Raw genomic sequence first — 71,455 nt, forward strand, 5'->3', positions numbered from 1 at the left:
GGCAGTGACCTCCATGACCAAAATACAGCCTGTAGATGGATTTCCTGTCAAATCATCAACAGGTGGACTTACTTTTAATGACACCTAGTCATGACCTGAAGACTGTGACAGGATATACTTTTTATTTGGGTGTTGTCCTCAGATAACAAAGCATCTCCAACTCTATAATTAAGTGGTGTGTCAGACGTCTCCAACCGCGATAAGTTTCGGTCTTCTGATCTAATCGGCTCAACTTCACAAGCTCCGCCCACAACCGGGCTCCAGACAGTGAACTAAGGGTCTGTTATTTTTGCTGACACAACAAAAACTTATCATCGTCAAAATGCCGTAAAGGTAGCCGTGTGTTGTCGTGGCCTGTTATTACACCTGGTTGGTTACAGGCTGCCAGTCAGAACAGTCTAGATAAAGACTAGAAGGAGCAGAGGTGACTGACCAGAAAATGACCATTTAGCTCAGAGACGTGTGCTGAGTAAGCAAAATTGGTCAGATTCAGGTTTGACAGACAAAAGAGAGAAAATGTGATTATTATTATTAATCAATTTTAACCAATATATACAAAATTAAAGTTAACTAAAGCCTGCAACAATGTGAAAACTGAACAAACTGTGACTTTTTGTTTCTTTTTCTATGTTTTTATACCATGTGTTGATCAATATGTTCACAAATCACTGAGATAATACAAATCATATTCTTTCTATAAAGGTCTGATTGATTGTATGCAGATGTCTAAAATAATAGCCAGCACTGATGCAACTGAGTAATACAATTTATCAATTTAAATGCCCCCAAATATTATTTCTTACTGCTACAATATCTTATGTAAGTGGGCAAAGCCAGTGAAAAATAATTCCCAAATACTTTGATTTGTTGGCACTGTTATAACATTGTGCCCAAAGACTGTAGTATAATAGTAATCAAGTGTAGACATAAACATTACAGTTTTTTCTGATTGCTTAAGCACATTTTTTGTAACTATTGGCTATTTTTGCAAAACTCTACACACAAATAAGAAAACCTGTCACCCAATTATCAAAACATTGTAGTTCTCTTGCAAAAGCGAACACAGCTAGATTAACTCTTCACACCTTCGTAAAAATGGTGTTTTCGTATCAAACAGTACACACAAGCCATCATCTACTAAGCACACAATGCGCCAACTGCACACTGATGGTATGAATACAAAACACATCTGGCTTTTGCTTTCTCTGTGTACAGATGTCAATTGAACATTCTGCCTCTGCCCCCAACATCTGGACGTCTAGCAATTCTGTAAAGTAACAATTTCAGTATTTTTGCATGTATGGTACTGTTGTGTTTCTCATTAGAGTATGGCAGTGCTACAAAGTACTTACCGATTCTCATTTCGAAATGTCCTAATGATGCTTGCCACAGTGTAGCGGCTCAGTTTAGGCTGAACCCGTTGGCCAGCTTCCCTCAGGGTCATCCCATGGTTGATGACATGGTCCACTATTGTAGCCCTGATGTCATCAGTTATTCTGTTTCTTACTCTTCTTACCCTTCCTCTTTCCCCTCCTCGTCCTCTTCTTGCTCCTCTTTGTCCTCTTCCTCTAACTTCCTCACCTCCACGTCCTCTCCCTCGGCCTCCTCTGATTCTCACTCTTCTCACTCTTACTGCTCCTTCCATTGTACTCCACATAGACAGCTTACCTGTGGCCTGTTTATAGTGCTTAGGCTGATTGCAAAGTGGACTAATTATCTAAAACAGTTTTCACATCTGAAAGTGTGCCAGACAGTTGGCAAAATAGTGTTAATGATAGCCATACATGTGTATAATTTTGCTAGGAGTGTGTTGGAAATTTGGTAATTGAGTGTAAGCAGTGAGTTGTGCCTACAGTTTTGCAAAGTGTGTGTTACAAAATTGCAAACTGAGTGCAAAGCAGTGTTTGTGCTTTTAGTTTTGCAAACTCAGTGAGTGGTTTTGCTATAAGTATTAATAGTTTTAGAAAATGTGCTATAAGAATCACAGTTAGGGTTTAAGCATTCAGAAAAAACTGTAATACCACTAATCACTCGGGATATACTGTGTATTAATATATACCTAGCTAATTACAGTGATTAAGGGTTTCCCATCGTTTGAGCTCTGATGTTAAAATGTTCTAACATTGAAAGCAAACAAGCCAAAGAAACAGACCTACATTAACATGTGCAGACACATCTGTGAACGGTTTCATGTCCAAGGCACTGCCATCAGCTGCTGATAAATGTTTACTTTAAATTGAATGCTAATGACTGATGACAATGATTGTGGCTCAGAACACATTGTCCTTAAGAGCGGGAGGGCATTTTGGATATCAGGTTATGGGATACTCCACTTGGGGGACATAACAAGGAAATGTGGCTGTAGGTTGACCCCTGCTGACAAGTAGCAGGTGAACAGCCACAGCTTTAAACACAAGACGAGAGCGCCCTCTGCTGCACCCGATGGGTAAGTAATCAGATGCAGCAGAGGGAGGGAAACACTTTCTTATTTTCTGTCATACACACCAGCACAGTGGTGGATTCTGATATTATACTAAGTTTGAAATAACAAGATCAACATATATCCAAGTAATCCCTGTGAGCCAGACTTCGGGTTTCAAGCTGCTCAAAGGCATTTTTCTCTGTATGATCTCAGCATGAGCAAATATCATTAACTGGGTCATTTCAGGCACACAGCTCTGGCTGTGACCACAAAAACCCAACTTCTGTTCAAAGCTTCTGTTTATGTGGGCAAATGAAATAGAGGCAAGTTTGTTGAAGAGGAGAGAGCAGGGATTTCAGTCAGTGGGTGAGGAGCTTTCACCAAGGTCAAGTGTAATGTAAATAATTATTATTTTGAACTCTAAATCATGCAAAGCTACTGTAGTAGATACAAGGAATAACAACACAGAGCTAATGAGCAAGTCTGAACAGCATTACACTAGCTGGTTTGTCTACATAACTATGGACCAACATCTAGGATCAGGCCTCCTGGACATGGCTAGGGTCTAAAGAATGCTTGTTGGCCTGGAGAGAAAACTTACCTTCCCTTTTTAGACTGCCAACTCCAATCCTGTGGCCATATTCTCAGCAATCTGTCCTCATTGTTGAATTGACAGGTCCTTGGGAGGTCAAAGACCATCGAGCAAAGCAGTCACTGGCTGTGGCTTAAAAGAAAGAACACTACCTGAGCTAACAGCTGACCACCAAAGATGTACCATGGGAAACACATGGGTCTGATCAGCTGAGGGTATGCTGTGCTTTAAAAGGGCAAAACAGCCAATTGTGATGACATGATGTCCCAAGTTCATTTTTCCACCCAGTGGCTAGAAAGCCAAATCAGCTAGACACGCAAATCAAGTGCGTGTGGACACTTTGGGTTTGCAACACCTATACCCATAATGAATCTATCCTTCCATGGTGGAGGTGCTGGAGCCTAATCTAGATGTCATGAGCCGAAGCACACCCTGGTCAGGTCACTAGTCTATTACTGCAGCACTAACACAGACAGACAACCAGTGACATTCATACTCACATCTCTGGCCAATTAAGAATCACCAGTTAATCTAACATATGTCTCTTTGGACAGTGTGTGTGTGTGTGTGTGTGTGCGTGTGCGTGTGTGTGTGTGTGTGTGTGTGTGACAGAAAGAGCAAAAATAGTGTTGTGTGTCTACAGTGGTGTGAAAAAGTGTTTGCCTCCTTCCTGATTTCCTTTGTTTTTGTATGTTCGTCACATTTAAATGTTTCAGATCATCAAACAAACTTAAATATTAAACAAAGATGGCACAAATAAACACAAAATGCAGTTTCTAAATGAAGGTGTTTATTATTAAGGGGAAACAAGATCCAGACCTACATGGCCTTGTGACTCGTTTATGCAGAATTGTTGTAATTAGCCACATTGGAGGGTTTCGAGCAGGAATCGCCTTTTTACGTTCGTGACACAGCATCTCAGTCAGTTTCAGGTCAGGACTTAGTCAAAGTCTTGACCTGAATGAAGACATTTTTTTTTAAGCCATTCAGAGCTGGACTTGCTGGTGCGTTTTGGATCATTGTCCTGCTGCAGAACCCAAGTGTGCAAGAAATTGAACTCAAAAACCACAAAAAACACATTTAATTTATGCTATATGGGGGACCACTTTACACAGGGCCATGTAGATTTGTATATAAATAATAAATAAAAAAAACTATGAGCCTACAATATTCCAGCATTTTGTAATTTTACCAATTAGTGATAACAGTCGTAATAGTTTTTAAAAGGATTTAAAGACTATTACCGCTTATATATTGAAAGTATGCAGTCATATTATAGTATGCGTTTATGGTACGCTATATATAAGTCCACTGGAAACAACCTGTAGTTAGTTTCTCTCTTTTGCTGCTTACCAACTTACTGTTGTCTTTACATTACTTTGGCAAACGTAGGTGAAGAAGACGGTGTGAGTTTGTAGCATGAGATTAAATACATGTAGGTCTAAAAGTTTCCAAAGCTCTGACTGCAGTTACTGCCCACATTGCTCAAAAGCATCAATATGTTACTGATTGTTGCTATCTGATATTATTTTTGCACTTACAGTGTGTGTGTGTCTGTGCCAGTAAAAGTACCAGACTGAGAGAGTGCACAACAATGTGTTTGCTGTTGGTCAGTGGACCAATCATGTTTTGTTGATGTCATAGATTTGCAAGGTGGGGGAAATAGAACAAAAGTGCTCTTGTTTATGTAAAACTCGCTTCTGGAGCAAGTGGTAAGCATTTTAAGTGTTTTATTTATTCATTTAAACAGTATAATAAATATATTATCGTGTTTGCTATTAGCTAAATTAGGTCACTTGATTTTTGTTGATGTTGGTTTGATCCTTTTTATTATGATGATGCAGGAACAACAGCCTGTTTTAGCCTTGGAAAATGTAGCTAGGTTGCTAGGCAGATTTGGCCAGCTAGCTACTTCTTTTCTTGCTTCTTGTGATTTCCTTTGTTTGCTTTGTCTTGCGCATCTGCTTCTGCAGCTTTAACTTTATTAGTACCAATCCAACTCCACAACGCAACAAACCCCGCCTACGAGCGTGTTACACTCAGATTCGCGTTACTGGTGTTTGTGAGACAGTTTAAGTTTCATTTTCTTTTCTACGGAAAAGGCAGTGGCTCTTTCATTTGCGGTGTGTCCTGAGCTGCAGCTGCTGGTACCATCTACACACAGGAGTTATGTTCTCGTTTGGTAATGACAGGTAAGTTTGCAACTTTTAGTATTACAAAATTTGATAGTTAATATGACAAGATTCACTCTTGCAAAGATGAGTGACAGCTGTAGTGCTGTCACTGTGGCCCATAGCAGTCAGTGTGATATTCCGTCAAATAACAGGAAGGGAAAAGACCTGGCTGCACAAACAAATGTTAGAAATGCAACAAAAAATATTTAAAACTTCAAAGTTTACCTGGTGTTATGTCGAAACCAGGTAAACTTACCTGGTTTGTCAAAAAAACAAAAACAAAACAAATGTTCACAAGACAGCAAGAGTCAACGATCCAGAGAGTCTAGTCTTCATTATATTCGTTTTATATACGTTTTATTACTCTGAGCAATTCCCTCCACACCTAAAGCGTGCACTTTACCTTTTTGTGCACTCAAATGGAGCCAACTAGCGCCACCTGTGGCCAAGTGCCATAGCCTACAGCCAGATTAACTTGTGACACACACACCTGAACCTTGCTCTATCACAACGTTTTATTTCGTTTCTGCTTTTCAGACTCATGTCTTGAGGTTGCTGATATTGTGTTTTAAGTTTAACACGTCAGACTAAAAAACTTCAAGTTTCATGCTGTTCTTTAAATTTGTTAAGGGGTCTTTCTCTAATGTGTACTTTTTTTATTAGTGGCTTTCGCTTTGGAGTTACTGCAAGTACAACCACACCCTCAAGTTCTAATGGATTGACAACACTCACAGCAGCTCCAACTACTTCAGTCCTACCTGCTTTCGGCACAACAACTCTCACCAGCGATGATAACAGCGAAGTCACAAATAGTTCAGAGACAAGGGAACCAAGACCTCAGCTCACATTCTTGGGTGAGCCTCCTTTTACACAAAGTTCTTTTGTCAAAGACCCAAATAAGTATGAGAAACCTTTAACATCTCAAGTCCTGTGTTTCACCACACTACTGTGAAGCTGTCTTTACACAAAGTGCAAATAGCTTTGGAGATCCATGATTTCCTCAGGGATTAATAGTGATTCTGATAATAAAGTTGGACATTTTGTTCTTTCTTTTTTTGGTTACAAAGTCATTTTAATCAGTGGCATTCAATTAGGGCAAGAAACACAAGCAGTGCTTATCTGGTGAAATCTACAAACAGACATCAGTTACAACATAACAAAGAAATGGGTGTTTTTCTTTCATCTTAAACATCATTCTGACATGAAGCTTCTGTAATGCCTGTTACCATTCATTCTTTGCATTACTGCCATCTTGTGGTCACAATTGTTTATTATTTCTGGAAGCAGAATGTTTGATTACAGAGCTGCTGAAATCTGAATGGGGTATTAGTCCTGCGACAGACTAGCGACCTGTCAGGGTGTACCCCGTCTCTTGCCCTTTTGCTAAAGTACTGGTTCTGGGTGATTTTTATATTTAATAAATATATTTAATACACTTTTTAAAATAAAGATGTAGGCATGTGTTTCTGAGCTGGTTAAAAGGTGTTTTTTTCCTTTCTTTTAAAAAAGACAAGGACAACAACTACATTTTTCTGTAGAATGATTATTTTTGCTTATTTTTTGTGAGTTATTAGCAATACAGTTTTATGTGTAGTGAAGTGTTTTTATTGTGTTTTATTGTTACTTTTGCTAATGGGTCTGAAAAAAATCCTCTACCATTGTCAGCAAATAGTAAATTAACTAAGTTTAGTTAGATGACAACTATTGTAGTAAAACAATTTTACAATTCTTTAGCCAGGAAGGAGTGGCCAAAGGGGAGGACACCCAGGAAGAGTTCAGGAAAAAGCTGTCAGAATGGTATGTTTGATACTAGTCGAATTTTCAAAGACAGGAGGAAAGTGTTTTTTGGGGAGGGGGGGTTTGCGGTGGGGGGGGGGGGGGGTCTTTGCTGAAGTCACTGAATGCCACTGCTTTTAACCCAAGCCTCGATGAATGTTAGGAGTTTATATAAATACAGCAAATACTGGCTATTTTGTCAAACCGCAATTCTTACATTCTTTTCAGGAGGTCAACTGAAGTTGGAATCTCCTTGGAGAAACATGGACTGGACAGAAGAGTGAGTACAGTTGTGCTGTTCAATGAGCTCCTATTCAATTAGCAGAAACTAGTAGATGTCAAGTAAGTGCATTTTTAAACTTTCAAACACAATGAGTCACTGAATGTATCACTGAACCCAGGCGAAGGACAAGCTTGATGGAGACAATCGCCTCCTACAGACGGAGCTGTGAGGAGGTGCCTCAGGCCCGGGTTCTCCTCCTGGGCCCGGTCAGTTCTGGAAAGTCGAGCTTCATCAGTTCAGTCCAGTCTGTGTTTAACGGAAGAGTCACCAACCGGGCCATGGTGGGCTCCTTCTCATCCGGTTTTACCAAAAAGGTACACAAGGAGCATCTGCATGTATATTAAATAAGAGGAAAAATAAACACACAGATCCTCATCTGGCCATTAAGGCTAATAGTTTTGTAAGCGCCAGACGTCTGCTTTATATTTTTATTTACGATTGAGTTCATGTTTGTTTTATAATTCATAGATTCATTACATAAGTCATCTTTTCAGGATTAATAAATGTGAAAATATATGTGTTTACATAAAGTAATTTTAAGTCACTGTTTTGGGATTGGAACCTAAAAGGGGGTACCTCTCACTTTAAGTAATGTAAGTTATGTAAGTTATGTAAGTGCAATAGTAGCATGAAACCCTGTGTGAGAGGGAAGGGGAGGAGCATGGACAGAGAGGTTAGGAGTCTACGGTTTTCTGACCGTGTGCACAGGTACTTCTGCATAACTGCTATTTTTTGGAACTTTCATACTTATTTAGGAAGGAGTTCATTGTTACATCTTCAGTTTGTAATAAATAAACAGTCTTCAAATCATAATGCAATTGGAAGCATTTCTTTTGGAAACCAAGAACACGCGTCAGCCATAGACTCCCTTTTTGAACTTGGTTTATTGGAAATTACCCTACATTTTAGATGAGATTATTTAAGCATTTCAAAAGGGAAAGGATCCACAAGGCCTCTCTTCATCCATGTCAATGAAACTAAACTTTAGGTTTCTGTCCTATTAACTTCCTTTTTGTGTGTGCCAGCTGCAGTCCTTCAACATTCGGGGTAAGAAGGGTGAGGATCATACTGGGCTGGTGCTGTGTGATACCATGGGTATGAGTGAAGACGGGATGACCGGACTGACTCTTCATGACATCCTGTCAGTCGTTAAAGGCCATGTTCCTGAAGGACACAGGGTAAGCATGCCTTGCCCTGTTTGTTCTCGTTTCAGTTCCCCACCCTGCCTCACTCATTCTCAGTTTGTCACCCCGCCTCATTGGCCTCAGATGTTCAGTGAGGCCTAACTCCAACTGTGTTCATCGCTCACCCCATCCATCTTTCATTCATCTACTATCAAACTTTATTTAACCGTGTTTGAGGTTGTGGTCCTTGTTAGTAAAGCTGCTGACTCTTCTTTTATAGCCTTAAGACATTAAAGTGAAGCATGGAATTTGTTCCCTATGAATCAGCTATAACTCCTTTATACTGTCATGCTGAGAGTGGGAAAGAGCCAGGTTTCACCCAGGACATGTCATTAGTCCATCACAGAGCTAAAGCCCACAGTTAAACTTGGCTTTAGAAATGCATGCTAGGTTAAGTGGGAGAAAGCTGGAGCAACCAGAGGAAATGAGGAGCCAGAAAGTCAACAGCAGCTCCAAACCCCTTTTTAATGCCCGATATTTGTTCCCATCAGGGTAAACTAAAGAACAGTGATGATCAGCTGACTGGTCATATAGTCCTGTGATGTAAAAAAACAAAAAACAAATCAGTTTCCCAACTTCTCTGACTAGTAAAACCACTGGGATCACCATCAGGAAATATGACACTTTGTTGGTGTGGACAGTTAAAATAAAGAGAATAAATACTCTTTCTTCTCTATCATTGGTGTAAATGTTGTTTTTTTCATCTGGGCTACAAAAACAACGGGGATCACCATCACCCATAGTTGTACCTTATGGTTTGTGCCAACATGTATAAATGTTTACATGAAGGCACACATCAAAGTTCTTTTTATTACTTTTTCTTTTTTAATAACTTAAAATACTTTCTCTCTTCCAGTTTAGCCCAGACCAGCCAGTCTCTGCCTCAGAAACTGTGGGCTACGTGAAGAGGCCAAGTCTTAAAGACAAAGTCCACTGTGTTGCCTTTGTGGTGGACGCCTCAAAAATCACAACTTACCCCAAAGGCCTGAGCACCGCGTTTAAACAGCTCAGAAAGCACATCAGTGACCTGGGTGAGCCACAGACACACATTTACACAGAGCCTGACGTTAAAGGTTGTGTTGCTTGAGTTAGCTGACTTTTGCCTCAGTGCAGCTGCTCTTTAATAATGTTCCTAATACTCTTTTTCTACATTGTTAGTGATTTTTTTCTTTGTATGAATTAGGCTAAAACTAAATGGGTTTCAGGTTTTATGTGAACATATAATAACAGAAGAAATCATTTTAGATCCAGTATGACAGAGTATTAGGGCTACATTAAGAGCAGATTGTTATTGATCATTTTGAGAATAAAGCCTGAATTTCAAGAAAAAAGTCGAAATGTGGAGATTACAGATGTTGTTTTGAGATAAAATGCCGCGGCGCTTTAAAACACCTTATGTAGATGAGTTAGTGAAAAAGTATAAGGACGATGGTGAACGCTGCATCAGGTCAGAAGGACAACAAAGAAAGCTGAGCAAATATTTATCTCTAGAACAAATGAACTGAGCGCAATTTGCATTGTCTTTGCAAGTCTTCATCACAACAGTGTGTTTCTGTTCTTTAGGTGTTCACCAGGTGGCGCTGCTCACCCACGTGGACCAAGTTTGTTTGCAAACAGCCAAAGATGTCACTGGTATTTATGAGAGCCGCACAATTCAGGATGTGGTAAGTTAAAACAAACCAAATACAGTTCAAGAAATGTTCATATACTGTAACTGCTCTACAAATCAGAATAGGATAAATCCTGCCAACAGCAATGTAAATGTACAGCTTGAAAAGATTTGACTTTGTTTGATTTTCTGAATATAAACAACAAGAGTTTACAGTCAGTGTGACGTTAGAACAACTTTCCTCACAGATCACACTGAGATGATCATCTTAAGGAGAGGCTGATTGTGTTTGGTGTTGTTCTTAATCAGCTGAAGATACTAAACACTGGAGGTGTACATGTGTCTGTGTGTTTGCAGATGGGTAAAGCCGCTGCTCTGTTGGGCATGTCCACCTCCTACATCGTTCCAGTGAAAAACTACTCGTCAGAGCTGGACCTGGATGTAAACACAGATGTGCTGCTTCTCAGTGCTGTTGATCACATCCTGCAGTATGCTGACCTGTATTTCCAGGACAATGCACCACAGAACAAAGAGTTCAAGACAGTCCTGGATCTCTGATTTCTGAGCATTTAGATTAGGAGCATCATTTAATTACTCCTGTTTCAATGTGTTAGAGAAGAGAGTTTTCATTTGTAACAAAAATTTGTGTTTCTTTTGTTTTTGACATTTAAAAAAAATAAAAAAGGTGTAAAGCACATCAACATGCTATACATAGGAACTTAACTAATCTTGTTTTGTTTCTAATGGATAAAGCTATGACTCTACGCTTTACATACTGTATGTGAGACAGACACATTTTTAACCAGTCTTTGGGCTTCTTTATTAAAACGTTTTACACCAATGTTTTGCAGTTTTTTCCCTTTCACAGGAATAAAATGAAACTTTTTCACCATTTTATTATTAAATTAAAAACAAAATGTGGTTCACACCCTCTCTAGAGACTTAAGGTTACACATGTGCTATCGCCCAGTGTACACCCTTCTCTCCTCCATCAGAAAGGTTAAAGTGGAAGATTTGTCTTTGCATTTTGAACAGGCTTTGAAACTGGACTGATTTCCCTGACCGCTGTGTTATTAATGCTGTACGGAGTTCCTTTTTTGTTATTACTATTATTATGTGTGCTAGTTTATATTGTATATATTTATTAATGAATTGTCCTTTTAATTGAATAGCTGAAGAACTAGTAAGATTGGTTCGTACTTACTCTTTTGGAGAAGAAGCTGGAAAACTGTAGCATGTGACGATGCACAGACCAGTTTGTTTTAGCCTCTCCGGCTCATCTCACACTCATTGATCCTTATTGTTTTGGGAGAAGCGATTAAGATCAAATATCAATAACGTTCATTTCCTCTTGAATAACGTTCAGGTTATTGTGAATATTTATCGGTAATGTTCAGAGGTGAACACGGTTTGCTTGGAGCACTATGTCACAGGTGCCCGGAGGCCTAAGTGGACCCAAGTGCAGACATCAAAATATTATCACCAGACGCTCACTCGGATCATGACGCACGGATGGGAAGAATTTCAAACTTAACTAATGACTCATGTTTTATTTGTTTTGAACTGAAAGGAGATACAATAAAACACCAGACACCGAGTTTTATTCTAAGAACTTTTCTGGTTGGACACTTTCAGTTTAATTTCTGCAAAAGCGGACGGTGGTGCCAAGGTAGTTATCCCCGACAGAATTTGTGTTCCTGCGCTCCCTGCGTCGGGAGCGCGCACTGGGCAGGGAGTGCAGGCCCAGATGTTTTCTTTTGTGAGAAGCCGGGACACTGTACCGCTCTGTTGTGGTGAAGAGAGAGCTGAGTATAAAAGCGAAACTCTCGATTTACCGATCGATCTTCATCCCTACCCTCACCTATGGTAACATGCTGTGGGTAGTGCACTACAAATTATTTGGTGCTTGCCATGATTTAAAATCTTATTTTTAGACAGGCCATATAAAATGTCTTGTTTTCAAAATGATTTACTTGTTTCTAAACCTTGATTTTAGATTATAAACTTAAATTGAAAATAACCATATAACCGTGTCTATATTACTACATAAATCCTAAAATGGAAAGAGTAACTCTTAAAATAGCCTGCATTTGGTCTCTCACCAGATTTCTCTCAAAATATAACTTGTTTCAAGATGCAGTGACAAACTCAATTTGCTTGATTTAGGAAATTCACACAAGGCATCTGCTGAAAACACGATTTATTTCAATATCATAATCTGACTTTAAATTTGTACATGAAAGAGAGGCTATACCTCCTCCCTCACAGAGAGAATTATGACCTTGTTTTCTGCTTGGCCATCACCTAAGGATTTACATCCCTGATAAGCTGAAGGAGTCCCACTATCTGTTTAACGTCTCCCATTAAAATGGCCTCACTGTGTTAACATTCCACATACATGCAAACTGGTGACAGGAGTGCTCTTACTATAGTAAAGTGAGAAAGTGATATTACTATAACTAATGTGATATGATTAAATATGTGATTAATACACGAGAAAAGAAATCTGCCTCCACAGAGGCAAAAAGACAAAAAACAAACTAAAAACCAGCAAAAAATGACTTAAACATAAAAAATCACAAAGAAAGAACAATACAGTATCCACATCTGTACCAAAGAGTAAAACAGTGAAATGTGGATTATTAAATATTAGGTCTCTCTCCTCCAAGTCTCTGTTAGTACATGACTTAATAATTGATCAACAAATTGATTTACTCTGCCTTACAGAAACCTGGTTGCAGCAGGATGATTATGTTAGTTTAAATGAATCAACACCCCCGAGTCATTCTAACTACCAGAAATCTCGAAGCACAGGCCGAGGGGGCGGTGTGGCAGCAATTTTTCACACCAGCCTATTAATTAACCAAATACCCAGACAGACTTTTAATTCATTTGAAAGCCTGATGCTTAGCCTCATCCACCCCAGCTGTAAAACTCAGAAACCAGTCTTACTTGTTATCATCTATCGTCCACCTGGGCCTTACACAGAGTTTCTGTCTGATTTCTCAGACTTTATATCTAATTTAGTTCTGAGCTCAGATAAAATAATTATTGTGGGTGATTTTAACATCCATGTAGATGCTAAAAATGACAGCCTCAACATGGCATTTAATCTGTTGTTAGACTCAATTGGCTTCTCTTGAAATGTAAAAGAACCCACCCACCACTTTAAACTGAACATTTAACAGTGTTTCCTGAGAACCCTCTCCTGTCTGATCATTTACTGATAACATTTAAATTTACAATTATTGATCAAACAGCAGTGGGGAGTAGACTTCATCACATTAGATGTCTTTCGGAAAGTGCTGTAACTAAGTTTAAGTTACTGTTATCATCTTCAATGCCCTGTACCAACACAGAGCAGAGCAGCTACCTGAACGCTACCCCAACAGAGGTCGAACATCTTGTTAATAATTTTACCTTCTTACTACGTACGGCTCTGGATAATGTAGCTCCTGTAAAAACAAAGGCCTCAAATCAGAAGTACCTGACTCCGTGGTATAATTCTCAAACACATAACCTAAAGCAGATAACTCGTAAGCTGGAGAGGAAATGGTGTATCACAAATTTAGAAGATCATCATTTAGCCTGGAGAAATAATTTGCTGCTTTATAAGAAAGCCCTCCACAAAGCCAGAACATCTTACAATTCATCACTGATTGAAGAAAATAAGAACAACCCCAGGTTTCTCTTCAGCACTGTAGCCAGGCTGACAAAAAGTCAGGGCACTGTTGAGCCAACTAGCCCTTTAACATTAACTAGTAATGACTTCATGAACTTCTTCACAAATAAAAATGTAACCATTAGAGGAAAAGTTACTCATAATCATATCACAGATGTAACACTGATACAGCTACTTTTAGTACCATTGATATTCATTTAGACTCTTTTTTCCAATTGATCTTTCTGAGTTAACTTCGCTAATGACCTCCTCCAAACCATCAACGTGTCTTTTAGATCCCATTCCTACAAAACTGCTCAAATAAGTCCTGCCATTAATTTATGCTTTAATCTTAAATATGATCAACTTATCTCTAATAATCGGCAAAGCACCACAGGCCTTCAAGCTGGCAGTAGTTAAACAGTTACTTAAAAAGCCATCTCTAGACCCAGCAGTCTTAGCTAATTATAGGCCAATCTCCAACCTTCCTTTCATTTCAAAAATTCTTGAAAGAGTAGTTGTCAAACAGCTAACAGATCATCTGCAGAGGAATGGTTTATTTGAAGAATTTCAGTGAGGTTTCAGAGTTCATCACAGCACAGAAACAGCTTTAGTGAAGGTTACAAATCATCTTTCATCTCTGTGCTTGTCCTGCTAGACCTCAGTGCAGCATACAATACTGTAGACCAAAATATTCTATTAAAGCAATTAGAGCATGCTGTAGGTATTACAGGTACTGCACAGCATATCTATCTAATAGACTCCAATTTGTTCATGTAAATGGAGAGTCTTCTTCACACACTGAGGTTAATTATGGAGTTCCACAGGGTTCAGTGCTAGGACCAATTCTGTTTACATTATACATGCTTCCATTCCATTATACTACGCAGTATCATCAGAAGACATAGCATAGATTTTCACTGCTATTGTTAAGTATCAACACTTCACCAATTTCTTTTGATTTCTCAGAGGCATCTAATGGAAGACAACACACTGCTCAGTAGACCATTTCACACTTTATTCTCTTACACAATTACTTCTAGCAGGGAGATGCGTCCTGCATGACATGGTGCCGCAGAGCTCAAAATGGTGTTGTGCCCCTAACAGTTTTATTACAGAAGCTCTCTTATTCTAGTGTAAACATCAGCATCTCAGTAACATACCACTAGAAGATGGTCCCCTTTTATGTACTTGTGGTGGTCAGAGCGCTTTGGGGTCCTTAAGGACTAGAAAAGCGCTATACAAATGCAGGCCATTTACCATTTACTTTTTCCCAGATAACACACACCAATTAGTTAAACTGCAGGAATGTCTTAAAGACATAAAGACCTGGATGGCCTCTAATTTTCTGCTTCTTAATTCAGATCAAATTAAGGTTATTGTACTTGAGCCTGAAGATCTTAGAAATATGGTATCTAACCAGATTCTTACTCTGGATGCCATTACCTTGGCCTCCAGTAACACTGTGAGGAACCTTAGAGTCATTTTGACCAGGATATGTCCTTCAATGCACATATTAAACAAATATGTAGGACTGCTTTTTGCACAACATCTCTAAAATTAGAAATATCCTGTCTCAGAGTGATGCTAAAAAACTAGTTTGTGCATATTATTACATATATATATTACTTCTAGGCTGGACTACTGTATTTCATTATTATCTGGATGTCTTAAATACTCTCTGAAAATCTTTCAGTTTATCCAAAATGCTGCAGCAAGAGTACTGACAGGGACTAGAAAGAGAGAGCATATTTATCCTATATTGGCTTCTCTTCATTGGCTCCCTGTTAAATCCAGAATTGAACTCAAAATCTTGCTCCTCTTAAATAATTAGGCCCCATCTTATCTTAATGACCTTGTAGTACTTTATCACCCCATTAGAGCACTTTGCTCTCGCAATGCAGGTTTACTGGTTGTTCCTAGAGTATTTAAAAGTAGAATGGGAGGGAGAGCCTTCAGTTTTCAGGCCCCTCTTCTGTGGAACCAGCTTCCAGTTTGGATTCGGGAGACAGACACTATCTCTACTTTTAAGATTAGGCTTCAAACTTTACTTTTTTGCTACTTTTTGCTACCCCCCAGCCGGATTTAGGGACATTAAAGCAGCCGGGTGTGGTGAGTAAAAAGGACAATTTTTCCACCATCTCTGACTTTGGGACTGTTTTTTCAGAGGCTGTGTGTTTTGGGACAGGTGAGAATAATGACTGTAATTTCCCCGCTTCACCAGTTCCCCTGCTACTAAAACCGTCACTGTTAGGGATGGGTATCGAAAACCGGTTCTTGTTGAGAACCGGTTCCCACTGTTTCAATTCCTTGGAATTGTTTGCCATGTTTGCAAACGATTCCCTTATCGATTCCAGTCGCCCCAAATAACGTCACCACGTTGTGGAGTGTCATTTACCTGGCAGGAAACATGGCGGCTCAAACGTTTAAAAGTTTGGTTATACTTTACGAGAACGGATGACAACAGGGAAACTTGCAATACTTGCAAAGTAGATATTTCATTTAAGGGAGGAAACACTACAAATATGCAAAAGCATTTGCTCACAAAACACACGATAACCTTAAATGAGTGTCGTGATTTTAATTCCGCTCCGGACTCGTGAATCTCAACCCAGCAGCAGCGGTAACGTTTACACGTCCTCTCCCGTTAATGCGGCAGGTAAATAATCAACTAACAGTGCATATTATGTTAGCGCGATCTGCCTTATTACAAAACCTGCCATTACTGTGCATTTAGGTGACCATGATGACAGATGCTGGCAGTTCTCGCTGCAGTCTACCGGTAGCGTCTCCTTTCAGGCCAGGATAGACGAATGTCACCGAGTAGTGACTAAGTTTGTGGTCAAAGGCTTGCACCCATTTGCCACAGCAGATGCCCCGATTTTCGGTAAGTGAATGTGTTTAATTGTAGGCAGGGACATTACTGGATATTCTTGTGTAATTGCTACTGAATAATTTATGTTATACTTTGGTATTGCTACAGAAGCATATTTATTTTTTTATTTTACATTTACAATTTTTTTTCCTGGGGACCCTGTGACACCCCATTGAAGAGCCACAGGCTGGATCTCTTAAGATCTCACTGTTGGGTTTGTAAGGCCATGTTACTCCTAAATTTCTATCTTGTTCAAAGAGAAGATATAAAACAAAGTTCTAAGCTAATCGACTTCAGTGTTCTCCTTTGTTTTAAAAAAGAATCGATAAGAGAATCGAATCGTTAAACAGAATCGAAAATGGAATCGGAATCGTGAAAATCTTATCAACACCCATCCCTAGTCACTAAGGTCAGCTACTCAGGCTTCAACTTACCCATTAGCCCAGCCTCCAGCTTTACCATTAGCCTGGTCACCTATTCAACCATTAGCCTCACCAGTAGCACAGTTATCTGTTCAGGTACCTGTCTCCTTATCTACTCATTCTTCTATTCTGTCACCTGTACAGCCTTCTCTTTCACCTGCTTCTGTACAGGAAGCTATGGCAATACAACCCATTAAGGACTGTTTTTCTACCTCCCATACAGAGCAGAGAGACAAACATATTAACACTAATCTGGTTCCTCAAAAGCTGGCCTGTTCAGTGACTTTTACTCAATCCATGGCCTCCCCAGATGCTGAGTTTCAGCCCTCAGCCGACTCTGGACCCCTGGAGGCTAAGAAGCCAGCTGAGGACTGCACCCGGCTGTCGCTGCCTGAGCAGGGTCAGTGCTCTGCGCAGCTGCAGTCTGCCTCATGTGTGCCAGAGGTTCCCATGCCTGCTGGTTTTGCTTTATGTGTGCCAGATGCCCCTGTGCCTGCCGGTTCTGTGACTGTTCTCACTCAGGGGGCCCGAGGAACCGCTTCAGCCTCCTGCTTCCACTGGGGGGTCTGAGGAACCGCTCCAGCCTCCTGCTTTTGATGGGGGGTCCGCGGAACCGCTCCAGCCTTCGGTCTTCGCTGAAGGATCCGAAGAGCTGCTTCAGGCTTCAGCCTTCGCTGGAGAGTCCGAGGATCTGCTTCAGCTTTCATTCTTCGCTGGGGGTCCGAAGATCCACTCCAGCATCCTGCTTCCGCTGGGGGTTCCGAGGAGCCCGTCCAGCCATCACCGTCGACTGCGGCTTCCGCTTGGGGGTCCGAGGAGCCCGTCTGGCCATCACCTGCGGCTTCCATGCCATTGCCTGCAGAGCCACCACCTGTGGCTTCCACGCTGTCTCCTGCAGCGCCACCACCTGCGGCTTCCATGCCATTGCCTGCAGCTCCATATCCTCATCTGCAGCGTCATCCTCGTCTGCAGCATCAGGCTCGTCTGCAGCGTCATGCTGGTCTGCAGCATCACGCTCGTCTGCAGTGTCACGCTTGTCTGCAGCGTCATCCTCGTCTGCAGCATCAGCCTCGCCTGCAGCTTCAGCCTCACCTGGTCCTGCGGTTGCCACGCCGCCGCCTTTTCTGCGGTCACAACCTCAACATCACCGGCCACTTTCCAGGCCGCTGGCAGGACATCCTTACCATCGTGGACGCCCTCTTGAATGGTGTCGCCGCCGCTGCCTTCCATGTGGACAGCTTTTGGATTTGTATCGCCACCGCTGACTTCCGCGCGGCCAACCCCCTGACCTGTTTCACTCTAGGCTCCTGTGCTGGCAGCCTCCGGATAGGCCACCTGAATTGTATGACCTTCTGTGCCATCAGCCCTAGGTCTGTCTCTTGGACTTTGTTTTGGACTGTTGTTGGGCTCTGGGGGTGAGTAAAGAACCTTGTGTGTGGACTTCTAGGGCTCCGTTTTGGTTCTGGTCCACTGGAGATTTTTTTTGCCCAGCCCATCTGAGCCATTTACGGGGAGGAAGCAACGTCAAATATTGAGTAGATATTTGACATTTACACACCTACATTCTTGCATTCTTAATGTGTTTTACTTGATCACTCGTATGAAGAACAATAAACCCCTCATAAAACTTGAGAGAAAGTGTCAATTATTTGTGATGTGTGCCAACTGGGTTTGTTTTATACACGTTTTAAACTAAACTTGCAGCGTTAAAAGTAACATGTTACTGTAATCCGATTGCAAAAGTAAGGGATTACTATTGCAAAAATGTATTAAGAAAAACTGTTACTTTTCCGTAAGCACGCTGCGTTACTGCATTACAAAACCGTGATTTTGTTTGTGAGAGTGTCTCATGACATTGACGTGTGCGACGGCCGTGGTAGCAGCAGACGTCTGTAGATCAACAATGGATAATATGGAGTGCGAGAGAGAGTACGACCATGCAGTGTTTAAAACGTGGAAGTACTAACATTACTTTGAGTTTGATTCAGTAAAAAGGGACAGAAACATTAGTGTCCACTGTACACTCTGTGTGGGAAGAAAACTTCTTTCTACAGCGAAAAAGTTAAACTTCACATCTGAGCGAGTACCTAGCACACTGCCAAGGGAATGTGAAATTCACAGAGAAACCCCCGGGTCCCCCCACTGACATGACCGCTGCGGCACCAGGCAAACCTCCACCCGCCCCACTCCCGCTAAGCAGGTGAAAATAGATTTAAGAGCGACAGGACTCTGCTGCTGAATCTTTGATTTTATTTATTTTTTGCTGTGTTTTACTTGCATCTATTCGAAAGAGTGTGTGTAAATGCAAAAAAATATTTTATTTTATTTTATATGCTGGAATGTGCAGAAAATAGGTTTAAATAATAAAATGGTAAATGGCCTGTATTTGTATAGCGCTTTACTAGTTCCTAAGGACCCCAAAGCGCTTTACACAACCAGTCATCCACCCATTCACACATTGGTGATGGCAAGCTACATTGTAGCCACAGCCACCCTGGGGCGCACTGACAGAGGCGAGGCTGCCGGACACTGGCGCCACCGGGCCCTCTGACCACCACCAGTAGGCAACGGGTGAAGCGTCTTGCCCAAGGACACATCGACCGAGACTGTCCAAGCCGGGACTCGAACCCGCAACCTTCCGATTACAAGGCAAACTCCCAACACTTGAGCCACGATCGCCCCAAACAAAGGTCTTTAATTCTGAGAATCTTGCATATAATTTAATTTTTGCTTGATGCAATGTACATGAAATTAAAAGATTCAAACTAATAAAACAACTTTTAAAAAGACACTTTTTCATTTGATTCAATTTTATATGATGGATTATGCAGAAAAAATAGAATTGGGCTGAAAGGTCTATTGCTTTATTATGTATCATGTTTTTAAAAAGCAACTAAGTATTAAATTAACTAATTACTTTTAAAAATAGGTAAACAAGTAACTGGCCTTCTTGGAGAAGTAATCAGTAATTAGTAACTACTTACTATTTTCAAGTAACTTGACCAACACTGCCTGAGACTTTCAGTTTCATTTCTGTCAACCTGAAACTGCTTGTCACATCTGAACAGTACATTTGTCATGGCCAGGCATGCCAGTATGTTTGCAGTGTGGACCAAAAAGCAGACATGGGAGAAAGGAAATGAAGTGTAACAAAAACTGAGCTGCTTATTTAAGATAAGATAAGATAAGATAAGATAAGATAAGATAAGCTTTAATAGTCCCGGAAATTTGTTGGGTTAAGGCTGCCGACCTTTGAACAGGCGCATGAAAACTTTGAACATGAAGTAATCCAAACATGACATGAACCTGAAACTGAACCTGAACAGTCAAAAGAATCACTCTGTGACCTAACATAAAGTAATCAGACAACCCGACAAAGAACAGAGGTGTCACGGCGGGGTGTGCCGGTGTGTAGATGAGATAGACCCAAAAGCAGACACAGTGAAGACAGAACTACGTTTCCAAAAATAAAGCGAGCCTTTATTGTGGCTGATGGCATGAGTACAATTCTACAGACACATTGAAACTGGGAAAACTAAGGGGACTAAGAACACTGTGTAAACTAAAAGACAATGACACTCTGTGAAAAAAACTATAAAAAACTATGAACACAGAGTAACTAGGAATGCTATGAAACACAGTGAAACAATGAGGGAAAACTATGAAACCTGTGGCGAAGATAACAGACGACCTGACAAAGGACAGTAAGAGACAAAGGACTTAAATATACAAGGTGGTCATAAGGTGATAAGGTGATCAGGGGAAGTGGAGACACATGAGGAAACAGCTGACTAGGATGAACATAATGATGCACGGATGTAAACCAAAAACACAAAGACATGGAAACTGGACTTTTCACAATAAACAGGAAAACATGACAAGACACAGACATGAACTTTACATGAACTTTACATTTACATGAACATTAACCAGGCAGGCAAGAAACATCACACACAATAAACAATAAGGGGAACTTTAAAACAGGGGAAGATGACGCAAATAAATTAAGAAACAAAGGACTAATAGCAACCTAGAAATTGCCTGGATGAGCTAAACTGAAACTAGAACACAAATGAATACAAAATGACACATTAACAACCCACATACTGGGTTACATGACCCAGTACCATGACAAGAGGAAGACAGAGGACTTAAATACACAGAAGGGGAATGAGGGAAGTGGAAACATCTGGGGAAACAAATCTGACACAAACGCCACAGGGGAAGTGAACCAATGGTTTTGTTTGGTTAGTTGTTTATTACTGATAAAAAGATAAAGTATAGTTTATGTATCTCTTTAAAGGTTTCTCAGTCATCCAGGCCATCGTAGTCTAAGGAGCTTGGAAAGAAAAGCGTCTGGACTTCTTTAAGTTGCTTGAAGACGTTTCACCTTTCATTCGAGAAGCTTTTTCAGTTCTAGGGTCGAATGGTGGAGAGTTCCAGATTTAAGCCCCCCAAGAGGGTCAATGGAACCCCTAATGTTCCTCTAATTAATCACATCAGCCAAGGTGTGAAAATAGGTGTGGGTCACAATCAGCCAGGGTTTCGGATGAAATCATTGTGAAACCTAGCCCCACCCTATCATGTGATTTCCTGAGGTCAAATGGCCCAGGATGTGAGTGGGCGTTAAGGTGTCTGGGAAGGGATCTCAGAACTGGATTATAAATGGAAGACAGTTGGTGTCGAAAGCCACCGCATCTGTTCAAAGATGGTCGTTCAGGACATAGGTGGCTTCTTTCACTCCTATTTCAAACCATCTGTCATCTCTATTCAAAATTTGAACTTTGGCATTCTGAAAGAGTGTCCTTTATCCTTTAGATGCAGATGGACCGCCGGGTTTTGTCCCGTGGAGGTGGCTCTTCTATGTTGTGCCATATGTTTATGAAGTGGCTGTTTGGTCTCTCCAATTTAGAGGTCTGAGCATTCTTCACTGCACTGTACAGCATATACTACGTTGTTAAGTTTGTGTTTAGTTTTGTCTTTGGGATGAACCAGTTTGTGACTGAGTGGCTGGTCTGAAGTATACTGGGATTTTGTGCTAGGAGAAGACTCTCCTGAGTTTTTCTGATAAACCGGTTACATATGGGATGACAATGTTGTTGTGTTTGTCTTTCTTATCCTCCCTAACTGGTGTCTGATCTTCTTTTCTGTGCATCTTTGCTGACTTGATGGGAGCCCAATTAGGATAACCACATGGTTTAAGGGCTTCCTTTACATGTGTGTGTTCCCTCTTTTTCCCTCCAGGCTTAGAGGGAACATTTTCTGCCCGGTGTTGTAGGGTCCTGATTAGGTTCCAGAGGGTTGTGGGAGTCAAACAGGAGGTACTGGCCCGTGTGTGTGGGCTTCCATTAAACTTCAGTGTTGGGGTTTCCATTGCCTTCATTGCGCACGGCACAGTCCAGGAATGGCAAACAGTTATCCTTTGTGACTTCCCTGGTCAACTTCATGTTTATATTCACTGCGTTAATGTGAGCAGTGAAGGATTCCAATCCTTCACAATCTTTGAACAGAGGCGGTGCCTTACAACACCAACTGTTTGCCATCTATGATCCAGTTCTGATATCTCTTCCCAGACACCTTAATGCCCACTCACATCCAGGGCCATTTGACCTCAGGAAATCACATGATAGGGTAGGGCTAGGTTTCACAATGAGCTCACCCGAAACCTTGGCTGATTGTGAACTACACCCGTTTTCACCTCTTGGCTCATGTGATTAGGCAGAGGATCGTTAAGGGCATAAATCGGGGACTCTCCACCATTTGACCCTAGAACTGAAGAAGCTTCTCGGACGAGAGGTGAAACGTCTTCAAGCAACTTAAAGAAGTCCAGATGCACGGAAAAGGGTTAAAACCTTTTGTATTATCATTCGTGGGGTAAAACTGTGGAACTGTTTTCCTGTGGACCTACAGCAATTTTCAAGCATAAGTCAGTTAAAGATGTTTCGAAAACTGCTTTTAGAAGAATATGAAACTGATGAAGTTGATGACTGATAGTATATATCTCTCTCTCATCCTGGCGTTGTTCCCGCTGGTGCAGAGTCCGCTCTTCAGCAAAGGTTTCTCCATTTGGTTCAGTCCAAGGCATCCTCAGGTGATGCATTGACGGTCTTAATGTCCTCCTTCATTTTGTCCATCCACTGTTTCTTCGGTCTGCCTCGAGGCCAGCATCCTCCTGGGTCGATCTTCATAGCCGTTTTTGCTACAGAGTTCTCATCACTTCAATTCATGTGTCCATACCACTTCAGGCAGGACTCGAGCATCTTTTCCTTGTTTGGGGCTACACCTACTCACTTCCGTATGTCCTCATTCGTACCATGGTCCCATCTCGTAATTCCCAAGCTCCATCAGAGCATGCGCATCTCCATGGTGTTTAGGACCTGCTCAGTTGAGGTCAGTTGTTCTGCATCCCTTTACAAAGCCGCACTGACTGGGAGTGACGTTGACGATTTTCCAAAGACGTGCATCAATGACTCTTTCGAATATTTTCATCGTGTAACATACACTGATAAAAGCTATTTTGGAGAGAGGTATATATAATCTATGCAAATCATATAAAATTTACTCTATTATTGCAGTCAGCCAAGGAATTATAAAGTAATGGGTTAATTATACCCTTTTCCTAAGAATAACAACATTACATTAAAAAATGCAGTAAAATATACCCCCAAACTGTGAGTCTTATGTTCCTAATTGCGCATGCGCCAGACCGCGCTTTTTGACTGAGCAGGACAGCAAGAAAATTCTGGGTCTTTTCTTCGGCTTCCGTCGAACCGATCGAACCACAGAAGTGAAGGTAAGCTATTTACATAGGGTGAATAATATATAATAGCACATGCAAATGGTAATTTTTGACGTGATGAGCTATTACACTTTACTTGTATTGCTTAGGTCTGTGTAATGCACCATTACTTGAAATGAAACTTTGAATCTGTTGCTGTCTGTTAACCGTCTAGACAACTGCCGGTAAGTTGCAATGAAATGTGTTCGTGGTGTGCTTTTTATCAGTCAGCATGCATGACCAGTCCCGGACTGGTAATCGGAACACTGAGGTCGTGTCCAAATTCATGGGCTGAATCCTCCTGAGGACCCGGCCTTCGCGGGCTATGTGGGCCGTTCTCCGCGGCTCTATTGACCCTCGAGCTCTTGGCTAGCTATCGAGCTGTTGGGTAACAGACGTCTCCGAAAACATATCGAAGTATTTTTGCAAATATGCGATATTTTGATAAACCGAGCAGATATTTGAGGTTTACACACCCACATTGTCACCTGAAAATATGGTAAAAGTTTATTATGTGACCCAGAAAGAATAATAAGAGTAATTTTAAAACTTAGTAGCGGCCGCCATTGCCGGAAACTGGAGTTTGGCTGGGCCGCGCTATGAATTCTGGGATATGGTGGGCCACGAAGGACACACCCTACCCATCCTTCAAATTCGGGGAAATGAAGGACGCATTGGTCGGACGCATTTGAAGGAGTTGACGAATTGGGACAGCCTTCGGCGCCTGGCTGTGACGTAATCGGCCTTCAAATGCAGCCTCCGGGGGATGCAGCCGACGTTTTGGGACACAGCTTGGGATATGGTGGGCCACGAAGGACACACCCGACCCATCCTTCAAATTCGGGGAAAAGGAGGGAATTGGTCGGCTGCATTCGGAGGAGCCTATGAATTTGGGCAGCTTTCGGCGCGTCGCTGTGACGTAATCGGTCTACAAATGCGTCCCCGAGAGGATGCAGCACATGAATTTGGATACCCCCAATAATTACAATCACGGTCTTTGCAAACTACTTTCTTGCCTTGATGGAAAAGAAAATGGACGTCAGACGATTTTTTTTTTTTTTTTTTGAGAAATGAGGCAATCCTTAAATTGTGGTGGCTCTGCTTCTGGGTGTTATGGCCCTGGCCATAATCTGTTTTGGTGGATGTTTCTTTGTCTGTGTCTTTAAGTCTTTGCAGGTCCCTGAGTGGATGAGCTGACGGCTGCTGACTGGTCCCCTGGTCATGTGGTCTCATTCAAAATCCCTCACCAGCAGTTGTCCCGGGGCAGCCACTGACAGCAGCAGCAGACCTGACCCTGGCCTCCAAAACCTGTGACATTTGTGCCTGTGACTTTTGCGACTTTCTGAGTTCTGTATATAGTGTGTACATTAGTTTTCATTGTAAATAGCTGTCAATATAAAATTGTACTTAGTAGTCAGTATAATCTTTTAGTGATATAAGTTTGCATATTATAGAATACTGCATGATGACCCTTTTATGACTTAGACTGTTGTTGGAATCAAGACTTGCTTTATAAATTCTTTCTCACAGTGATAATAGCTGAGCAAGCTGTTATCATTTCACTCCTGCCAGGAAGAGGGGAGCTGGATGCTCTTATCTTTAAGAAGAGGGGCCACGTCCTTCAGAATAACACACACACACACACATACACCTGAACCACTTTTATCTTCACTCCCTACATACTAACATTCCTCTGTTAATGAATAGACGTATTCACTGTTGTATTACTTTTGTATATAAATAAAGGCAAGTGCAGGAACAGAGCGCACATCACAGGGCACCCACTCTGGTGTGAGCGTTCTGTGATCATGCCCTTGCAAGTAAAAACTGCAGTGTCTGTGTGTTTCTACCTTTAGATTCTTAGCTGAAGAAGTGTCTTTAGAATAAATCTCTTGACAATAGCACATTGTAAATAGCACTGGAACAGAAGGGGTGAGCTGCCTTATTGTTTTCCCTTGCACTGTTTTCTCCTGTTTATCTCAGTTAGGGAGTTAGGTGTAGCGCTTGTCTTTCGTTTGGTTTTTGATTTCACATAGGGTTTTAGATAGCACCTCCTCCTGACTTAGCTGGTTTTGTTTGTTATTTTGGCCTTTGTTCACCCCCGAGCTTCATTTTGCAGTGTAGAAAAATAAACCACCGTTCACTAAGAAATTGGTTTTCCCTCTGTGTACGGTTTTGGGGACCTGGGGTCCGTTCTTCGTACCTCGCTTACTACATCCAAGATCAAATGACACATCCAAGATCAAATCATCTCGCCAACTTTGAGCTCGCTATTCCGGTTCTCCGAACACACCTGTTGTTGACGATTAGTACAGCTGGATGAAGTAATGTGAGATCACTGGGTGGCTTAAAAGGGGCTACGCATCGATAGTAGAAACATTGATCGGCAACCCTTTGATTGGTCGGCGAAAATGTCGAAGGAGCACGCTCAGTATTTTTCGGCAGCAGAACAAGAACTCTTGATTGAGGGATTTCAGGAGTTTCAGAGTTTAATTAAAACGCAAGGGAACACTGCAAAGGCTGCAAAAGCAAGGAGAGAGGGCTGGCAGAAAGTTGCTGACAAATTAAACTCGTAAGTAATTTATTATATTATATTACATTATATTATATTATATCACATTATATTATATTTCATTATATCCTCTTTCACATTAGAGCCACAACAGGACCCACTAGAACATGGGAACAAGTAAAAGTGAAATATAAGAATATTCTACAGACTGGTAATATTTATCACTTATATTGCTTTTAGTCTCTTGAAAAGAAACCCTGAAATAATCTGTTTGTTTGTTTATAACAGCAACCAAGAAAAGGGCAGAGCAAAAAAAGACAGGTGGTGGTCCTGCACCCCCTCGTCACACCCCGGCAGAGGAGCTGGCCCTAGGGTTGAATGCCACCAGACCCATTGTTGAGGGCATCCCTGGGGGCAGCTCTTCCTTAGACCAGCAGCCGGGGTGCAGTAGCAGCAGCACCTTCATAACTGGTAAATGAGCTCATAATTCTATTTGTACAATGTAAAATATTTGGTTGTTGCCTTAATTAAAATGCTTTTTGTACTTTGACATTTATTGACATTGTGGGGTTTTTTGTGTTTAGTTTTACATAACACTCCATCACTTTTACCTGTTCCCATGCAAGGGGTGACTGAAGCATGCACAGTAAGTTGGGATATATATATATATATATATATATATATATATATATATATATATATATATATATATATATATATATATATATATATATGTATTTTCACGGGAAACTCGATATCTCTCTATGAGCACACTGTCGCGCTGAGCTAAAGGATCCTGTCTATCCCGCAATATACGCTGAATTCTGAAAACTCTCCTTATCAATCTTGCACCTTCCGCAATGGGTTGCTCGCGTACAAACGGACAGGACATGGCTGCGACAGACTTCCCAAATCCACCTTCGCTTTTATAGCCGTGGTCTCTCATCTTGATTACACGAAGTAATTTACTATTACTACTCTAAAATATGAATTACATCTGAAATAATCAAATACATGAAATAGAATGATTAATAGTACATTTCCCTTTTTTTAGGAAATGACCTGTATGTACCTGTATGAAATCAATAAAATAATCAAATACTGCATTATCTTTAGTTAAATTGATAATATTTATTTATGGAAAAACAGTGGAAAAATATCGCTGTTGCTTTCTTATAAATGAAGCGGACATACCTGAGTGGCCGCGATCTAATCCTGTTTACAGTAGCGGTTTTAGATACGGGCGACACGGGCGGTTGCCCGGGGCGGCATCGTGGTGGGGGCGGCATCACCGGCATCACCAAAAAAATATATGCTCGTACTCATGCTGCCCCGACGTCAGCCAGCGCATATTGGGAATGGTACAGGCACCGATCGGTTCTCTATCGCCCATTTGCTGGGAGTAAGGGCGCCCTCCGTTTGCGAGGTGCGCCTGCTGCTTGCGGCGCAGGGAGGAGAGGGCAGGGCAGCAGGGAATTCTCTGACAGCAGCATCTAATAACCAACTCGCAAAATAAAACAAAATAAAAACAAACACAAAAACACCAGACATCATGATACAGACTTATAATTTGCACCGATGTTTTTTCGAAATTCTATACACGAAAAGTGAGCGCCAGAGCCCTCGGTGCACCTGCTCGCTGCTGAAGTCAAAGTAAACTTTATTGTCATCTCCGCTACATACAGTCCAGTATATAGAGAGACGAGACGATGAGGCTCCAGTTACAGCAGTGGAAGTAAACAAACAATGAATATAAGAAGAGTAAGAAAATAAATATACACTTTAGGACTCGGGGTAAAGGGATCAATAACAATTTAAAATTTACAGTTTGATGATTTAAAGTCTCACACATAACCCGTCGAAAGGGGAGGGGGGCCTGCTGCTTCCAAATAGAGCACATTTCATTTATAATGTTGTAAATCCAAGTCCATCATGTATTCATGATTTGAATCCTGGGTTGTGTGAAATCTCAGAAATGCACCCTAGACAAAGTGAATCTGTGAACTAAGGTGTAGGTCTATTAGGTTATGTTGTGGTGATCCTCGGGTTGGTGGATTTGTGTTCATACTGGAGTGCAAAATTCAAACCAATGGAAGATGGACAAGAAATGTTCAGAGCCATCAGGTCCTCAATTTATATAAAAGAGAAAAGAAGAGGAGGAGAAACGAGCAAAAGATACAGGTAAGCAGATGTGTGATTGGATAAAGGCAGGTCATCCTGAAACAATCAGAATCAGAATACTTTATTAATCCCTAAGGAAATAATGTGGATTACAGCTGCTCCAAGAAGAAATGGTAAAAATAGTAACAGTAACAGACTAAACTCCAAACAATACATTATGTTACAGATTTTAATATTAATTAGTCATTGTCAATTGTTGATTTGTCCTGTTCTCATTGTATGACGAATTATGATGGCTGTTTGGTAGCTGTTTGCATACTATGCATACTCTCTCTCTCTTCATATGTGTGTGTGCTGTTACGGATTCAAATATTGGGGATGGATACTGATAGGTTTGTAGCTTGAACCTATTCGCTGGAACGTTGAAGACAATATAATTACACAGCAAAGCAAGACACAAAGTAGGCAAAGTTCTTCATGTTACTCATGCATGAGGGAGACCTGCCTGGAGCCAAGTGTCGTTCCACCACTTGACCTCCGTCAGACTCTCAGCCAGGTTCCCCATAGCACTCCTTTTATTGTGGTTACATGAATATGCATAGGGTCATTAATATATAACATCTTACATAGGTATACATGTGAACAAAGAATACTGTGTGTGTGTGTGTGTGTGTGTGTGTGTGTGTGTGTGTGTGTGTGTGTGTGTGGTGTGTGTGTGTGTGTGGGGTCAGAGTATGACCCCATAAATGACTTCCCTAAACCTACTGGTCTGGAAAGTCCAGCAGTCTATCTAAACAAAAGGCACTTAGACTAAAACAGATATAGCCACGTTTATCCTACCATAAAACAATAAAACAAGGTACGACCTCTTCCCATGCTCCCAGGATGTAGGTGTGGATTCTAGAACACTCTGAATGCACACCAAGCCTTTGCAGCCTGCTAAAGATCACACATCCTATCACTACACAATTGATTATACACCTCTAAGCATATATAAGTAGATATTTCTAAGCATAAATGACAATCAACAATACAAAACCTAACAGATACAAGAGGAAAACCAAAAATAACCACACTGGTCCGGCCGGGTCAAGTCAAACGATGATTTAATGAACACACGCGTGGGAGATGGACACCATACAGCAGACAGCATCAGATCTCAAAATGGTGGAGCCTTGATCAAACTCTTATAGCCTCTAGTGGCCCCCACCTAATCATAAAAGCCTAAACATTCACATTCTTTCTCACACAGCGCCTAAGCTACGACCTTGGCTCCCTGTTTATCTGCTCCTGGTGAGATGGGGCAGTATGCTCTGTTCTCTTCTAACCAGACAAATAAGGCGATGACTTTCTGTGAACAGTATTTCTTATAACTCAGCAGTATAATGCATCATAAAACAATATCATTCATTCACAATAAATCAACAGTCTAATGCAAATCAGTTTACCAAATGTAATCGTTATCACCTTCTTCTAATTCAGGAGCATAATGCAAACTAAAACTAACATAATAATTCACAATCTTTAATTAGGGGTCTAACATGGCATAAAATAATATTATAATCCGACAGTGTACAACAGCTTTATGTTAATGTACAACCCTTAATATGTTTTGTGTGTGTGTGGGGGGGGGGGGGGGGGGGCGCCAGAGGGAGTGTTTGCCCAGGGCGCCAAACAGGCTAGGACCGCCACTGCCTGTTTACATAAAGTAAGCCTGCTCCCAAGCAGGTTTACGCTTACGGATCTGTTGCTATGACAGCAAGTCCCGGATGAGCTTCGGAGAACCGAACGATCCAAGATCACGCGGAATCGTCAACAATCAAATCCAGCTAACTTACTTAGCGAGGTACGAAGAACGGACCCCAGGGCAGGGCAATCTTTTCAAACTTATGTTGCGTTCCTGTACCCCTAGACTGGGGCGTAACACTGGGTCAACACATAAAACCGGTAAACAAACTTAAATCCTGTATGTCTTTGAGATTCTATGAACACTGGGCAGATTATTCCCAACAGTCGTGTTTTAAAACTCTTAAAAAACAGCTGTTGTATCCGTCTGCATCTCCCCATTGATCTTCACTGTAGCTCATCATCCTGGAGAGCTCACTGAAAGGACTCTCTGGTGCTGCTTTGTTTTAACAGCACCAGAACTTCCTGAAAAAGCTCTGAAGCATGCTTGCTTGTATTTAAAAATGTGCGCGGCAGTAGTCGCTTGTTCTGTCATGCAGATACAGCTTTGCTCCCGTATCTGCTTCATAATCCGCTCAGCTGTTCGCACTGCGGGGAAACACTGGGACAGAGCAGCATCATGAACTCATGAGCTATAGGGAGATTTTTCAGCAGCAAAACAAATAAAGCCAACGTGAAACGATCAGTAAAAAACAAAGACTGCTCTGAGAGTTTGAATTAATTGTATTTATTGATGTGTGGTTAAACAGTATCTTACTCATCAGTAAGTAGGGGCAGGTCCCGCCTTCCTCACCTCTGATTGGATAGAAAGTCTCTCCTACTTACTGATGATTAAGATACTCGCTCACGGGGCGGGACAAGTGTGTCTGAGAGAGGGAGGGCGTCTCATGAGACCATCAGTGTTGCCAACGGTCTCTGACAGAAAGTAGCTGAAGTTCCCCAGGGTGTCACACCAAAATAAAAGCAGGGGGGTAAAGCTCCCAGCCTGAAATGTTGTCCCAGTCCAGGCCTGTGCATGACTGTCTGACTGCTTGTTTTAAGTTTAAAAACTAGTCAATGCTAGCTTTTTCTAAAATATTGAAATGGCAGATGTTAAAAAATAAAACAAAGCACTACTGTATCCCACTACACTGAAAAAAATATGTTGTTGGATTTACTTAATTCAATGGTGGACATTTGTTGCACACAGATGTTTTGCTTTGGCAGCAACTTAAACAATTGAGTTAAATTAACACAATTTATTCATGTTCAATAAACCTGCGCAATTGTGTTGATAAAATGTGACTTAAACATGTTTTGATGAAGTAATTTGAGCTCTTGGAATATTTTAATCCTTCACAATTTTTTCACTTTATCCCAACACCATTCAATAACTTTTACCCAATACTACTTGGTCACTTAAATACTACATGTTATCTTCAAATTACATTTTGCTATTATATTCTAGTTTCAAATACACAATTTTCAAATGGAGGCCTTATAACAGATTGTATTGTTCTCTTCCAAGATGGTTGCTGGCATCCACCAGTAACCTTTCAAAACAAAATGTCTAATTTCACTGCATTGACAGTAGGTAAAGAATTAAACTGACATTACTCCTCCACTGAATCTATATAAATCAACAGTTAAATAATGTCAGTTCTTCCGTGTTCTCTGGAATCAATCACAGCAAAGAAATTAGACAGTTTCTTTTAAAAATGTTACAGGACAATACAAAACATTCTATTTAAGGCCTCTGACGTCAAGATTCAGTTAAACAACAATTATAACTAAACAATATGAGATAATGTTAGTTTCCATTAACATTAAATTAGGTTACTGAATTGGCAAACACCTTCCTATTAACATTACCCATTTTACCCCAATGACTAAAGAAATTAGCACTTGCAGGTCAAAAACTTTATTCAAGAGACTGAAAAATAACATTGATACAGTGACTGTCAAAAATTACAGCACTGATCATACTGTGACATCTTGGTTCAAAACAGCACACTTAGAAATATTCAACGTTCTTTACTTCAACTGAATGAAACTGAAAATACCATTTCATACAACCCATATGGGATATTTAGACTGTATAACTGTTCACGCTACATCTCTTCACTAGTAAAAGAAAGAAAAAATACAAAGAGAAATTTAAAAATGCTGCCAAACAGACAAACAGAGAACTTGTACAGAGCAAAAGGAAAAACAAACAACAACAAAAAAAACGGCTCATCCTCATGGCAGTTGCAGAGTATATAAAAATGAACCCTGCGATCTGTTCCAAAAATGCAGCAGAACAAGTGTGAGATTTAAATGTCCTCTCACCTAGAGCTGATCACCTTGCATGCATAACAGTGAGCTTTCCTTGCAGGAGCAGTTTTGTCTTAGTTGTGAGCTTTTCTTGAGAGCTGAGTTGCATCCAACTCCATTACCACCCTTTGAATCACCTCAAAAGTGTAGCAGAGCTGTGATGGGTAACTCATATTGAAGGAATAAAAAAGGTCCAAAAGGCATGGCTACTGTAAAGGTCACGTTATCCAGATCTTGAAGAACTACTATACCCTTGATGATGATGCCAACATCAGAAAAGTCATTGCCTGGCGCATCCTCTGGAGACAGATGTTCATTGTGGTTTTCTCAATCTGTGCAGTGGCCTCAGTCAAGTCCTGGTTAAACACAAAACATTTTTTTAAGACTCCTTTTTAAACTCTCTTTTGAATCTACCAGTTCTAATGTTAGAGTAATTTAAACCAATGAAAGCAACATAGTAAATAGCTATAGCCAAAGAGTGGCCTGCCATGCTGCCATTCATTGTCTAACAGAGTTTCTAAGAGAGAGTGAAAAAGATAATAATTTCAAATGCTTTACATTAGTTTTTGTTAGAAAGACAACGGCCCATCAGAAATCCAGGTTATGTCACTCAGAAGATGTTAGAATTTAGACTTTCAGCCCCACAATTTGGTTAGCTGTTGGTCAGTTGGTCTTTTTTTTTTTCAAACAAAAGCTAATGTAAATATTGGTGGGATTTTCCTTTGTTCACTAGAATGACAAATTTAAAGTTTTTTCACACTGATGTGAGCCCTAATACAGGGGTGGGGGTGGGGCCTCAAGGGCCGGCGGCCGAGTTCACTACCAGGCCTCATGTGAACTTCAAATTATTAAAGAGGACTACTGGTCCTAACCAGTCCAATGAGGATCAAGTGGATAACTAAATGCATTTTTAAATGTTGCAAAGCCACAATCTACTCATAAAACACTCACCATGAACTCCTGCACCAAGATGTTGCAATTGTCTTTCACACAGATGCGGAGTACTTTGATGAGGGACTCCCTTTGAGCATTAATGTCATCCTAAAGTATTATAACAAAGAAAACAGAGATTTGTGAACTTTTCAATAGCACAGAAGAAAATGATCCCAGACAAAAACTCTTGACTTTTTAAACCAGTCAACATGCAACACCAGCATCTACAAAGCAACATCAAAAGTTCCTGTTTGACATCAACTTTATGGATATATAGTTTCCAGAACATATATTTTTAAAAAAAGACATTTTTTTCTCAGTGGGCCAGTAAATGCATGATGAAAATTATGGCATCCTTTCAGTGGAATCAGTACTCACAGGTAATAGTTGACTGTTTCAATGGATGCAGCATAAAATTCTTTTACTGACCTAATGCTATACATATACACTTTGTAGTTAAAGAATTTTAAAGTTCTTACTGTCATCATGGCAGCTACATCCTTTAGCTTTGTGCCCTGTTCCCCCGATCACTTTGCAAACACTTTCAGCAGACTGTCAGAGAGAAACTCAGCTCCGTCAGAAACCTTGACTGTAAAGGCATGGTTGGGATGCACTGGAATACTGCATTTTATCTGAAATGACATAAAATTATTTTTGAAATAACAGCAGGCACTGTGCATGGTTAATCAGTAATGTTTTGTTGAATAAAAACTGTGTTTCCAGATCTTATGGGATTAAAAAAATCCAAAGATGTTTGTTTCTGATTTGCAACCCAACAACCCACAAGTTACAACCTCATTTTAGTTCAAGTGTGCATTAATGTGAGTCCAGTAATCACCTTTCTGACAATACATACAGGTATAAGTTAAACCTATGGCAGATTTTGGATTTCTCAGATGTATTAATAGGGTGGTCTATTTGTGTATGCATGCACCTAATAATTATACAAAACCTATTATAATTAAGTTACAGAAACCTTAAGCGAAAATAGAATATACTTTCTTACCATAACACCTTGAACCCACAATCCATCCGCTGACTCCTGGTGAAATGCAGAATAGAGGTCAATGTGAAGCAAAAAAAACAAAAACAAAAGGACAGCAGGTGAGGGCAGGAGGGGTAGGGATGTAAGCTAGCATAATGCCGCTAATGATATTAGCTAAAGCTGTTCAATGTCCAAAATCTCACTAACACCACGGTGCAGTAAATACACAATGTAACTGAAGAGTCAGTTGACAAATCTATTCACACAGAGAACCAAATTATGTTATGACTGCCTCATAATTAGGTTTAATGTGATATAACGGCTCTTGTGCCAAAGACAAATTCAAATGAAAAAGCGCCAATTCTTTGACAACAGATAAAACAGCAAATAAGCTAACGGGTCTTTTTTAGCATGTTACATGGCGACACTCTAGACGTTTAACTACATTTGGCTGAAATATGGTAAATATTAATTCAAAAAATCAAGACATACCAAAAAAGTAGAGTTGGCTGCTCGACTTGACTGAGATGGATGCCTTTTTTGAACCACGATCCAAAGCCCGCGAGATGAAATCACGCGTGGTTTCACGAGATTTAATGTTGCTATCTTATTGACTTACTTCACCTGAACATGATATGAACAATTTAATACACCCTTTCAGCATATCATGTAGTTTTTACACTATATGGTTACATTTATCTTTAAAACATGAGGCAATTGTGTTAAATACATGCAAGATGCTTACATAAATCCAAGAGATGGCCAGTGCCTTTTTTTCAGTGTAGTATGTGTGAAAATACCCACTGTTGCTGCACCTAAGTTTTTTTTTTTGGAATTGTGGGATCAAGTAAAATATTTTTGAATTGATTTTATATTATATTGGGTAGTGTTAGAACGTCAGTGCTTAATAATTGTTTTCATAATCATACTTCCCCAATTATTCAGCGGGCCACATATAGCAACCTTGTTCTTTTAAACACCTGGGGTCCAAATTAATTTTGCATATTATATGTCTGGGCTATAATTTGGAGAAATACGGCATGTTCTATGAAGCATATTACATCTATGAATATGATCTATGAAGCTAATTCCATGAAGCATGAATATTAATCTATGCAATTGCAATGCCTTTATTTTAGTGAGGTAAGTACACAATCTGTTATTTCTGCATAACAGACCCATGTTAAGTATAACAGACAGACAGACTTCTCAGATAAGAGGAGCAAAGAAAAACTGAAGAAGAATATTCACCTTATGTTTAATTTCTACCTTCATTAAAGAGACTCAGATAAATTTTGAGGTTAGATAAATAACTTGTAACCAGGTACATGTCTGAAAATTTCTTTTGTGTAATGTATTTTCTTATTTTTGTTGCATGAAGAATCTGTGTATGTGGACACTCACTATTTGCCCTCTTTTTCAGGTCCTCACGTGTGTCCTTTACAAGCAGAGACTCACTGATAGACGACTCTGCTACCAGTTCTAGGGCTGACGCACCCACCCACGTCCCCACCCCCGGTGTATCCTTTACAGGTATGCAAGTTTCTAAATGAAATGAATCACATTGACCTTAAAAATGTGGTTAATCTTAACCAAAGCCCTGAGTTATGGGAAAATGAACTGGAAATGCAAGTTGTGCAACTTCACAACCATAAAAATATCAGACCTGTTGAAACACATCAGGCTAATACATGGGCATTTTGGTCTAGTCCACTCCATACCCTCCCTTCATGCAGATTGCCCTTGCACTGTCAAGACATGGGGTGCATTAAGGACACATTTGTCAAGGCATCATTCACAGTCATCCCAGCCAGGCAACATCCTTTCGTTCACGTGCATTGTCTGTAATTCATGCTCTTTTGACAGTGAGAGGCAGTTTTTTGAACATCTTGGTGGCCATCTAAAAAAGTTTGAAACTGTGCCATGTGTTTTTGAGGATTGTGATTATAAGGTTAACAAATATACAACATTCCACAGCCACAAGAGTAGAAAACACAACCCACATTCCTTGGAAGATTTCAAGACTAATGTTCTTCATCAATACCAAAAGAACCCGGACGAAGAATGTGACATTGTTGACAATGACAATGAATGTGGCTCAATCCTTGAGGAGGATGAGGACTTAAACAAAATTATTACTAAGAAAGTGGGGCTACTCCTCCTGAAAATGGAGAGCATTTTCAATGTCTCCAATTCATGCATTGACGAACTAGTAGAGGAACTTCATTTCCTTACAGCATCTGCATCTGGTCCCGTCATTAAAGAAATAATTCTGAGCACTTTGAGGCTGTACATTGGAAGACTCAGTGATTTCAGAACTGGTCAAAGACCTTTGCCGGCTAAGCCCTGTCTGTGCTGCTTTAAGAGTGGAAGGGCCTTTAAGCAGTCAGTTCAGGAGAGAGCAATTTAGAAAGGAGCATCTCTCATTGACTGAACCTGTTGAGTACATACTTTATAGTACAGATAATAAAACATTTCAGTATATACCAATCCTCCCATTATTATCTCAACTTGTGGACAACAGACACATTCAAAACACAATATTACAAAACAAAAGGCCATCTGATGTGTCTTCGGAATACAAATCATTTAATGATGGATCTTTACTAAGAGAAAACAGCTTTTTATGTGAAGACGAACTTAAACTCCCACTCATCCTTTATATAGATGACTTTGAGATATGCAACCCTCTGGGAACATCCCGCAAAAAGCATAAAGTCACAGCTGTGTATTGGGTGTTTGCAGACATACCTGCCACATTGAGATCTACACTGACTTCCATTTACTTAACCATTTTATGCAAGGCAAATGATGTCAACCAGTTTGGTTATGCAAAAGTTTTGGACCCACTGCTCAAAGATTTGAAGTCCTTTGAAGATAATGGTATTTTTGTTTCAAGTCTGGGCAAAGTGCACTGTACTTGCTGTAGTCGCTGACAATCTTGGCGCTCACTCAATAGGCAGGTTTGTTGAAAGCTTTTCAGCTTCACATTTCTGTCGCTTTTGCATTGGCGAAAGGTCACAGATCCAGGAGCAGGAAGTAGGAGAAGGACTGTTTCCTCTACGGACTAAGTCCAACTATGCCATCCATGTCAAAGCAGCACTGTCTGATCCTGCAGAAGCTCACCACTGTGGAGTTAAAAGACAGTGTCCAATCTCAGACAGACTCAGTCACTTTCATGCTACATCACGTTATCCCCCAGATGCTTTGCATGATTTGCTTGAAGGGATTGTACCTGTGGAAATATCACTCTGTCTTGATGTGTTAATCAGGAAGAAATACATATCTCTTGAGCAGCTCAACCATTCCATCCGTTGCTTTCCTTACAAATGGAGTGACAAAACAAACTGTCCACAACCAATTGCCCCAAATTTCACAGCATGAAAAAGTGTAGGAGGTAATGCACATGAAAACTGGTGTTTGTTGAGAATGATACCACTCATGATTGGTGACAAAGTACCTGAAGATGAGCCTGCTTGGGAGGTTTTGATGACCCTGAAAGATGTTGTTGAGCTTGTCATGGCTCCTCTCCACACAGATCACACAATAGGATACATGCAAAGTAAGATCTCAGAACAGATATTTAGAAGTGTTCCCAGAGGAGAAACTGAGACCAAAACATCACTTTCTCGAGCACTATCCTTTGCTTACAACTGTTTACGGGCCACTTGTACATTTCTGGACTATGCGATTTGAAGCCAAACATCGATTCTTTAAAAGGATTGTGAGGCAGGTGTTTTAGAAACATCCTCATGACAATGGCAAGAAAACACCAATCGATGATTGTTTATCATACCCACAATTACAACCACCAAAGGCCAGCACTGTCAGTGTCCCAGAAGACTCAAGTGGCAGTCGATGTTCTAAAAGACAGCATTAAGGAGTCCTTTGCAAGGAAGTTCCCCAGGGAAGACTTTGTGAACATGACAAATAAAGCAACCATTTTAGGCACAGACTATAATATTGGCATGATCTGTCGTTTGGCTCAACAGACCTGACTTTGCAGAAATCCATCAAATAATCATTGTGCACAGAACTCCTGTCTTTGTTCTGAAGTTGCTTAGAGGCTGGTACTGTGAACACCTGAGGTGTTTCAAAGTAGAGCCCACAGGAGAGACAGAAATCCTTAAACATTCTGAACTGAAATAAACATACCCCATGGCTGCATACAATACAGCAGATGGCTGTATGGTGTCCCTTAAACACTTCATTTGCACATCAGAGTAAGTGTAATGGGTTGATTATTTCTGTTATATGAAATGTTTGTGCACTTATTGAAATTATTGAAAAAAAATATATTTTACCAACAACTATATGGGCATGCGTCCTTTCTTATTTGTTTATTGTAATGTTTATTTAACAGGAACAATACATATAACATTGAAAAAGAAAATGGAAACATGTGATGCATACTTAACTCTCCTCTATTCTTCTTCCCTTATCTCCCTCTTCTTAAAATGACAATCAAAAATTATTTATTCAAAATTTTACTGAACTAAATCTCTGCTTTTATTTCTCTGGCAGAAGATAATGAAGAAAATATATGCATGTAAGCTTATCAACTATTAATAACCTGTTTCAATTTCTTTTCTTTCTCTGTCTCTACAGCTGAGGAAACACAAACCAAACAACAATGGCAGTCCAGTTAAGAGTCATTTTAGAAGAACACAGCATTCAAAAGTTGACACTTCCAACAGGAATTCCTAATACAGTGGAAGATCTTGTTTCTATAATTACTGAAATTTTCCAGTTGCAGGGAGAATTTGGACTGCTATACCAAGACAAAGACTTTGACAATCAGTTTTTCAGTGTCATCTCAACTGCTGACTTGTATGACAAGGCCACTGTTAAAGTGATCCTTAAAGAGCCAGTAATCACCCTTGACTTACAACCAGTATGTGAATCAGGGTCATCGTCTACATTGAACTCTTCGACTTCAGTGAGCACCCATCCTGCAAGTACTACTGAAATGGACATCTGCCCTGCCAATCATGATGCACCCTCACAGGTGTCCGACTGCGCATCGTCAAGTTCCAGTGACACCATCATTCTCCCTGATTCATGTCGCCCTGCTGCATGGCCAGTGCCATTTCAAGTACCAGAGTTTTCCTGAGACATACAACTAACCCTCGCTGAGGCAAACAACTCATATTGCAACACTGGAAGACCTTTCATGGATGCCAGTGTTAAATCAGCAATAATGCAAGACCTTGCAAAAGTAATTTTTTCGTTCACTGCTTACCCAACCAATCAGCAGATCCTCTCAGTGGCTGAAGCCTTGGTTTCAAAGTTTCCGTGTCTTAAAGAGCCAGGATCATTTGCCGGCTTATATGGCTGGCAGCAGCGCATAAAAAACAAGATGCACAATTACCGTGCCAAGCTAAGATCTCGAAAATTTTCTTACCCGGAAATTGAAATTAATGCCTTAAAAAGGAAGCATCCAGCTGATGCAGTGCCTTCAAAGAATGTAAAAAAGACAAAAAAAGCAGAGGTTAATTATCTCCCTCCGCATCCTACTGGAGAAACCCAAGAGACACTGGAGAAAGAGAGGCTGGAATTAATTTATGAAATAACAAAGAAAAACAACACAAAGATAATTGCAGATAAAATGAATAAAATGTTCTCTAGCCGAAGAGTTGAAGTGGTCAGCCTCTGCCCCTCTGTGGGTGAGTTAAAAGAAAGGTGGCCAGCATTATTCACTGAGGCTCAGGTATGTATGTGTGATAACTTTTCCTTCCCACCAAAAATCATTCGTGTTATAACTATGAGATCTGGTCTGTCATTTGAAATGTCATTTTTTTTGTCCCCTTACTTATTAGCTCATCGAAGAGTTCAGACGCATCAACACAGTTTCTTTGGTGGAGACATTCATGCTGAAACTTGATGAGTACACACCAGGTCTTTTGCAGCTTATGCGTGCCAAAGGAGGAGCTGCTGGTTCCAAGATGAGACCTCTGCTGGACACTTTGAATGACGTATGTTATTTGACTTTTTTCACAAATATGTAATTATGGAGAGCTGCAGTGGGTAGCAAGAAGGTCCTGGGTTCGAATCCCGGCCCAGGGTCTTTATGCATGGAGTTTGCATGTTCTCCCTGTGCATGTGTGGGTTCCCCATGGGTATTCTTCCTCCCACAGTCAGAAAACATTACTGTTAGGTTAATTGGTCTCTCTAAATTGTCCTTAGGTTTGAGTGTGTGCGTGCATGGTTGTTTATCCTGTCTGTCTCTATGTTGCCTTGTGATTGACTTTCCAGGGTGTACCCAGCCTCTCACCTGTTGAAAGCTGGAGATAGACATCAGCCACGTTTTTGTTTTTAATTCAATCTTAATGTAAGTAAATCACTCGACTTGGTCTTTTCACTAAATTGTATCTCCCTACAGACACAGAGCATTGAGAAGAAAAGGGATGTCATTATCTGCTGCCTCATTAGCTACCTCGGGGAAAGACAAGAAGATCTTTTTCATGACTGCCAGGTATGTCATATTGATAACAGATTACTTATTAACTCAAGGGATCCTAATGTTCTTCTCTCCTGTCCTCTCCTATCCCCTGTTCTCCCTTTCTCCATTCATCTTCTGTCCACACCCTCTTTAGATCAACTGAAATGTATTGAAAAAGCATCTTAAATAAAATAAAATGTGTGTATGCTTTTTCTTTCTTTCTTTTTAACACGAAGGAATGTGAGGATTACACAGACAATATGATGAAGGTGATCGTGATCCACAACATCATGGCTGAGGAGGATCCATCAGATGTGTCCATTGTGATTGAGGGAAACCAAGTGATGGAGGGATGTGGAAGCCGAACAAAGGCATGTGTACTGCTGATGGGACTGATATATGCCCTCAACCTCGAATATCCGAAGGAGCTGCAGAACACATTTAATACTTTTAAAAAACTGTTTTTGGAACTGAAAAAGGTCCACAGCCTCAAAAATAAGCTTATGCAATGCACACACATTTCCCCTCTTGTTCCCAGAGGATCTTTTGTCTAGACATAGCTTGATGGAGCTGTAATTTTTCTTCTGACAGGAAGCACACAAACTATTGAATGTTGGTGTTAGTGTTCTGTTCTATCTATACATATGTTTGATAACGTACATGCAAAGAAACAACCTTGTAGAGTTTTTGTATGTGCTTTTGGCTTTTAAAATGGACTAAGTGGCCTTTGAAAGTGTTGTCTGCATTAACTGTTGTGTTGCACTTTATTCTGTGTTTTTATGGAATAAAAACATTGAGATGATGAACCATTTGAATATCTTTTTTGGGGGGTACATTTTACCTTATATGAATAGGTAATGTTTATCAACTGATAATAATTAAATTTTATTAGTAATTATCAGGTATTACCAACTAGCGAACAAGAAATAATTTTAATAATTTTACCTAATTTCAATGAGTAAGTAGCTGTTGAATGTATACATAAATATGGGGTAAATTTTACCCAATTTTACCCAGTATTTCATAGCTTTTTATTGAAGCTATTTTATACACAATATATTGAACTAAATCTACCCCAAAAAAGTCAATGCAAATTGTTACCTCAGATTTATTGGGTAAATTCTATAGATGACTTCTTACAGTGTATAGTAGGTGGATAGGACGATAATGTGAACATTTGGCTACATCCCCTTTGTTCTTACATGGTGATGCTGGTTGTACAGACCTTCCCCTGTGCTGATAATGTTGTTGAACAATTCTGTCAGGGTGGCTGCTCCCAGTCGTCCGAGAAGCTTCCAGACTTTGGTTGGGATATCGTCTGGTCCAGTTGCTTTTCCATTTTTCATCTTCTTGATGGCCGTTTACATGACACCCAGGGGAGATGACGGGAGGCAAAGACATCACTGAACAACACAAGGGGCAAGCAAGACCTAAACACAGGGAAGTCTACAGACTCACACAGAAAACAGGACTCATAAAAAAGGAGACATAGAAGAAACATAAACCAAAACTCAACTAAGACAAACTAATAATAATACTAGAACTTAACATTATCTCATAAGTAATCAAAAATACAAAATAGCTCAACTGCTCCCTTAACTAAGAATAACACATGGACATTATTTTAATATTCTAAATCAGCAATGCCAAATAAACCTAAATATGTTGGGTCACAGACCCAGCCCCCTGATGACATCTGCAGTGAATGTGATCTCTTCTCTTTTTTCCTCAGCTCTCTATAACAAGGGGTAAAACTGAAATTATTAAAGAGATGCATGTCATTGATACATTTATAAATTTGATTATGATTAGATTATGAATGTCATTTTCCTTTTGATATAGTTTATTGGTAGTTAATTAATGAATAATAGCTTAATTATTGTTCACTGATTGAAACCTGCAGAGGAGACATCTTTTTTTTTTTAAAATGCCTGCAACCAGTACAAATGTGGTAAATAATTCGTGGACAAGCAAAGTTTATAAGCTGGGTGTGGTCTACCAGGAAACAGAAAGTTATGATTCTGCCATGTAACAACATGCTGTGGTACTGTGCTTCTTGTTCTTGAGATTGTTATTATTATTATCAATCCGGTGAAATGAACTAAAATGCAATAAAAACATTGGACACGGTGTTTTATAGATACTGTGTCCAACTAGAAGATGCTTAAGATATCTTCTAGTTGGACACTTTCAGTTTAAGTTCTTTGGAAAGCAGAAATGAGAGTTAAAGTTTTATTATCAATCCGGTGAAATGTATTATTTTAAAGAAATGGAGAGAGACAAAAGTATAAAGGGCATAACAAAGGGATCCGAAGTAAACTAAAGCAGAATTTCCTATCGCTCACTCGGATCATAACACACAGATGGGAAGAAGATCAGACTTCACACGAAAAGTTCAGAGGAAGTGTATCTTATATGAGCTTAACTAATGGCTCATGTTGTATTTGTTTTGAAATGAAATGCAATAAAAACATCAGACACCGTGTTTTATTATGAGACATCTTCCAGTTGGACACTTTCAGTTTAAGTTCTTTGGAAAGCAGAAATGAAAGTTAAAGTTTATATGAATCGAGTTTACACGGAACTGATTATCCTCTTTCTAGGTGAAACGTCTCATCCCGTGTGATACCACGTGAGAAAGTGGGAATGTATAATTTTCTGTTATAACCGACAAACTGAACGATTATGTAATGTGTCTCATTCACTCATTTCACTTTCTCGCTAAATTAAAATATCACTACTTTCACGTCTAGTTGGTTGAAATGGAGGCGGAGTCAAATGGATTCGCTCTCCGTGCCCAGTGTGCGCTCCCGACGCACGGGAAACAAATTCTTCTGGGAATAACTACCTTGCCACACCTGCGTTTACAGCAAGGACAGCGATCCCTCACATTCCCTCATCCGTCTGGAACAGGAGGTAAGAGTGGAAATGTTAAAGAGCTTTATTAATTTAATTTAAAATTTTGAGTGAAAGACTTTTCTTAACTCTAGTTGTCCCGAAAGGACAACTAGAGTTAACTATTGTGATGTACTTGATTAGATTTAGTAGCTATTGCTAAGTTCACCGCCTTTTTCATATAGTGAAATGTATGCATTATTCTAAAAGCTTTAAGAATAATGTGTTAAAGGATTTCTGATGGAGTGGGAGAAATAGTTTTAGAAACATTGTGTGATCATCCTTATGCCAGTCTGTCTGGAAATCGAAACTTATGACATCGTTATGTCACCTCATTTATTTTATTTTGTTCAGACCAAAGTAGCAACACACATCTGGTTCTTTCAAGAAAGAAACATCTGAAGGAAATAAAGAATGTACGTTGTTTTTAAATGTTAAATTTTTAAGGTGAAATGGGGGGCAGTTTTGACTGAAGAATGACTTCTACTTTGTTACTGTATTTAAATAGAATTTTCAGGTAGCCTATCAGTACTTTATTTGAGTGGGTTTTTTTCTGAAAACCTTTTAATTTAAGTTCCTACAATTTTAAACAAATATTTGTACTTTCTACGCCTTCCATTTTCAAAACAGGCTTAGTTTTGTTTTATGGCTTTTGAGCGGAATTATTATTTCACATCATTGCGAGCCTTCAATTCTATTCTAAATCAGATATTGGGTCTGTACATGAGGATACACAGGTTAGTTTGCTGTACTGTGATGGGTTTAAAGTTAGTTTAAACAGAATACTGTCAGTGTAGAGGATGGAAATCAGCCAGGACAACTCATGAAACATCTTCTTACATCTGGTTGAATTCAGGTGTAAAAATCCACAGAGAGAAGCAGGTCAGCTGATCACAGCCTGCACACTAAGAAAATCTACTGTAGCTCTCAATAGAAATGATTGTGAGTTTTGATTTTTTTTTCCCCACACTGAGCAATTAATACTGATTTTAGAGTTTCCCCAACTGCTGAATCCACTTTAACCTCTTCCATATTCATTTTCCTCTTTAGAGGCAAAGTCGCTTTTTTTCTCTATTTATCTTCTACATAACCAATTTAAGCTGAATACATTTATTCAAATTGAGGTTTAGACTGTAATAAAGTTTGTATTCACATCTACTAATGTTATGCTATTATTACATTAATACAGCACAAGGTTCAGTTAGCTTTGCACAAAAATAGCTGGTAGACACATCCACCAAAGAGCTACTTTTCCTTTATTATTCTGAGTACATTTCAGAGCTGGTACTTTTTCACTTTTACTTGAGTAAAGAAATTGAATCAGCACTTCAACTTTTACTGGAGTATTTTTAACATTAGTAACTGTACTTCTACTTAAGTACAGAATGTCTGTACTTTTGCCAACTCTGTTGCTATCTTATGAAAATATATATTATGCCCCTGAATGATAGCAGCTAAGATAATACCTATATTTGAAAGTACAGAGTAAGTTCTGATCAACAAATGCAAAAGGAGAAAGTAAAAGTAGGCCAATTCTAATCAAGAACAGTGTGAAATGCTACTAATGACCTAAAGCTCATGTGGTGTGTGTATGTGTTTTTTTATTGATTTCTCAGACAACCAAGTGTCCAATATGAACAGCAAGCTAACACAAAGCCAGCAGAGAACAATCTGCGCTCAGCTGGGAAGAGTCAAACTACAGCTGCTGTACAAGGCCAGCATCCACAGCTTCACCGGTGCAGCATTTCACCAAAGATGTGACAACCGCTCTCCCACTGTGTCTGTGGGCTACAACAACTCTGGTTTTGTGTTTGGAGGCTACACCAAACAACCTTTTAGTCAGTCTGGGCAGTACGTGAATGATGATCAGGCTTTTCTTTTTACCTTCAATGGTGAAAAGCTCCTTAAATATCCAGTTACTAGTACTGCACATGCAGTGAGAATGATAGCTAACTCTGGGCCTTATTTTGGAGAAGCACTGGTTCTTGTCAATGGAAGCCAAGCAGTAGTGCATAGCAATCCAGGAAATTATTACAATTTCACTCCTGCACAGATGCATGGAAATGACCTCAACCTGACTGAGTGTGAAGTCTACCAAGTGGAGGGTAAGTTCAACATAAGAAGCCACATAGTCAATTAGCTGTTGCAGGTTAGTGTTGATAAATTTGATGTGTCACTGTTAGGGATGGGTATCGAAAACCGGTTCTTGTTGAGAACAGGTTTGACCTGTTTCAATTCCTTGGAATTGTTTGCCATTTTTGCAAACGATTCCCTTATCGATTCCAGTCGCCCCGAATGACGTCACCACGTTGCGGAGCGTCATTTACCTGGCAGGAAACATGGCGGCTCAAACGCTCAAAACTTTGATTACACTTTACAAGAACGGATGACAACAGGGCAACTTGCAATACTTGCAAAGTAGATATTTCATTTAAGGGAAACACTACGAATATGCAAAAGCATTTGCTCACAAAACACGCGATGACCTTAAATGAATGTCGTGATTTTAATTCCGCTCCGGACTCGTGAATCTCAACCCAGCAGCAGCGGTAACATTTGCACGTCCTCTCCCGTTAATGCGGCAGGTAAATAATCAACTAAGAGTGCATATTATGTTTGCGCGATCTGCCTTATTACAAAACCTGCCATTACTGTGCATTTAGGTGACCATGATGAGAGAGACAGAGTCTGGCTCAGATGCTGCCAGTTGTCGCTGCAGTCTACCGGTAGCGTCTCCTTTCAGGCCAGGATAGACGAATGTCACCAAGCAGCAGTGGTGGTCCTAGCCTGTTTGGCGCCCTGGGCGAACACTCCCTCTGGCGCCCCCCCCCCCCCCCCCCCCCCCACACACACACACACACAGACAAAACATATTAAGGATTGTACATTAACATAAAGCTGTTGTACACACACACATATAGAGAGAGAGAGTATGCATAGTATGCAAACGGCTACCAAACAGCCATCATAATTCGTCATACAATGAGAACAGGACAAATCAACAACTGACAATGACTAATTAATATTAAAATCTGTAAGATAATGTATTGTTTGGAGTTTAGTCTGTTACTGTTGCTATTTTTACCATTTCTTCTTGGAGCAACTTTAACGCACATAATTTCCTTAGGGATTAATAAAGTATTCTGATTCTGATTGTTTCAGGATGACCTGCCATTATCCAATGACACATCTGCTTACCTGTATCTTTTTCTCGTTTCTCTTCCTCTTCTTTTCTCTTTTTTCTAAACTGAGGACCTGATGGCTTTGAACTTTTCTTGTCCATCTTCCACTGGTTTAAATTTTGCACTCATCCCACCCAACACCCATCCCTCAACCCAAGGATCACCACAACATGATCTAACACACCGACACCTTAGTTCACAGATTCACTTTGTCTAGGGTGCATTTCTGAAATTTCACACAACCCAGGATTCAAATCATCAATACATAATGGGCTTGGATTTACAACATTATAAATGAAATGTGCTCTATTTGGAAGCAGCCAGCCCCCCTCGCCTTTCGACGGCTTGTGTGTGAGACTTTAAATCATCAAACTGTAAATTTTAAATTGTTATTGATCCCTTTACCCCGAGTCCTAAAGTGTATATTTATTTTCTTACTCTTCTTATATATATTGTTTGTTTACTTCCACTGCTGTAACTGGAGCCTCGTCGTCTCGTCTCTCTATATACTGGACTGTATGTAGCAGAGATGACAATAAAGTTTACTTTGACTTCCGCAGCGAGCAGCCGCACCGAGGGCTCTCGCGCTCACTTTTTCGAATTAAAATTTCAAAAAAATATCGGTGCAAATTATAAGTCTGTATCATAATGTCTGGTGTTTTTGTTGGTTTGTATTTATTTTGTTTTATTTTGCGAGTTGGTTATTAGATGCTGCTCTAGCCGGTCAGAGAATCCCCCGCCGCCCCGCCCTCTCCTCCCTGTGCCGCAAGCAGCAGGCGCACCTCGCAAACAGAGGGCGCCCTTACTCCCAGCAAATGAGCGATAGAAAACCGATCGGTGCCTGTGCCATTCCCAATATGCGCTGGCTGACGTCAGGTCAGTGTACGAGCATTTTTCTTTTTTTTTTTTTTGCCAATGCCCGTGATGCCGCCCCCCACCACGATGCCGCCCCGGGCAACCGCCCGTGTCGCCCGTATCTAAAACCGCTACTGCCGACCAGTGACTAAGTTTGTGGTCAAAGGCTTGCACCCATTTGCCACAGCAGATAAGTGAATGTGTTTAATTGTAGGCAGGGACATTACTGGATATTCTTGTGTAATTTCTACAGAATAATTTATGTTATACTTTGTTATTGCTACAGAAGAATATTTATTTTATTATTTTACATTTACAATTTTTTTCCCTGGGGACCCCATGACACCCCATTGAAGAGCCACAGGCTGGATCTCTTAAGATCTCACTGTTGGGTTTGTAAGGCCATGTTACTCCTAAATTTCTATCTTGTTCAAAGAGAAGATATAAACAAAGTTCTAAGCTAATCGACCTTAGTGTTCTCCTTTGTTTTAAAAAAGAATCGATAAGAGAATCGATAAAGAATCGAATCGTTAAACAGAATCGAAAATGGAATCGGAATCGTGAAAATCTTATCAATACCCATCCCTAGTCACCGTACAAAAAGTACAATACGGTAACATCCAAGCATAATTAGTAACAGACCTGCTGAATAATGAAATCACTTAAATTGAAGCTGGTTGACAAAATGTTGTAAGGTAAAAGATCTCAAAAAGCAACACATCACAATACACTCTAAAGAAACTCAAGATAAAAAAGTTTATTAAGTACGGAGCCCCGCAGGGGACATGGGAGAAAAAAAAATTAAGACGGACTTTTGCGAGATCTCGCAAAACCTTTGCGAGATCTCGCAAAACAAACTCAGGATCTCGCAAAAGTTTTGCGAGATTTCGCAAAAGTTGAATTCCAACAATGGCGGCAGCTACTTAGTTGTAATATTACTCTTTCTGGGTCACAAAACACACTTTTAAGATATTTTGAGGCGTGAATGTAGTTGTGTAAACGTCAGATACCTGCTCGGTTTACAAGACATCCCATATTTGCAAAAGTGCTCCGACGTTTTTGGAGATCTGACACCCACTATCTCGAAGCTAACGGGAGGTTGAGACCTACTACAGCCGGGAGGAACACCGCTTTCCCGGCACATCGTGCCTCGACCTCCCGGTCGGCTTTGAGCTGGCAGCCTCCGAAGAATGCGGCTAAAACTTTTGCGAGATCCCGAGTTTGTTTTGCGACATCTCACAAAAGTTTTTGCGAGATCTCGCAAAAGTCCGTCTTAATTCTTTTTTTTCTCCCATGTCCCCTGCGGGGCTCCGTAATTAATCCCTCCAGTATTAATAAATTCTCTGTGATTCTTTGATTCTCATATGCATAATAATGATAATCTTATATTTTCTCATGTTTAAACAACAGTAAACCAGAAGATCTATAGAGTTGTAATGTTTTTATTAAATTCAATAACATAATAATAATAATAATAATAATAATAAAACTGCTTTATTATTTATGTTTTATCTTTAAGAAAGCACTGAACTTGAGAGGCCATGGAGGACTGTCATCTGGGAATCTACGTAAGTCTGACAGAGCCACCATTCTGCCTGATGGGTTATGCACAACAAGCAAGCTGCTATATTTGAATGTCATACTCTACAAAGTATTTAAGATTATGATAGCATCCATGCAAAATACTATGCAACACTGTTTCCCATGTTTACTTGCAACTGTGATTACCATGTTTTGTTTTCCCTGTACACTAAACATTACTGTCACAGTCAAAACAACTTCCGCAAAATGGAAAATTTATATATCTCATTATTTTGTACAGGAAGAGGACAGAACTGATTGAGAGCATTAAAAGCTACAAACCCACAGTCAGCTCTGTGACCCAGTCTCGAGTTTTGCTCATTGGACCAGTTGGAGCTGGAAAGTCCAGCTTATTTAACTCTGTCAACTCTGTATTCAGAGGCCACGTCACCAGCCAGGCCATATCTGGCTCCTCCTCCACCAGCCTCACCACACAGGTCTGTGTCTGCTGTCTGATGATTTCCACTTATTGTGACTGATTTCAGTGGTCTGTCACTCATTCTCATTGCACTGTAAACAGTTTCGCTCCTACTCTGTGAAAGCTGGGCGTGAAGGGAAACCTCTGCCAATAATCTTGTGTGATACCATGGGACTGGAGGAGAGCAAAGGGGCGGGGCTTGACATTGATGACCTCAGCAGCATCCTCAAAGGTCACCTGCCAGACTGTTATCAGGTGCTACATTACATCAGCGAGGTATTGAATGTATAAAACACTGATTTGTCAGCAGTCGGCTCAAACTGTGTCTCTGTTTCTCCCCAAATGTGTCATTTAGTTCAACCCTTCAGCTCCTCTGCATCCTGAGGCCCACAGCTATCGCACATCTCCTGGACTCAAGGACAAGATCCACTGTGTGGTCTATGTTATTGATACCTGTAAGGTCTCCATCATGCCCACAGGACTGGAGGAGAAGCTAGACTCTATCCGCAGAAAGGTCAACTTAATGGGTCAGTACAACTGAGTCTCGCTTCTCTGCAACAAAGATATTTATACATGTGCAGTTACCAGTTTTTTCTCCGCATGGGGGAAAAATAGCCACACACTACTGAGCAACTGTCATGAGTTTGCAAAATGTGCGGACTCAGTCATGTGGACTGACAACCCCGATGCAGCCAACACCAGCAGACAGGAATGAGCTTGATGCAAAATGAGACTTTATTGAGTCTGATTGCAAAAGTACAAAAATAAAGGCAAAAGTACAAAATGGGAACTGAAAGCTACATTGGAAAAACCACTAGGAAACTGACACAGACATTGAAGAAAGATAGAGGGAGATATATAATATATACACTAAAGGGTGATTAGGGAAGTGGAGACACATGAGATGAACTGAATAACAACTGATGAGACAAAGGAAGTAAAACTTAAGACAACAGACGAGGGACATGAACTCACCAAAATAAAACAGGAAGCAGTGGAAGACAAGGACCAGGAGTTAAACACACTAACATGACAGAGACAACAGAGTAAACAAAGAGACAGCTCACTTCATAAGGAGAAACAAAAAGATGAAACAGCAACAAATCAGAGGAAACAAGAAGGGAAATAACTAAATGGAAACAACAACTAAACAATGCACACATGAATAGACTATATACAAGGTAAATGATACAGGAAGATGGGTATAAATGGAGAAAAAACTAACTAAATATAAGAGAAGAAGAGTGACTGTCAAAATCTGACTAAAAGTACAGAATACAAAGATTCAGATTTCACTGAGTATATACAGGGGACACTTGGGAGGATGCACAGACAAGACTAAGACAGACTGGACATGAAAGGAAACAAAATTAAACAAAGCACTTGGAACTACAAACATGATTAACAAAACTAACAAACAGTGGAAATACTAAACTCAACCTACGAGAGATTTCAGAGTTCAGAAGAATAAATGAAACGTAAACTTGATGACTCAAAGATGGTTAAACAGAACTTCAAAACTCAGACCCCACATAACTCTGGGCAAAAGACCCTGGACCATTACAGCAACTTTCAACTTCACTCCAGTTTATCTTTTATAGAAGAAGTAGAAGTGTTTCACATTTTTTATATAGTTAAAGTTTTCCTTTGCATTTCTTCACTTAAAATATTTTTACAAAGTGTTCCTGTGCCCGTGCAGTGACTTCCACCACAGAATCGTGTAATGTTTTCAGGGTGATCTGAATCTCTAAATACCATTCACCATATTGGAAGTATTAAAGAAAGGCAACCTTAAAATTCTGATATTCCGCTAAAAATCCATCCAAACATCTAGATCATTTTGGAAATGATATTCCTGCTCACTTTGTTTCTAGGTATTCCTCAGCTGGTCCTCCTCACTAAAGTAGATGAAGCCTGCCCACTGGTGAAAGAGGATGTGAGAAACGTGTATAAGAGTGGCTACATAAAAGATGTGGTTAGGGTTTTTACCTTTTTTTAACCACTTTTTTTAGTTAGTAATAAACGTTTTATATGAGGGTAGTAATACTTTATTTTCTCGTGTTCTGTCATACAGATGCAGGAGATCAGCTCTCGGCTCGGGGTGCCGTTGTCCTGTGTTGTTCCAGTGAGGAACTACAGCGAGGAGCTGGAGTTGGACATGAATTGTGACATCCTGTTGCTCAGCGCTGTCATTCAGATGCTTCGCTTTGTTGATAATTACTTTGATGAGCTCAGTGACCGAATGAGCAACATACAAACCAAAGAGTAGGAATAATTTAGGAAGTACGTATAATAAGCTTTGCAAAGAATCCGATATCCCTCAAATTTGTTCATTTTCCTGCAGGTCATCTATAGAGTACTAGCTTATTTTGTTAATACATTTAGCTGGAGGGCAGGAATTATCCTCTTCCTTGAAGATCTATTTTGACAATCCAATATACTAGAGGATGCTGTGTCACATGTAACCTGATGTCCATTTTCTGGCCTAAGAGAGTTGTTGCACTGGTCCTTAACTTTTGATTATGTACTTCTCTGTAAAATGTCCAGTTTGCTGTCACTGAATGCTTTTACATTATCATCTTTAAGGCAGTTATTTATCATCATACATGTATTTTTCACCTTGGTTCATTTAGTAAGATATATATCACAATTTATATGTTCGACAAACTAAAACATTATGTTATCAACTACCGCATTATATTTTTCCAGATGCTACAGTTTAGCATTGGGTGTTTGGACAAATTATTTTAAAGGACTGATACATGTATGTTTAGAAATTACTTTCAAAAATAACAATGTTGGAGTCCAGCATAGGAACAGTCCCTCCCTGTGTAACAGGACTGTGGTGTTACAACCAGCTGTAAACTACACAACATCCCTGTAACCTGCTTCACCACCTGCTTGTGCAACATTCAAATGAACTGTGAGTTAGTGGAGGTTATAAACTGGAAGCTGTCTTCTCAGCATCAATAACCATCAGCTACAAAGTAACTTCAAAACAAACACATGTTGGAAATTAAAATATCAGTGTCATACACAAAATACACAAGGAGCATTCTCCAGCTTTGCCACAGACCAACCAGCTAGACTTATACAATGAAGCAATTGCTGAAATAGAAAACAAATGGAATTCAGTGATGTTCAGTTAGCATCTATTTTCCCCCGTTTCATGATATTGAATCATTTCCTCCAGTTGAATCACCAAATGGCCTCCCAGTGAGAGGACTGAAAAATACGTCTAGCAAGAAGATGAAATGACATGGTTGTTTGATGAGGTGGACAGAGATCATTAGGAGCACAGATGAAGACCACAAGAAAGGTGCAGAGAGGAGGTTTTTATGCCACTGCTGAAACTCCTGAATGGTTCAAACAGTTAGTTGCTTTAGTTATCAACGGAAAAGGCAACCACGTGAACAAGAAATATCAATTTAACCCTGGAGAACCCATGGGGTCAGATCCGACCCCATTGGTTTACTAGGGAAACCATGGGGTCAGATTAGACCCCATGGGTTCTCCAGGGTTAAATTATAGCGCAGAACATACACAGGCTTGAAATGAGTCCAAAGGCTGATACAGTGTCAAAAATAGTGGAGAACAGAACACGGCAGTTTGCAGTTTATATCTCTGAACATATCAATTATGTTGTACCTAAATAACATAATTACTATGTTATATGTTATACATAGTTTATTTATGTATTGCCTTGTCACTCTCGCTGTTGGTAGCCTCCAGCTGGGAACTCACTCCACCCACAGAAACTGCATTGCCAGTACACAGATTTTCTCCAGCCTCAAAGACCTGCCCGTCAACTGCTTCTGAACTCTGGATATGCAGCTCGAATCTTTCCCTGTCACTACCACTAACTCGGGTCCACGACTCTCTCCTCCAGCCGGAAAAACTGCTTTGATGCAAATAAACTGCTGCCCTGCCTCAGTTTGCCTCAGTTTTCCTCACTAAGCCTGTTTTCCCTGTGCTCTAGAGACTCTGTGCTCCTGCCTTGGCCAAACTTGTCTTCCGTGCCTTTTTCATGTCTCAGTGCTTCCCTATGTCTGTTCCACGCCACTTCCCAAGCGATTTCCCTATTGTTGTATATAGTAATATGGTAGTAGATAATTGTGATAGATCTTGTCGGGTCATTGTGGGTTTTAGGTGTTTGTAAATAATTCTTGTTCTCACGGAATAAAACACGTGTAATTTGATCGCTGAGTTTACTGAGCCTGCTTTTGAGTCCTTGTCCTCTTGCCAGCCTCCGGACCACCCTGTGACAGTGTGCCTGAAACTGTGTAAAGAGTTCATAAAGGCAAAGAGTAAAGAGTGTTGGCTCTTTGCGTAAATTGTCTATTTGAGAGTAATTTGGAAAAACTGCAACTTAATGATACGTATTGTTGTCTTGAGATAATAAAGGTGATGTGAAACAGCAATGTTTATGCTTCTTTGTGAGATGACTCATGTTGTTGTATGAATACAAAACGACTTGGTTCTTGGGTCCTGAGTGATATTTCTGTGACTTTTAGCTAAATGTCTTAACAGCTTTTGGATGCATTGGCCTTCAAATGTGATATTTTGTAATTCCATGAACCCCTGAGTGGTTAGTCTAATTATTTTTGATAATAGCTAACCTGTGTATGCAGCACCATAATTTGGTCAACATTTCAATTCATGCAATCCTTGTATTTACAGCCAGAGATGTGCAAAACTATCCCAGAATAAAGCTTATGTTTTTGGTTTTGTTTTTGTTTTGTCTGAAGTCCAAGAGAAATGCCCAACAGATTTAATTTTCCAAGTGGATCATTACAGCTTTGCCATACTGATCCACTTGATTGATCTTTATTATTATTATTTCTTTATATTCATCATCATCCATCCATCCATCCATCCATTCGGTTCCGCTTATCCTTTTTAGGGTGGCGGGGGGCGCTGGAGCCTATCCCAGCTGTCATAGGGCGAGAGGCGGGGTACACCCTGGACAGGTCGCCAGTCTGTCGCAGGGCCAACACACAGGGACAGACAACCATTCGCACTCACATTCATTCACACATTCACACCTAGTGACAATTTGGATTAACCAATTAACCTATCCCCACAAGCTGCATGTCTTTGGACGGTGGGAGGAAGCCGGAGTAGGGCAGCACGGTGGTTAGCACTGTTGCCGCACAGCAAGAAGGTCCTGAGTTCAATTCCAACATCAGGCCGGGGTCTTTCTGTGTGGAGTTTGCATGTTCTCCCCGTGTTTGCGTGGGTTCCCTCCGGGTACTCCGGCTTCCTCCCACTGTCCAAAGACATTCATCATCATCATCACCTTTATTTATAAAGCACTTTAAAACAACCACAGCTGACACAAAGTGCTGCACATAGGAACTATATAAAAGTACATAAGATATAAATAAAAGCCAAATAAAAGCAAAAGTAAAATAATAATAATAATAACTAATTTCATTACAAGAGAAACTAAGTCTCACTGAGGTTAAAAGCCAAAGAATAAAAGTGGGTTTTAAGACAACCAAGCGGTTCCGAGGACCCCCACCCCCCAGAAGGTGTTCCACAGGGTTCGGTGCTAGGACCAAATCTGTTTACATTATACATGCTTCCCTTAGGCAGTATCATCAGAAGACATAGTATACATTTTCAGTGCTATGCTGATGACACCCAACTCTATCTGTCCATGAAGCCAGATAACACACACCAATTAGTTAAACTGTAAGAATGTCTTAAAGACATAAAGACTTGGATGGCCGCTAACTTTCTGCTCCTTAATTCAGATAAAACTGAGGTTATTGTACTCGGCGCTGAAAATCTTAGAAATATGGTATCTAACCAGATTCTTACTCTGGATGGCATTACCTTGGCCTCCAGTAACACTGTGAAGAACCTTGGAGTCATTTTGACCAAGACATGTCCTTCAGTGCACATATTAAACAAATATGTAAGACTGCTTTCTTCCATTTGCGCAACATGTCTAAAATTAGAAATATCCTGTCTCAGAGTGATGCTGAAAAACTAGTTCATGCATTTATTACTTCCAGGCTGGACTACTGTAATACATTATTATTGGGATGTCCTAAAAACTCCCTGAAAAGCCTTCAGTTAATCCAAAATGCTGCAGCAAGAGTACTGACAGGGACTAGAAAGAGAGAGCATATTTCTCCTGTTTTGGCTTCCCTTCATTTACTTCCTGTTAAATCCAGAATTTAATTCAAAATCCTGCCCCTCACATACAACGTCTTAAATAATCAGGCCCCATCTTATCTTAATGACCTGATAGTACCATATCACCCTATTAGAGCACTTCGCTCTCGCTCTGCAGGCCTACTTGTTGTTCCTAGAGTATTTAAAAGCAGAATGGGAGGGAGAGCCTTCAGTTTTCAGGCCCCTCTTCTGTGGAACCAGCTTCCAGTTTGGATTTGGGAGACAGACACTATCTCTACTTTTAAGATTAGGCTTCAAACTTTCCTTTTTGCTAAAGCATACAGTTAGGGCTGGATCAGGTGACCCTGAATCCTCCCTTAGTTATGCTGCAATAGACGTAGGCTGCCGGGGGATTCCCATGATGCATTGAGTTTTTCCTTTCCAGTCACCTTTCTCACTCACTATGTGTTAATAGGCCTCTCTGCATTGATACTGATAAAATGATAAAGTATAGTTAATAATATAGTACTTGGAAACATGGAGAGACGCAGACATGACAACACAAGCTTGACAATAAAACGTGAAACACATAGACATCAATGATATGACAGACTGGAAAGGTTAAGTTTGTGTTTAGGAGTTTTGTCTTTGGGATGAACCAATTTTTGTCTGTGTGGCTGGGTCTGAAGTATACTGGGATGTTGTGCCTGGAGAAGACTCTCTTGAGTTTTTCTGATAAACCGGCTACATAGGGGATGACAATGTTGTTGCGTTTGTCTTTCTGATCTTCCCTAGTTGGTGTCTGATCTTCTTTTCTGTTCATCTTTGCTGACTTGATAAAAGCCCAAATAGGATAACCACATGTTTTAAGAGCTTCCTTTACATGTGTGTGTTACCTCTTTTTCCCTCCAGGCTTAAAGGGAACATTTTCTGCCCGGTGTTGTAGGGTGCTGATTACTCCAAGTTTGTGTTCCAGAGGGTGGTGGTAGTCAAAGAGGAGGTACTGGTCCGTGTGTCTGGGCTTCCGGTAAACTTCAGTGTTGAGTCAACAGTTCGTCAATAGCTTCAATGCTAAAATGTTAAATGTTATGGACACTATTTCTCCCATTAAGGTGAAGGTTATCTCTGGAAGTCTCCATGGAGAAACTCCACACTGGTGAAAAATGAAAAAAGAGAGTGTCGGAAAGCTGAGCACAGATGGAGAAAAACACACCTCCAGGTTCATTATGACATCTATAAAGAGAAACTTCACAATTATAATTTACAACCTAAGAGTGCAAGGAGGTCCTACTTCTCTGACATCATCACCAAAACCAGTTATAAGCCCGGGTCTTATTTGCAACAGTTGACAGGCTAACAAACCCTCCTGTGTCAGTGGCAGCTGAACTTCATTCGACCATGGCCTGCAATGACTTTGCCAAATTCTTCACAGACAAAATCCAAAAGATTAGACAAGAAATTGATACAACAGCAGATTCAGGATATGTACTGTGTCCACCGAAAAACTGTTTAAACACCATGAAACAGTTTCACCCTATTAACAGCAAAGACCTGGAGGACATCTTAGGTCAACTGAACTCCTCCTCTTGCTGTTTAGATGTCCTGCCAACAGATTTTTTCAAAAAGGTCTCAAAGACTTTGGAGTCAGACCTGTTACAGATCGTCGACTTTTCTTTAATATCAGGTGTGTTTCCAGAACCACTAAAAACTGCTGTAATTAAACCTATACTAAAAAAGGACAGTCTTGACAAGACACAAATGAACAACTACAGTCCCATCTCAAATCTCCCATCTTTAAGCAAGATCATTGAAAAAGTTTCTCAACAGCTCAATTACTTCTTAACACAGAATAACTGCTATGATGCCTTCCAGTCAGGTTTTAGACAGAACCACAGCACTGAAACCGCTCTGACCAAAGTGTTTAATGACATGTCTGAATACAAATGTCAGTCTTAGTTTTACTGGATCTCAGTGCAGCATTTGATACAGTTGACCACAACATATTACTCAAACGACTGGAGAACTGGACAGGTCTTTCAGGAACTGTACTAAACTGGTTCAAAACATACTTAGAAAACAGGAAATACTTTGTATCAATAAGTAACTTCACATCTGAGCAGACAAGTATCACATGTGGAGTTCCCCAAGGATCCATCTTGGGACCTCTTCTGTTTAACATTTACATGCTCCCACTGGCACAGAGTATAAAGAACAACAAAATAATCTATACATCAGTGACCTCCTGACCCAGTATGAACCTTCCAGATCCCTTAGGTCATCTGAATCCTGTTTTTGTCAGTTCCCAGAGTCAGAACCAGACATACATTTTAACTACTGATTTTATCTACTGTTCCTTTCTTTCCTTCTTTCTTTCTTTCTTTTTTCCATTTTAAATCATGCTTTTTATTTGTTTTTGTTTGTTTTTTAATGTCTCTGTAAAGCACTTTGAATCACCTTGCTGTTGAATTGTGCTAAATAAATAAACTTGCCTTGCCTTGCCTTGCCTTGAGGTTTCCATTCTCTTCATTGCGCACGGCACAGTCCAGGAATGGCAAACAGTTATCCTTTGTGACTTCCCAGGTCAAATTGATGTTGTTATTCACTGCGTTAATGTGAGCAGTGAAGGATTCTACTTCTTGGAATCCTTCACCATCTTTAAACAGATGCATTGGCTTACGACATCAACTGTCTGCCATCTATAATCCAGTTCTGAGAGAACACCTTAATGCCAACTCACATCCTGGGCCATTTGACCTCAGGAAATCACATGATAGGGTGGGGCTAGGTTTTACAATGAGCTCACCAGAAACCTTGGCTGATTGTGAACTACACCCGTTTTCACCTCTTGGCTCATGTGATTAGGCAGAGGATCGTTAGGGGGTCCATTCTCCCTCTTGGGAGGAAACTCCCACAGAACTTAAATCGGGGACTCTCCACCATTTGACCCTAGAACTGAAGAAGCTTCTCGGACGAGAGGTGAAACGTCTTCAAGCAACTTAAAGAAGTCCAGATGCACGGACAAGGGTTAAAACCTTTTGTATTATCATTTGAGGGATAAAACTGTGGAACTGTTTTCCTGTGGACCTACAGCAATGTTCAAGCATAAGTCAGTTAAAGATGTTTCGAAAACTGCTTTTAGAAGAATATGAAACTGATGAAGTTGATGACTGATAGTATATATCTCTCTCTCATCCTGGCGTTGTTCCCGCTGGTGCAGAGTCCGCTCTTCAGCAAAGGTTTCTCAATTTGGTTCAGTCCAAGGCATCCTCAGGTGATGCATTGACGGTCTTAATGTCTTCCTTCATTTTGTCCATCCACTGTTTCTTCGGTCTGCCTTCGATTCATGTGTCCATACCACTTCAGGCAGGACTCGAGCATCTTTTCCTTGATTGGGGCTACACCTACTCACTTCCGTATGTCCTCGTTCATACCATGGTCTCATCTCGTAATTCCCAAGCTCCATCAGAGCATGCGCATCTCCATGGTGTTTAGGACCTGCTCAGTTGAGGTCAGTTGTTCTGCATCCCTTTACAAAGCCGCACTGACTGGGAGTGACGTTGACGATTTTCCAAAGACGTGCATCAATGACTCTTTCGAATATTTTCATCGTGTAACATAGTAGGCGGATAGGACGATAATTTGAACATTTGGCTACATCCCCTTTGTTCTTACATATGGGTATGGTGATGCTGGTTGTCAGTGGCGGTCCTAGCCTGTTTGGCGCCCTGGGCAAACACTCCCTCTGGCGCCCCCCCCCCCCCCCCCACACACACACACACACACACGCACACACACACACACACACAAAACATATTAAGGGTTGTACATTAACATAAAGCTGTTGTACACTGTCGGATTATAATATTATTTTATGCCATGTTAGACCCCTAATTAAAGATTGTGAATTATTATGTTAGTTTTAGTTTGCATTATGCTCCTGAATTAGAAGAAGGTGATAACGATTACATTTGGTAAACTGATTTGCATTAGACTGTTGATTTATTGTGAATGAATGATATTGTTTTATGATGCATTATACTGCTGAGTTATAAGAAATACTGTTCACAGAAAGTCATCGCCTTATTTGTCTGGTTAGAAGAGAACAGAGCATACTGCCCCATCTCACCAGGAGCAGATAAACAGGGAGCCAAGGTCGTAGCTTAGGCGCTGTGTGAGAAAGAATGTGAATGTTTAGGCTTTTATGATTAGGTGGGGGCCACTAGAGGCTATAAGAGTTTGATCAAGGCTCCACCATTTTGAGATCTGATGCTGTCTGCTGTATGGTGTCCATCTCCCACGCGTGTGTTCATTAAATCATCGTTTGACTTGACCCGGCCGGACCAGTGTGGTTATTTTTGGTTTTCCTCTTGTATCTGTTAGGTTTTGTATTGTTGATTGTCATTTATGCTTAGAAATATCTACTTATATATGCTTAGAGGTGTATAATCAATTGTGTAGTGATAGGATGTGTGATCTTTAGCAGGCTGCAAAGGCTTGGTGTGCATTCAGAGTGTTCTAGAATCCACACCTACATCCTGGGAGCATGGGAAGAGGTCGTACCTTGTTTTATTGTTTTATGGTAGGATAAATGTGGCTATATCTGTTTTAGTCTAAGTGCCTTTTGTTTAGATAGACTGCTGGACTTTCCAGACCAGTAGGTTTAGGGAAGTCATTTATGGGGTCATACTCTGACCCCACACACACACACCACACACACACACACACACACACACACACACACACACACAGTATTCTTTGTTCACATGTATACCTATGTAAGATGTTATATATTAATGACCCTATGCATATTCATGTAACCACAATAAAAGGAGTGCTATGGGGAACCTGGCTGAGAGTCTGACGGAGGTCAAGTGGTGGAACGACACTTGGCTCCAGGCAGGTCTCCCTCATGCATGAGTAACATGAAGAACTTTGCCTACTTTGTGTCTTGCTTTGCTGTGTAATTATATTGTCTTCAACGTTCCAGCGAATAGGTTCAAGCTACAAACCTATCAGTATCCATCCCCAATATTTGAATCCGTAACAACACACACACATATGAAGAGAGAGAGAGTATGCATAGTATGCAAACAGCTACCAAACAGCCATCATAATTCGTCATACAATGAGAACAGGACAAATCAACAATTGACAATGACTAATTAATATTAAAATCTGTAACATAATGTATTGTTTGGAGTTTAGTCTGTTACTGTTACTATTTTTACCATTTCTTCTTGGAGCAGCTGTAATCCACATTATTTCCTTAGGGATTAATAAAGTATTTTGATTCTGATTGTTTCAGGATGACCTGCCTTTATCCAATCACACATCTGCTTACCTGTATCTTTTGCTCGTTTCTCCTCCTCTTCTTTTCTCTTTTATATAAACTGAGGACCTGATGGCTCTGAACATTTCTTGTCCATCTTCCATTGGTTTGAATTTTGCACTCCAGTATGAACACAAATCCACCAACCCGAGGATCACCACAACATAACCTAATAGACCTACACCTTAGTTCACAGATTTGCTTTGTCTAGGGTGCATTTCTGAGATTTCACACAACCCAGGATTCAAATCATGAATACATGATGGACTTGGATTTACAACATTATAAATGAAATGTGCTCTATTTGGAAGCAGCAGGCCCCCCTCCCCTTTCGACGGGTTATGTGTGAGACTTTAAATCATCAAACTGTAAATTTTAAATTGTTATTGATCCCTTTACCCCGAGTCCTAAAGTGAATATTTATTTTCTTACTCTTCTTATATTCATTGTTTGTTTACTTGCACTGCTGTAACTGGAGCCTCGTCGTCTCGTCTCTCTATATATTGGACTGTATGTAGCGGAGATGACAATAAAGTTTACTTTGACTTCAGCAGCAAGCAGGTGCACCGAGGGCTCTGGCGCTCACTTTTCGTGTATAGAATTTCGAAAAAACATCGGTGCAAATTATACGTCTGTATCATGATGTCTGGTGTTTTTGTGTTTGTTTTTATTTTGTTTTATTTTGCGAGTTGGTTATTAGATGCTGCTGTCAGAGAATTCCCTGCTGCCCTGCCCTCTCCTCCCTGCGCCGCAAGCAGCAGGCGCACCTCGCAAACGGAGGGCGCCCTTACTCCCAGCAAATGGGCGATAGAGAACCGATCGGTGCCTGTACCATTCCCAATATGCGCTGGCTGACGTCGGGGCAGCATGAGTACGAGCATATATTTTTTTGGCGATGCCGGTGATGCCGCCCCCACCACGATGCCGCCCCGGGCAACCGCCCGTGTCGCCCGTATCTAAAACCGCTACTGCTGGTTGTACAGACCTTCGGGACTTCCCCTGTGCTGATAATGTTGTTGAACAATTCTGTCAGGGTGGCTGCTCCCAGTCGTCCGAGAAGCTTCCAGACTTTGGTTGGGATATCGTCTGGTCCAGTTGCTTTTCCATTTTTCATCTTCTTGATGGCCGTTTACATGACACCCAGGGGAGATGACGGGAGGCAAAGACATCACTGAACAACACAAGGGGCAAGCAAGACCTAAACACAGGGAAGTCTACAGACTCACACAGAAAACAGGACTCATAAAAAAGGAGACATAGAAGAAACATAAACCAAAACTCAACTAAGACAAACTAATAATAATACTAGAGCTTAACATTATCTCATAAGTAATCAAAAATACAAAATAGCTCAACTGCTCCCTTAACTAAGAATAACACATGGACATTATTTTAATATTCTAAATCAGCAATGCCAAATAAACCTAAATATGTTGGGTCACAGACCCAGCCCCCTGATGACATCTGCAGTGAATGTGATCTCTTCTCTTTTTTCCTCAGCTCTCTATAACAAGGGGTAAAACTGAAATTATTAAAGAGATGCATGTCATTGATACATTTATAAATTTGATTATGATTAGATTATGAATGTCATTTTCCTTTTGATATAGTTTATTGGTAGTTAATGAATAATAGCTTAATTATTGTTCACTGATTGAAACCTGCAGAGGAGACATCTTTTTTTTTTAAAAATGCCTGCAACCAGTACAAATGTGGTAAATAATTCGTGGACAAGCAAAGTTTATAAGCTGGGTGTGGTCTACCAGGAAACAGAAAGTTATGATTCTGCCATGTAACAACATGCTGTGGTACTGTGCTTCTTGTTCTTGAGATTGTTATTATTATTATCAATCCGGTGAAATGAACTAAAATGCAATAAAAACATTGGACACGGTGTTTTATAGATACTGTGTCCAACTAGAAGATATCTTCTAGTTGGACACTTTCAGTTCAAGTTCTTTGGAAAGCAGAAATGAGAGTTAAAGTTTTATTATCAATCCGGTGAAATGTATTATTTTAAAGAAATGGAGAGAGACACAAGTATAAAGGGCATAACAAAGGGATCCGAAGTAAACTAAAGCAGAATTTCCTATCGCTCACTCGGATCATAACACACAGATGGGAAGAAGATCAGACTTCACACGAAAAGTTCAGAGGAAGTGTATCTTATATGAGCTTAACTAATGGCTCATGTTGTATTTGTTTTGAAATGAAATGCAATAAAAACATCAGAAACCGTGTTTTATTATGAGACATCTTCCAGTTGGACACTTTCAGTTTAAGTTCTTTGGAAAGCAGAAATGAAAGTTAAAGTTTATGTGAATCGAGTTTACACGGAACTGATTATCCTCTTTCTAGGTGAAACGTCTCATCCCGTGTGATACCACGTGAGAAAATGGGAATGTATAATTTTCTGTTATAACCGACAAACTGAACGATTATGTAATGTGTCTCATCTTTCACTTTCTCGCTAAATTAAAATATCACTACTTTCACGTCTAGTTGGTTGAAATGAAGGCGGAGTCAAATGGATTCGCTCTCCGTGCCCAGTGCGCTCTCCCGACGCACGGGAAACAAATTCTTCTGGGAATAACTACCTTGCCACACCTGTCTGTAGTCTGCGTGCTCTTAGAACAGCCTAGGTCCCGGCTGAAGTCCAGAGGTGTGGGGCGCCGGTTGTAATGTGAAACATGCTGAAATTAACGGCAAAAGCTTTCCACATTTAGCTCAAAACCTTACAAAAACATGTTTTTTTCGATTCATTTTTTTTACAACATTTAGTAAAATATTTGTAATTTTTCATATTTAAAACTAAATAAAAATCTAAATTTTAAATGTTAAATCTAAATGTGACAGGAAACTAAATATTTACCTAACATGCAAATTTATTGTACGGATCAACGGAAATACCAAAATAAAAGCCTTACGAAAACCAAAAAAGTGTGCCCGTTCGTTGTCAGATTGTGTCTGCTCTCCCCTGATGGTCCGCTTCGCTATAAGCGGCTTCACTTCTTGCCGACTATCACGTCCAGTGATTTAGCTGAGAACATCGGAAGATCCGTTTTGTCGGCCATCCAAAGGTTCGGCAGTAGTGGACTCTCAGCAGCTGCAGTCTCCACTTCACAATCGTTGCAGCACATATCCAGCTAAATCGCTGGACATGCTCGTAGGCAAAAGTAAAGCAGCTCATGGCGATGAGAAGTGACCATCAGTACTATCTTTACATTACCTGAGTAGTTTTTTTCTGAAAACCTTTTAATTTATGTTCCTACATTTTAAAACAAATATCTGTACTTCCTACTCCTTCCATTTTCAAAACAGGCTTCTTGGTTTTGGTTTAAGGCTTCTGAGCGGACTTATTGTTTCACATCACTGCGAGCCTTCTATTCTATTCTAAATCAGATATTACATAAATAACAAACTGGGGAAGACCAACTGTGTTATTTAAAGGTTCCATGAGAATATTCTGCAGGATAGTGCAGGATACACAGGTTAGTTTGCTGTACTGTGATGGGTTTAAAGTTAGTTTAAACAGAATACTGTCAGTATAGAGAATGGAAATCAGCCAGGACAACTCATGAAACACCTGCTTACATCTGGTTGAATTCAGGTGTAAAAATCCACAGAGAGAAGCAGGTCAGCTGATCACAGCCTGCACACTAAGAAAATCTACTGTAGCTCTCAATAGAAATGATTGTGAGTTTTGATTTTTTTTCCCCCACACTGAGCAATTAAAACTGATTTTAGGGTTTCCCCACCTGCTGAATCCACTTTAACCTCTTCCATATTAATTTTCCTCTTTAGAGGCAAAGTCGCTTTTTTCTCTATTTATCTTCTACATAACCAATTTAAGCTGAATACATTTATTCAAATTAAAGTTTAGACTGCAATAAAGTTTGTATTCACATCTACTAATGTTATGCTATTATTACATTAATACAGCACAAGGTTCAGTTAGCTTTGCACAAAAATAGCTGGTAGACGCATCCTCCAAAGAGCTACTTTTCCTTTATTATTCTGAGTAAGATACGACAAGATGAGATGAGATAAGACTTTATTGATCCCACAACGAGGAAATTTTTGCGTTACCTCAGCTAACAGAAGGAAGAAGATATCAGAAGGAAAATACAAAAAATACAAATAAAATACAAACAAATAAAAAATAAGTAAGATAATACACTATATACAACGGCAGTATACACAGTATATGATTATGGATATGGTTGTGGAAATAATCAAGACATAAACTATATAGCTTAATATAACTATTTTACCACCACTATTCCTATGTATAGACATGTACACACACACACACGTACACACTACATATGCATATGTATACATATACATACATATATACCTGCATACGCCCATACACATAGGAGGTCCATTATGTATGAAGTGGTGACCGTGGATGTCCACGATGTCCAGTGACTTATGACATCGTGATTGAGGAGTTATAGAGTCTAACTCCTGTTGGGATGAATGATCTACAAAAGCTCTCCTTCCTGCAGCGAGGGTGTTTCAGTCTCTGACTAAAGGAGCTGCTCAGCACACTCACAGACTTGTGCAGTGGGTGATGTGGGTTGTTCATAATGGATGTCAGCTTTTCTCACTTTTGCCAACTCTGCTTCTATCTTGTGAAAATATATATTATGCCCCTGAATGATAGCAGCTAAGATAATACCTATATTTGAAAGTACGGAGTAAGTTCTGATCAACAAATGCAAAAGGAGAAAGTAAAAGTAGGCCAATTCTAATCAAGAACAGTGTGAAATGCTACTAATGACCTAAAGCTCATGTGGTGTGTGCATGTGTTTTTTTTTATTGGTTTCTCAGACAACCAAGTGTCCAATATGAACAGCAAGCTGGTTTTGTTTTTGGAGGCTACACCAAACAACCTTTTGGTCAGTCTGAACAGTGCGTGAAGGATGATTTCTGCAAGGCTTTTCTCTTTACATTTGATGGTGAAAACCTCATCAAATATCCAGTTACTAGTACTGCACATGCAGTGACAATGATAGCTAACTCTGGGCCTTATTCTGGAGCAGCACTGATTGTTGTCAATGTAAGCCAAGCAGTAGTGTATAGCAGTCCAGGAAATTATTATAATTTCACTCCTGCACAGATGCATGGAAATAACCTCAACCTGACTGTGTCATAGTCCCCGTTTCTGCCCAGCCAGCCCCGCAAGGCTACATGTGTTTGGCCCTTGGCCCACACACCTGTTTGTGATTAGTTGCCGTTACCTGTCCATTAGTTAAGGCCGGGACGCAGACCTTCTAGTCGCTGGATGATTGTGCGAGACATGTTAGTGATCCTCTCGGCTCCTGTGAATCTGTGCTTGTGTTTTGAAACTTTGAGTAATTTCCCTCTTCTGTTTGATAGTTTTCCTCCCCAGACCTGTGACCTCCCCGCTATGTGGACGTGTTTGTGTTTGGACGTGGGGACGAGAATGAGTGCAAGAGAGTTTTCCCTTGGACCCTTGGGATTTTCCCCTCACTGTATATATTCTGCACTGGTGTTGTAAGTAAACTGTGTTTGGAAACGTCAACCTGCTCTGCGCTTGAGAATCATCCAGCCAAGAAAATGGACTGAGCACATTCGGCAGCCTCGACCCCCACTCTCGCCACACTGGCAGCGATGCTGGAGCGTCATGAGCAAATGTTTATCCACATTCAAGCAGAGCTTGCAAACCTCACGCAGGCTGTGGCCCAGCGAACACGTCTGCCAGCAACTCCACCCGCCGCCGCACCTCCGCAGGAGGCGCCAGCTCCAGTTGTAAGTGCCACACCACCTGCTCCTACACCTGTACAATCAGACAGATTTCTCCCTGCACGGGAGAGCCTTCACTGGAGAGATTGATAAATGTGCTGGTTTCCTCACTCAATGTGCCATTCAGTTTCACCAGCAGCCGCAAGTCTTTTCTAATGGTGGTGCAAAAATTGCTTATATTGTCCAGTTGCTCCAGGATTGTGCCCTAACCTGGGCACAAGCTGTGCTTCATACTAACCCTGAAATCACCTTTTCTGATTTTCTCGATAAGTTTATAAATGTGTTTGACAAGGAATCCACTGCACCCCCTGCCGGCCAACGCTTACTCGCGCTCAAACAAGGTAAGCGGAGCATGGCCGATTTTTCCATTGATTTTTCTACTTTGGCTGAGCAGACAAAATGGGGGGAAGAGACTCTTAAGAGTGCATTGCTCGCTAATATTAGTATAGTATTAGATAATAATGAATTAGTCCAGCCTGGAAGTAATAAATGCATGAACTAGTTTTTCAGCATCACTCTGAGACAGGATATTTCTAATTTTAGACATGTTGCGCAAATGGAAGAAAGCAGTCCCACATATTTGTTTAATATGTGCATTGAAGGACATGTCTTGGTCAAAAACGACTCCAAGGTCCTTCACAGTGTTACTGGAGTCCAAGGTAATACCATCCAGAGTAAGAATCTGGTTAGATGCCATATTTCTAAGATTTTCAGGGCCGAGTACAATAACCTCAGTTTTATCTGAATTAAGGAGCAGAATAGAATGTTAGCAGCCATCTAGGTCTTTATGTCTTTAAGACATTCTTACAGTTTAACTAATTGGTGTGTGTTACCTGGCTTCATGGACAGATAGAGCTGGGTGTCATCAGCATAGCACTGAAAAGGTATACTATGTCTTCTGATGATACTGCCCATGGGACGCATGTATAATGTAAACACAATTGATCCAAGCACTGAACCCTGTGGAACACCATAATTGACCTTGGTGTGTGAAGAGGACTCTCCATTTACATGAACAAATTGGAGTCTATTAGATAGATATGATACAAACCACTGAAGTGCAATACCTGTAATACCTACAACGTGCTCTAACCGTGCTAATAGAATATTATGGTCAACAGTATCGCACCACTCACCCCACTAGTGCTGGGCCACCCCTGGCTTGTACTCCACAACCCGCACATTGACTGGGAAAAGGGTGAAATAATGGGACGGAGTGTGAATTGTCACATAAACTGCCTCCGGGCAGCCACTCCACCCATCCCACCTGACACGCCGCTCGGCTCCCTGGACCTCTCAGCGGTTCTGTGGGTTTATCATGATTTGACGGATGTGTTTTGTAAAGATTGTGCGTGGTCTCTTCCCCCCCACCGCCCGTATGATTGTGTCATCGATCTCCTTCCCGGAGTCCCGTTGCTGTCTAGCTGGTTGTACAGCCTCTCCCGGCCTGAGAGAGATGCTATGGAACATTACATCATGGAGTCGCTCGCAGCTGGTTTTATTCGCCCTTCCTCTTCCCCTGTCGTGGCTGGGTTTTTTTTTCTTTGTGGACAAAAAGGATAAGTCACTGCACCCGTCTATTGACTATCGGAGCTTTAACCAGATCACTGTGAAGAACAAGTATCCTTTGCCATTGCTTTCCTCTGCTTTTGAGCTGCTTCAGGGCATGACTGTATTTAGCAAACTAGACCTGCGCAACGCTTACCATCTAGTGCGCATCAGAAAAGGGGATGAGTTGAAGACTGCTTTCAATACACAATTGGACCATTTTGAGTATCCCGTGATGCCTTTTGGTCTGACCAATGCTCCCGCTGTGTTTCAAGCCATGGTTAATGATGCGCTACGTGATTTTTGTCAACCGTTGTGTTTTTGTGTACCTGGATGAAATTCTGATCTTTTCTAAGACACCCGCAGAGCACCAAGTTCACATGAGGCAGGTCCTGCAACGCCTCTTGGAAAACGGACTCTTTGTGAAGGGGGAGAAATGCGAGTTCCACGTGACCTCGGTGGTTTTTCTGGGCTATATCATCAAGACGGGGAACTTAAGGACTGACCCGGAGAAGGTGCGAGCGGTGGTGGAGTGGCCCGCACCTCCAAATCGCTGGCAACTGCAACGCTTTTTGGGATTCGCAAATTTCTACAGACAGTTCATTCGTGATTTCAGCAGAATTGCTCCCCCTCTCACTAAACTTACCTCTCCAAAAGTTCTTTATCAGTGGGATTCCACCGCACAGCAAGCCTTCACCCTGCTCAAAGAGAGATTCACCACTGCACCCATTCTCCGGCAAACAGACCTCACACGGCAGTTCGTTGTGGAGGTGGACACATCGGACTCCGGTGTGGGGGCGGTCCTGTCCCAACAGGAGGGCGGTAAGCTCCACCCATGCGCCTTCTATTCTCACCGTCTCTCTCCCACAGAATACAACTACGACATTGGAGATCGGGAGCTCCTGGCCATCAAGCTTGCCCTGGATGAATGAAGACATTGGTTGGAGGAAGCGGCGCAGCCGTTCATCGTATGGACGAATCACAAAAACCTGGAGTACCTTCGTTCGGCCAGACGTCTCAATTCCCGGTAAGCCAGGTGGGCGCTGTTTATTTACTCATTTTGACTTTACCATCACCCACAGGCTGGGGTCACGCCATCAATCTCCTTCCCAGTCACAGATGCCCTGTCCTGGCAGTGCTCTGTCACGGGGGAGGAATCGGACCCCGGACCCATTCTCCCGGTCGCCTGTGTGATTGGAGCTGTTTCTTGGGAGATTGAGTCACTCATTCAGGATGCGCAAGAAACTGAACCAGATCCAGGAACCGGTCCACCCCGCTGACTCTTTGTTCCTTCGGCCATCCGCCCTCAAGTAATCCATTGGGCTCACACCACCCGTTTTTCGTACCATCCAGGGGTCCTCTGCACCATATCCTTCCTACGATTCTACTTTTGGTGGCCCACTATGGCTAAGGATGCCAGAGAGTATGTATCAGCCTGTTCAACGTGCGCCCAGAACAAACTTTCCAACCGTCCTCCGCCGGGCCTTCTTCAGCCTCTTCCCACACCGGCCCGATGGTCGCATATCTCGCTGGATTTCATCACAGGACTGCCGCCTTCTGCAGGTAACACCACTCTACTTACCATTGTCGATCATTTCTCCAAAGCTGCAGACTTCGTCACCCTCCCAAAGCTCCCCACTGCCCTGGAGACAGCTCGGCTCCTTGTGTTCAGGCTCCATGGGATCCCCGAGAACGTCGTCTCAGTCAGAGGGCCGCAGTTTACATCCCGAGTATGGAGAGAGTTCTGCTCCACGCTCGGGGCCAAGGTCAGTCTTTCTTTCGGATTCTATCCACAGAGTAACGGACAATCAGAGCAGGCCAACCAGGCCTCACATAATCAATCGACCTGGAGTGAGCATCTTCCGTGGATTGAATACGAGCACAAAAGCCACACCTCTACCGCCACAGGCAAGTCTCCTTTTGAAGCATCCCTGGGTTAACAATTTCTCTTTCTCTCTCTCTCTCTCTCTCTCTTTCTCTTTCTCTTCTGTCCACTACTGGGACATAGACCTTTAGTGATCCTCTCAGCTCCCATTAATCTGTGCTTGTATATTTTGAAACTTTGAGTAATTTCAACTCTTCTGTTTGATAGTTTTCCTCCACGGACCTGTGACCTCCCTGCTGCGTGGACGTGTGTGTGTTTGGACGTGGGGACAAGAACGAGTGCAAGAGAGTTTTCCCCTCACTGTATATATTCTGCACTGGTGTTGTAAGTAAACTGTGTCCCTGCTATCGACCGTGACAGACTGAGTGTGAACTCTACCAAATGGAGGGTAAGTTCAACATAAGAAGCCACATAGTCAATTAGCTGTTGCAGGTTAGTGTTGATAAATTTGATGTGTCACAGTACAAAAATAAATATGGTAACATCCAAGCATGAGTACCAACAGACCAGCTGAATAATAAAATCACTTAAATTGAAGCTGTCTGACAAAATTAAATAAGCTAAAAGATCTCAAAAAGCAACACATCACAATATGTCTTCTTTCAACACCTTGGTGCCTGTTGTGGAGCCACCAAGCTGAAGAGTCCAATTGGGCTTGGTTTCCTGTAGGACTCCGGAGGCAGCTGATAGGAACCGACAGCCCAAGTGGAACACAGCTCCAGCAGTGGCTGAAGCAAAAACCCGAGTGTGGAAGGAGTTCGGAGAGGCCAGGTAAAAAGACTTTCAGACTGCCTCGAAGATATTCTGGTAAACCGTCAGGCAATTCAAGAGGGGAAAGCAGGGTTCTACTTGCACTGTGTATAGTGCGGGTAGTGTGCTGCTGACTTCGACTGAGAAGGGCGGTGGAAGGAATACTTCGATGACCTCCTTAACCCCAGTGGCATGTCTTCCATGGAGTAAGCAGAGTCTGGGGACCAAGGGGATGACCTGCCAATCTCTGGGGTAGATGAGGTCCGCCCTGAGTTCCTGAAGGCTCTGGATGTAGGGCTGTCTTAGTTGACATGCCTCTACAATGGAGATCAGGGGCAGTACCGGGGTGGTGATTCCCATC

General features: G+C 40.8%; 3 protein-coding genes, 2 long non-coding RNA genes and 1 pseudogene across 10 annotated transcripts in view; 3 read left to right on the top strand and 3 right to left on the bottom strand.

The window, feature by feature from the left end:
- The window catches only part of LOC146502570 (uncharacterized), a 41,419-nt gene extending 40,489 nt beyond the window's left edge, over window positions 1–930 (bottom strand). Inside the window, exon 1 of the long non-coding RNA XR_014869219.1 lies at window positions 1–930. This exon is cut by the window's left edge and continues 17,042 nt beyond it. This is a non-coding gene — a long non-coding RNA (uncharacterized LOC146502570).
- Window positions 931–5,001: 4,071 nt separating this feature from the next.
- Window positions 5,002–10,881, top strand: ifi44g (interferon induced protein 44g). 4 transcript variants are annotated; one of them, XM_085134187.1, is made up of 9 exons: window positions 5,002–5,206; window positions 5,852–6,042; window positions 6,923–6,985; window positions 7,193–7,244; window positions 7,366–7,561; window positions 8,279–8,425; window positions 9,288–9,462; window positions 9,995–10,095; window positions 10,398–10,881. In XM_085134187.1, exons 1-9 carry the CDS (start codon window positions 5,184–5,186, stop codon window positions 10,596–10,598), a joined length of 1,149 nt encoding a protein of 382 aa, XP_084990313.1. In that variant the 5' UTR covers window positions 5,002–5,183; the 3' UTR covers window positions 10,599–10,881. The 4 variants fall into 4 exon arrangements, with proteins under 4 accessions (XP_084990313.1, XP_084990312.1, XP_084990315.1 ...); XM_085134186.1 differs by having other exon boundaries at window positions 5,018–5,206; window positions 8,273–8,425; XM_085134189.1 differs by lacking the exon at window positions 6,923–6,985 and having other exon boundaries at window positions 5,021–5,206; window positions 7,196–7,244; window positions 8,273–8,425.
- A 10,616-nt stretch (window positions 10,882–21,497) lies between these two features.
- LOC146502572 (uncharacterized) lies at window positions 21,498–37,638 on the bottom strand (annotated as a pseudogene). Its single transcript, XR_014869410.1, has 2 exons — window positions 36,274–37,638; window positions 21,498–23,906 (listed from the first exon to the last, which is right to left on the bottom strand). The product of XR_014869410.1 is annotated as an uncharacterized LOC146502572 (transcript).
- Window positions 32,395–35,094, bottom strand: LOC146502573 (uncharacterized). Of its 2 annotated transcripts, XR_014869619.1 has the most exons (4): window positions 35,054–35,094; window positions 33,803–34,932; window positions 33,342–33,431; window positions 32,395–32,746 (listed from the first exon to the last, which is right to left on the bottom strand). It is a non-coding gene; the product is annotated as an uncharacterized LOC146502573 (long non-coding RNA). The 2 variants fall into 2 exon arrangements; XR_014869618.1 differs by lacking the exon at window positions 35,054–35,094 and having other exon boundaries at window positions 33,803–35,047.
- Window positions 37,639–38,915: 1,277 nt separating the features above from the next.
- LOC146502574 (uncharacterized) lies at window positions 38,916–41,575 on the top strand. Its single transcript, XM_085134221.1, has 4 exons — window positions 38,916–40,018; window positions 40,128–40,283; window positions 40,691–40,783; window positions 40,987–41,575. The coding sequence occupies exons 1-4, from the start codon at window positions 39,482–39,484 to the stop codon at window positions 41,302–41,304; spliced, it is 1,104 nt and encodes a 367-aa protein (XP_084990347.1). The 5' UTR covers window positions 38,916–39,481; the 3' UTR covers window positions 41,305–41,575.
- A 1,913-nt stretch (window positions 41,576–43,488) lies between these two features.
- On the top strand, window positions 43,489–53,202 carry LOC146502575 (interferon-induced protein 44-like). Its single transcript, XM_085132704.1, has 8 exons — window positions 43,489–43,666; window positions 45,262–45,750; window positions 49,202–49,250; window positions 49,505–49,700; window positions 49,784–49,936; window positions 50,037–50,208; window positions 51,556–51,656; window positions 51,756–53,202. Exons 1-8 carry the CDS (start codon window positions 43,513–43,515, stop codon window positions 51,948–51,950), a joined length of 1,509 nt encoding a protein of 502 aa, XP_084988830.1. The 5' UTR covers window positions 43,489–43,512; the 3' UTR covers window positions 51,951–53,202.
- The last annotated feature ends 18,253 nt before the right edge of the window (window positions 53,203–71,455 follow it).

The sequence above is a fragment of the Neolamprologus multifasciatus genome, chromosome 15, assembly GCF_963576455.1.
Source record: "Neolamprologus multifasciatus chromosome 15, fNeoMul1.2, whole genome shotgun sequence".
NCBI classification, from domain to species: Eukaryota; Metazoa; Chordata; class Actinopteri; order Cichliformes; family Cichlidae; genus Neolamprologus; species Neolamprologus multifasciatus.

What these genes read in the sequence shown, in the direction of transcription:
- ifi44g (XM_085134186.1), top strand. Translation starts at nt 5,184, where the DNA reads ATGTTCTCGTTTGGTAATGACAG. An exon ending in ACCTCAGCTCACATTCTTGG is followed by an intron (nt 6,043 to 6,922) that starts GTGAGCCTCCTT and finishes ACAATTCTTTAG; the next exon opens with CCAGGAAGGAGTGGCCAAAG. An exon ending in GCCGCACAATTCAGGATGTG is followed by an intron (nt 10,096 to 10,397) that starts GTAAGTTAAAAC and finishes GTGTGTTTGCAG; the next exon opens with ATGGGTAAAGCCGCTGCTCT.
- LOC146502575 (XM_085132704.1), top strand. Translation starts at nt 43,513, where the DNA reads ATGGAGGCGGAGTCAAATGGATTCGCTCTCCGTGCCCAGTGTGCGCTC. An exon ending in TCATCCGTCTGGAACAGGAG is followed by an intron (nt 43,667 to 45,261) that starts GTAAGAGTGGAA and finishes TTGATTTCTCAG; the next exon opens with ACAACCAAGTGTCCAATATG. An exon ending in TGAAGTCTACCAAGTGGAGG is followed by an intron (nt 45,751 to 49,201) that starts GTAAGTTCAACA and finishes TTTATCTTTAAG; the next exon opens with AAAGCACTGAACTTGAGAGG.
- LOC146502574 (XM_085134221.1), top strand. Translation starts at nt 39,482, where the DNA reads ATGGATGCCAGTGTTAAATCAGCAATAATGCAAGACCTTGCAAAAGTA. An exon ending in CATTATTCACTGAGGCTCAG is followed by an intron (nt 40,019 to 40,127) that starts GTATGTATGTGT and finishes CTTACTTATTAG; the next exon opens with CTCATCGAAGAGTTCAGACG. An exon ending in ATCTTTTTCATGACTGCCAG is followed by an intron (nt 40,784 to 40,986) that starts GTATGTCATATT and finishes TTTAACACGAAG; the next exon opens with GAATGTGAGGATTACACAGA.